Here is a 72,089-nt window from a genome sequence, read left to right on the forward strand (position 1 = left end):
TAAAATGTAAACTGTGCAAAGAAGAGGGAAGTGTATGATGGTGGCAAGATTTATGGCTAAACCATCTCAAGTTACTTTCTACTGACCTGTGGAGGACAAGAAGAGAAGTAAGACTATCGTTTCTTCTGTCTTTTTTTTTTTTTTAAAAAAAAAGCAATTTGTTGGGAGGCAAGGTGGAAGATTGGAAACACATGTTCTATCTCAGATGTGCTATATTTGAGATGTCGACATTTCCAAGAAGATATTCTGGCTAGAATTCAGGGAGAAATTGCAGGTTGGATATACAACCATGGTGATTACATACCGTCTTCTCACCTCCTCCCTGTGAAATGGTAAGTGTAGGTACATTCCATCCTCCAGAGCCAAGAAGAAAGTAAAACAGGAAGTGAAGATTCACAAGAATCCCTTAGGATCAAGAGGGAGGTTAAATGAGGAGTCAGGGAGAAGCCCTCTAGGCCATTGCTGAGGCCACTTGTTCCTTCCCAGGTGGGCAGAAAAGAAGAAAGTAAAGAAGTGCAGCCTTAGGAATTTGCTTCTAACATATTCTCTTATTCAAGGAGAACAAAGCTACCGATGGATAGATAAAAAGTGTCACATCATGCCTGGCATGAGTCTGTAAAGAGACACGTAAATGGTATTAGCAATAAGCACACGGCTTGATCATGAGCCTAGAGTGGGGTCTGGGAGGCAGTAAAGTACAGAGATGATAGAGGTTGGATGCCTGGGGTTAGGTGATGGTGTGGATCAGAGTTTCCAAAAGCTCCAGGTGTACTACCAGGAAATCAATTTTCTCTTATAACAGAGTAATAGTCTGCTGTTTTCTTGTTGAAGCTAGAACCAAGAGCATCCTCAGAAGGGCTACATTTCTCTGGTAAAAGTCCCTAGGAGGAGCTGAATACAGGCACATAAAAGACATTTCAGAGCAGTGATGGGATGTGTTCCTCGTTCTGTGAAGCAATCGTGCATGATCATTGGCATACTAATGACAGGCCTGAAGTTTCCACTTCACGTTAAAGGAATGTTGCGTGGTCCTCTATAAAAACTCAGAGGACTCTTGTGTTTTCATTTGCTTTCATGTGGGTTGAGTAGTTACTTCAACCACGAACATCCATCTGCAAGAATGATTTTATGGGCACATATTAACTCATTTAATTCTCAGAATGACTCAGTATAGCTTTGTTTTGCTTTATTTTTTGTGTCTGCCTGGGGCTGAATGGAAGACTGCGCATGCTGGACAAGGGGCCTATCCATTGGGCAGGTAGAGTTTTAGTGGATGAAGCTGAAAGGAAAAGAAGTTAAGCAAATTAGGATTAAGCTGTTGACAAGTGGTAGAGCTGAGATTTGTAACCCAGATGAATAGACTCCAATATTTCTCACGGTGTGATATTCTACTGCTTCACTTAAGTTCTTTATGCAGGAGGTCATACACTCATCCGAACACTAACTGAACTTCCTCAGTTAAGTCTGAAAATGTCTAGGGATGGTCTTAGACCAAATGTTTCTAATGGCAGTAAGGCTAGGAAGACTGGTAGACATTTTTAGTCTGGTTTAGGATATGACCATTACATAGTCATGTTTCAAGAAACTTTCAACATTACTGGACTATAACTTCACTTCTGACAAGCATCATCTTTATTTTCATTGAGCAAAGTACTTACTTTCTTCAAGCTCTGGTTTCTTTACTTGTAAAACAGGCACAGTTATACCACTTACAAAATTGTGAAAAAAAATAAAAAATAAAGTATGGACAAATGCACCATTCAGAGTGATAACACTTTCTGATGATCTCCCCCAACTACAAAAGCAAAGGGAAGAGACTTCCTCATATCTTCTTTTGAAGGAAAAGAACAGTTGAGAAGATACCATGCTCCAGACACAGCTATATGCCCAGCATATGTCACTCATTCAATCTTCTGAACACCACCAAAAGAAAACCAGATATTGATGTTACTAATTACAATTATAGATCAAACATTCCACCCAGAGTCACGTGTTCTGCTAGCTCACAGAAGGGCATTCGCACAGAAACACTGATTCTCACCAGTGTTTTTCTGTCTCAAGCATCCCGTTTCACGCTGCATTCATTTCACAGCAAGAACACAAAAAGACCGAGCATTTGATGTCAGGCTATTTCTCATAACAGTGAAGAGGTTCATTCCTGAGCAGTTAGAATTCTGCCACAGAGCTCAGGCCTTAGCCAGAAGGCTTATTAGGATCCTAGGATCCTCACCAAGAACCCCCAAAGGTTTTTTGTTTTTTTCAGAAAGGAAGGAAGTAAATGGCCTTCATGTACATTGCATCTCAACTTCTCTGACTGCATTTTGCTACTCGTAGGATTTGGCAAATTTGGTGATGAGGCGACATGGTAGAACTTTAAGGGTATCTGAGTCTAGAGTTGTCAAAGTTTGTGTTTGGAACTTTTCCGTTCAACCCCAGATAATCTGTGCTCTTAGAGGCAATGCCTCCTTTGTCTATTGTAATCTTCCTGTCTTTACTGGAAAAACTTGTGACTATTTAAGTAGGGCAGGGCCTTCTTAATTAAATTGGGATTTATCAAATGGCAACCTAGCACCCATCCCATGACCACTGCTAACAGATACCCAACAAATTTACCTTTCTTATTTGCTGATGATAGAGAATATTCATAGACATTATTATAGACTTTGTATTCATAACAAAACTATTTTCTCCATAACAACTTTCAGCATCTCAGCCACCAGAGGACTGCAAATTCATTTGCTGGCTCACACTCTACTTTCAATATAGATGAGTAAAGTGTTTCCCAAATTCTGGCGTAAAAATGTGCACTTAGCCTGTGGAAGATGAAGCTTCAGTTGGTTAGTAACACGTAGAGTTGTTCTGTGGAGCAAAATACCCTTTCTAAAATTGAAACGTAGACCCAAAAATGCTGCCACAAGCTGTTGAATGGTTGAAAGATATCATCAATCCAATACAATATTTACTGGAAGCCCACTCTTTTAAATGGAATGCTAACAGTACAACTCCAGGGGTTGGATGTACCATCAAGATTCAAACAAGGCAGCAGTCCACATGTTGAGAACCACTAATTTAGAATGGGTTTATGGGGTTAAATCAATACCTACAAGGGCTGACTTCTTTTGGAGGTACCAGTGGCGAATCTATTGCGTATTTTGTCAAGCTTCTTTCGGAAGGCTTCTGGCATTCCGTGACTTGGGTTCTATCTATGACTCTAGTTCCTAATTCCCTCAGGAGACTTGTGCGCTCTTGCTTCTGTCTTCTCAAACTCTGCTGATTAGATTTGGCTCATTAGTTAATCCAAAACTGTAGCTTTAATACATGACATTGATTTTGAACAAGCCTGCAAAATCTTTTTAACCATAACAACCAGTACATTTGGAGGTTGAGTATTTGAATGTGAATGTTCATGAGAACCACAATTCAGCTTTCCCTAAGATCCTTGGAATTCTGGCACTCTGGAATGCTCCCATTATTGGTGCGGAGATTGGGGACCCAAACGGACAGTTATTTTGGATGGGGGTCTATGGAAATTATATTCCATTATAAGCAATGTTGAAAACAAACTATTCCATCCAACCAGTTACTGAGAGAAAATATATATGTTAGGTTATTTCTGTCTGTTTTACGAACCAGATGATTCTTGTCTATACCATACATTTCAAGAGAACAAGAGCTTTAATGATAGAGTTTCTATTAACTTCACCTTCAAAATGACAGCACAGCAAGAGAACACTGTCTAAGAAAGATGTTTAGGAAGAACTCACACTCTGATGAGAACCATTACAAATCCCAAACCCTAAGAGTATTCTCTCTCTCTCTCTCTCTCTCTCTCTCTCTCTCTCTCTCTCTCTCATTTGTAAGGAAGAACCACAACATGAATCTAAGAGATGGTCCAGCAGGTAAGGCCTTGCTGACTAGCCCGACAATATGATTTTGTTCCCCAGGTTCCATATGGTGGACCCACAAATTGTTCTCTGAATTCTACATGTCATTGTGACACCCTTCCTACCCTCAGCCCCTCCCCCCAAACAATAATGAAACAAACCATGTCTAGAGCCCAGCAAATATTAAAGGCTACAATAGATATTTAATATTTTCTTTAAAATAAAACAAACATAGAATGTTTATTTAGTTCATGGGAGAAGTGCAGTGAGCATGACTCTAACTGCCTGCCAGGCATCTGTTCAAAATAGAATTAATTAATGTTCTTTACAAATACTTACATCTTCTTGCAATAAAAGTTGGAAACCAGCCCCAAATATTTCCAGCCTACACAAACAAAGAAACAAACAACAACAAAAACAGCCTTTCTTTTTCTTCTCACATCTGCAATTTCTGTATGTCACTTAGGGTACCTTAGTGTTTTACTGATGTCACTAAAGAGGACTGTGATATTCTCAATACTAATACATTAAATTCAAACATGAATACAGGGTCAGGAGAGATGGCTTAGTAGTTAAAGGTCTTTATTGTTCTTTCAGAGGCCTCAACTTTGATTCCCAGCACACACATCAGAAAGCTCACAACTGCCTGTAATTCCAGCTCCAGGGTGTGCCATATTTTTTTCAGGCTTCTATGAGCACTGCCCCTCTCCCCCTACACCTTGGCATTGCATGCACACAATTACAAAAACATATACAAAATAAAATGAAATCTTAAAAGGAAGAAACACAAACCCAACATTTATAACACTAAGTACCTAGAGCAAAACCCATAGAGATCACAAATTTAAACAGTACTGTGATGCAGGGAACATTCAAAGATGAGCCAGCCTCCTCCAATCCTTCACCATCCTGGTGGATCTGTTACAATATGTCTATGAATTCATGAGAAGAAAGACAGGGCAGAAGGGTGCCAAGAATAAAACTCTAGGTAAAGTAACCACGGAAAATGCATTATGGTTGAAGTTAAATAGCCCCAGCCATTAACAAATGAGCAATTGCATCCAAAAAAGAACAGCAGTAAGTCACCTGATGCTCCTCGCTAATGTTTTCCATTCTCTGGGAAAGTTTTCACAGTTACGCAAAAGGACTTGACAGGCTCAAAAGATTCGGATAAAAGTCGGTTTAAAGGATCAGTATGCTGTGACAACATACTAATTTCCACCCCTCCTGGCATGAATTTACAGAAGCTATACTACAGAGTTCAATGGTTTCACCCATTTCTTCTGTTAGCCTATATGTGACATTCTTTGTGTTGTTGGTATAGTCTACAAACAACCTGTAGAAAAGCAAAGGGAGAAATTTAAAATCTTATAAATGTTTGCCTGTGAATGTTGTTGATTTTTAAAATTGGACTAAATTGTCGTCCTCTTCTGCTCCTTGTTTTGAGCTTCCATGTATAATCATCAGACAGTGAGTGCCCTGTTAGGGTTTATTAAACCTTTTCCACATCCCAAGAGTCTCCATACCGTCAGTTGTTTTCATTAAAAGCACACACACGATCTTTTCAGCAAACTTCATTCCTTAAGATCTGGTCATTTTCCATTTAACTCAGCTTCTTCCCTCATTTGATTTTAGATTATGTAACTGTTGCCAAATTAGATATGTTATTTTTTTTTTAAAAAAAAAGCCACCACTGCTTCCTATGATGTTGAATTAGTATTTCAGTTCGAGCCACCCACTGGAAATATCAATAGCCACTCATTCAAGTGACAAAATTAAATTTAGTTTTTCTTCTGACCGTGGCGTGGAAAGAATACCTGATTTCACCATTCATTTGCCTGGCCTTATATAGATTTTCTAGTTCCACGATAAAGATTCCAGAATCACAGAATATGAATTGAGTTCCTGTAACGCAGAAAGCAAGTTCTGCCAGGTTCTGAGCATTTGATCAATGAGAGATGATGTTGGAGTCCCACCCAGCAATCAGGCCACGTGTTTCTCCATACACATGCTTCCTCCCAGTGAACAGCCCCTGTGAAAATGCCAGGTGAACCCTTTGCAAGCCTCACCTGCACTTAGCACACGGATATGTGGCTCAGCTATCTTTACTAGATACAGGGAAATCTGCTGAGACACGGATAAGAAGTGAGGAAGCGGAGGAAGAGGGGTAACGTTCTTCTCTTTGGTAGAGAGGATTTTGAGAAAGCTGTTCTCCTTTTGGGTGTGTGTGTATGTGTGTGTGTGTGTGTGTGTGTGTGTGTGTGTGTGTGTGTGTGTGTAGCTGTATAAAAATACTATGCTGGGTTCATACTTTTCCTTTTCTTACCAGCTGGGTGAAATTCCATTGTGCATATATGCCACATGCCAGGAAATGGACGGGAGAGTGTGAGGGAAAGAAGGAGGCTGGGGAAGATGTGGGGAATGAAAGAACAAAAACAATTTTTGTTTGGAAAATGTTATGATGAGCCTTAATTCTATGCAAGCTGATAACAAATAAATAATTAAAAAAAAAGCTATGCCAAGAGATTTGGCAGTCACCTTTCAATCAAAAAGGAAAAGGCTTCAGAAGAAAAGCCAACAAAGGGAGTTAGAAAGAACCTGATGGTTTCTCAGTGGTATTTTGAGCCGTGGGAATCCCGTTTGAGTGTGGAACTTTTTTTTGCCTCAGTAGAAATATAGTTGCAGCTTCAGAGTTCACCTTTGCTTAAGAAGTTTATGCCTCTGCCGTGGAAGGTATTTCATGGGATGGAACCTCCTAGTCTACCCTTCCCTTTGTGGTGTAGTTTTGATATCAGTGCTTCACTGTGTCTCTCTCCTAGATCTTTTGAGGTATCCCACATCAGTCCCGTCCCATCTGAACTCAAGAACAACCAAATATACCTTTCTGTCAAGTTTCCACGGTCTTGTGACTTATAACTGCCCCCTGCTCTTTGCAAAGCAAACCCAACAAAGCCTTGGGTTTTCAGATCTCTAACTCATTTCTTATCCCTAAGAGATGTTCAGTGGAACATCATCTACTTGATGTAACCACTTGTGCTACATATTGGAAACTAATGGGCTTGTGTGTCTTTGGAAGGATAGGTGGGCACTGGGCCTGGTTAGAAAGATGATCTTAGTAGTTGAAGCAGGGAAAATTTTACTTCATATGACACTGAAGTCACCAGATGTCATTCCTCTTTTCAACATCTTTAATTATGTAACTGAATGGATTGTATTTTTTCTTTCTTAATTTCTTCTAAAATCTTCTACAACCTGACCTAGTACCTAACAGCTCTCCAATAACTGCTCACAAAAGGGAATAATAAATCTTATATTTAAGCATTAAAGCTCAATACCATCATTGATATCTGTAGATGTTTCTCAATTAAATGGGTAAAGATACTGAGGATTAGTAAAATTATACAACTGTCAGAATTTATACAATAGGAACAAAGTCAGATGCATTACTCTGTCTCTTAGTCTATTATTTATTTTTAATTTACTACATGTAATCTACACATTTGCAATCTATTCGATATAAAGGACCCCTGAAAATAGCCAGTATAGACTCCTAATGGCATATTGCTCTACCCACTGAGCAGAGCATTGTTCAACCCCCATCAGCACAGAGTGCAAAACTTTGGAGCAGTCATCTCTAAATGGGATGTCTTTACGAAATCCCTTCCCTCGAGCTCAGAGATCCTTGTAGAAGAGAAGGCAGGAAGATAAAGAGGGCCAGAGGTGATGCATGACTCCAAGGGAACAATTTTTTCCACAATGGACTAAAACAAAGAACTCAAAGAGACCTGCAGAGTTCAAACTGCACAAACTATCATCACTGAAAAGGTGAATGTGCCTCACCATCCTGTGGTTACCCTCAACTGTATAACTATCTGCAATTGATACTTGCTGGGAAAGAGAAATCAGTTTTCTCCAACGCAGAGTCATTGGGTACATCAACTACCCCACAAGGTGGCCCCATGAGTAACTGACAATGCAAAATGGACTCCATGTTCCTTTTGTGTACATTTTCTGTTTTGTTTTGGTGTTTTTATCCTCATGTTGATTTCCATTTTTATTATTTTTCCTATGTTCTGGGAAAGAGACATGGAGTTGGGTGGATAGGGAGGTGGGAAGGATCTGAAAGGAGTTGAGGAAGGGGAAATAATATGATCAAAATACACTGTATGAAAAAAATAAAGTTAAAAGATAACAGTATAAGTGTATACAGATACAAATGTCCGACTTTGATCTGAGAGACAATGTTTTGGATTATGATAGTCAAAACTGCCTACGGTGTCTTGCAGCCTATAGCCAAGATACCCAGATTTATGATCTTTATTTGTCAGATGTGAGCTTTGCTATCTCTTTAGAATTTTCCTCCCTGACTTTCAAATCCAAATTTGGAAAGCACTCTAGCCCCGTTTATTTTCTTCACATCACTTTCAATATTTTCACTCCTCTCAACTCCCCACAGAAAATTACACATTTGTTGGCTGGAAATGTACTCCAGGGGTAGAACATTGACCCTTTGATTCCAGCGCCACAAGACAAAGTTACATGTTTGCTTTGTGTGTTTTTTCCTATTTGTTTGCATCTCTTCCCAGAGGGCAAATCTATGTCTATTCTATTCCTCACCCTCACTCTAAATCTAGCACTTCAAATGACTTTCAACACACAGTAGGCATACAATGCCTATTCAGCCATCAGCTAGCTACAGAATATTTCAAATAACAGCATATGGAAAGGTGAAAAAAAATCAAGCAAAAATAATGCCCTTTGGGGGCTTCTAATCCACTATGAGAAAAAAAAGCAATATATGCATAGATAAAACAATATATATTTGAGGACTATCAGAAGCCACAATTTCAAAGACGCACTGTAGACTTTACATTAAACAATGAAAATAGTATTTCGGTTCTGTCCTGATGTTGCTATTGATATTCTGATGCATACTAAATCTTGAGACAGGAAAAACACAATAAAAGGGCATCTTAAAATTGATGAAATGCAGCAGAGTGCATGTTAAATGGTGACAAGCAGTAATGAGAAATATACCGTAGGCAGTATTTATCAAGTATGTATGTGCCTTGCCATGATGAATGAATTATATATAGAAGTGAGTCATCAGGAAAAACGTAGATATATTGAGCAGGAACTAACCCTTTATTCACAAGGCACATTGTGACTTCAGTGGCAGATACAGCCTAACACTAGCTATGACAAATTCTTATTCTATGTACTTGAACAATTTTTTGAGTCTCTGTTTGTTAATCGGTAATATTTACCAAAGTCAATGAAATTAAAAGATGTTCTGTATATGGATATTTTAACTATTTGTATAATTTTATTGAATAACTTCAGAAATGAAACTCATTTCTTTACAAATTAAAACAATTAAAATATAAATACATTATTTCTTCCTTTCCCTTCTTTTCCTTTTCCCTTTCTTTTCTTTTATTATTTTCCTTTCCTTTTCTTCATTCAAATGCTCCCATGTTCCCCCCAAACTCTCTCTCAAATGGATGATTTCTTTTTCTTTGATTACTATTGTTACACACACACATTATATGTGAACATACACATATATGTAAACACACACATAAATATGACCTGTTCAGTTTTCTTAGTGTTGTGGTGTATATAATTTTAGGGCTGACTACTTAATAGTAAATATAGTTAGTGGGCACACACCTATGAAAAATGAATTCTCACTCTTTAAACAGTGATTAGTAGCCATTAGTTCCTTGTCTAGTGGAAGGGTTTCATGAGGTTTCTCTCTTTTACGTTAGCATGTGTTTCCCGGTCTTGCTTAGGTAGCCATATTGATGAAGTGTCATGGGTGTATATAAGGAACATTTTCATTACTGCCTTCGAAATGAGTAGAGGCATCCATCCATCCACTCAACTGAAGCCTCACTTGAGAGCTAAACAGCAGTAGCTTTACAGGAAAACACTACTGTTTTCTGGAACACACAGGAAAATCCTATGGAATACATACACCCTGGGCTTTCCTCATCTTTCCCTCAGGGAGTGACCCTTCCCGGCAATGAGCTGTCTATCTCAGCAGCCTACAATGAGTTGCTAACCTTACAAGGTTCTAAGGAGATGGAGATGATGCTTCATGCTCTTGTAAGAGAGCCAGAGCTCGCATCCTCCACCCTACCACAGTGTCTAGTTCTTAGGTAATGCAAAACAACATGGGATGACGAGCGTCCAAGCCTTATTTAGATGAGCATGGCTCATGGACCATGAGCTCAGCTCCAGGCCCGCTAGCTGACATGCCAATTTGCTCAGTGCTCCTCTAAAAATGACTTAGCTAGGTTTTTTCTATCTTAGGAAATGAGTATAACATTAAAAAAAAATATGCCAAACTCAAATTCTTGTTGAAATCTTGAAGTCTCTCTCTAAGCAAAAATAACCTTCTTCTGGATTCAGAGGTCAAAAACACTGTTAGAAAAAAAAGTAACAACTCTTGAAGGAGGATTCCAATTCAGCCAGCCGTGTGCCAAAATCAACACCTCGTTGACGCAGCTGTGGTGCTGCCAGAGGAGAACTCCAGCATCAGACATCCCTGGCTCTTCTAGTCTGAGTGGGAAGAGCAGAAGATGGGAAGAGAGGAAAACAGGTCACGAAACCAACAAGGTGCAGCGTGTCTCACAGCCAAGCCCCTAGTTCATAGCCTTCAATGTTGTTGACCGGTTCCTCTTGAGTCAACAAGACATTTGTGGTCTCACACCCACAGGCTCCAGGCAAATCAGGATTTTAAACATAGACAAAACTACTCTTTAGCTGACAAATCCCCAAGAGCTTACTTACAAATAATAGAAAATGATTTTAATGAAGTTTTGTGAAAACAACCATCGCATTTGACAGGCCACAGAGGTTTTGAAAAAAAAATCTAGGGTTCAGACTGTCTTCAATTCAGGGTTCATCTGTTTTTAACTGTGCCATCTTGTACTAGACATTCATCCTCTGTGTATTTATTTGGTCCTTATTTTTATCCTTGTTATGTACCACACTGAAATCATATTGGCCATGTTTGAACTTGTACACCTCTTATTTTATTGGGAAGGTCAGGTGATTAAGTAATCACATGATATTTATCAATCTATACGATTTATGGAAATGTTATCTTTTACCTTTTAATTTAGATGACAAATTGATACCATTCATGTAAAGATACAATTATAAAATAATACTTTATGAATGAGTATATCATTTTTACATCTTTGTGTGTTTATGAATGTATATATGTCGTGTTTGTGTGTGTCTACAGGTATACATGTGCTATAGCATACCTAGAGGTTATGGACAGCTGCAGTGTTAATATTCACCTTTCACCTTGTTTGAGAGAGCTTTTGTTTGCAGGTAGACTCTAGGCTTGGTTGCCTGTAAGCTTCTGCGGATTCTCCTATATTCACTTCCCAGCTTGTTTTAGGAGTGTAGGGATTCGGGATGATCCTGATGCCATGTCCAACTTTTACATGATTCTGGGGATCTGACCTCATGTCTTCGTATCTACACGCAAATATTTTACTCCCTGAGCCATTTCTCTAGCTAGGTGATCATTTCTCCCATTCAAGTGCTAACTAGGGCTGACCATCCTTAGTTTCCTATATCAGAAAGGGCCTGCCATTGTGAGAGTGTTTGACTCCAGACTAGAAACCCATTCTAATTTCAAACAAGCTGTTTTAAAGAATGGAAGAACCCTTATCCACAGTCATCAAGACTGTCCAGTATCATCCACCCCGGGCCTACCTCCTGAATGAGACAAACTCTTGGTCTTTCTATCCTAAGAGCAATGGGTATGACATCAGTAGGTAAAACAAGGTACATGTCTGCTTTAGCTATCACACAGTCTTGTTACCAGGAAAAACCAATATAAAGTATGGTGGGAGGAAAGATTAGTTTGCAAATGGTGTCTTAAGCTGTTATCTGTGGTCAAAACCTTTGAACCCCTATTGCCCAAAGAACAATAGCAGCTATTGTTAATGCTGTGGTCTTTCCCTACAGCCTTGTTTCTACAACATGAAACACGCTACTGATTACAGCCTCTTTCAGCCTTGTTTGTTTGCCCTCCTGTGGAACCAAATTCCCCCAAGTACCTGTCCCTTTGTTACTTGTTATCCACACTCCCCATACCCCATCCACTCCTGGTCCGTGAGTAATCTTTCTCCTATCTGGGGTGCCTTCCCTTCTTGGACATCCCACTCAAAACTCTGCCAGTTCCTCAAAACAACTGTTTCTCATGAAGCCTTCTTCGCAGATGCCATTCCCATTCCATTTCAGGGATGCCCATCTTGTCTTCTAAACCAAACTCTTTATATAAGTTCTATGTTTATGCTGTCTGACCATTGCAGTAAGGGAGGGTGGCTCTCCTGGAACCAGTACAGGACACACCCAAATACCCAATTCAAATGAGATTTATTACTGTAGAAGGGCAAGCAGAGGGTGGAGCAGGGGTGGGGAGGTAGGGGTTGGTGGAGGGATGGGGGGTTACAAAGGCAAACAGCAAATACCAAGCAGATGGTTTTATTTTTTGTTATTTTGTTTTGTTTTGTTATCAGGAGTGAGTTTTTAAGGAGAAAAAGGATGAGTCTGTGCTAGGGTGAGTTGGTAAATTCTGACTGGACATTATTAGGCAAATAATGAATTATAATTGTTAGTCCTTGGTATTTTGTCTCAGTAATGAGTCATTGGCCCAATAAGGGAATGGAACTTGGGGCCTGTCTTTAGGAATGTGACAGTTTTTAGCAAGGGAGAGGGAAAGGGCTAACAAAGCCAAACCTGCCGGCACCATGTTCGCCATGCTTGGGCCTTCTAGAGAGCTCTTCAACTACGTTTATGAATGTTTTTGGAAAGCATGTAAGGGCTAGGGGAAACTCTGAGGAAGAGATCAGATAAGAGGAAATGAGCATATATAGTCATCTAACACAGTCTAACCCAGCGGCAAGTGAGAGGCTTCTGCCATGCAGTCACTTGAGGACACGTGTGTCCTAAGTGACTTGACTTTCAGGGTCCTCAAATAATTTATGTTTTCTAAATCGAGTTTTTTTTTTCCTGTTATGCAGGTGGGAATTGCAGAATGACTTTTCTTTACAATTACAAAATTCTCCTGGACAATAGTACAACCATTCTCTAATAACTCAGCAATAAATTTTTATTGAAGATGGGGTACCTAAGGTTTTAAAGACACTGTTTTAAGTGCTTCGTGCATTTTAATTCTTTTCCTTTTTGCAGAGAAGTTACAAAGGGTGAGTACTGACATTATCTTCTCCATTTTCAAGATGGAGGAATGGAAGCCCAAAGAAATAGGTGGAGCTGTTATTGAACCAGTGAGCTAAGATGCAAAAGCCGGCAATCTAGCGCCATAGCCTGAACTCATGAGCACTGCACCCTACTGTCCTTTCGTCTACGAAATCTCCATATAGCTTGATTCTCTAAGCTGCTGAACTGCCAGCTCTCCAGCCAATGCTGTCCAAGTCTTTTCTTATACCTATTGGTTTAGGGAAAAAAAAATGTAAAAGGTCGCATACATTTAAAAAAAAAATTCCCTTTTCCACACTTCCCCATGGGCTTGCTGTTGGAACTTCTGCTTTTGTTTTTCTTTCATCTCCCCTACAGCTAACAGCCACTATTGCAGGGGCACAGCTTCCTTCAAACACAAACACTGGTAAGTACCAAGCTGTTAGGAATCCAAACAGCTCCTGAATCAGTCACTGTTTGCCGCTTCCTCTAACAAATATCTCTTTGAGATTCAGGAGTGATTCAGTCACACCTCCCACACCTGCCAGGCAGAAATCAGCTGTCCAATCTCTGAGCTGCCAGGAAGCACACAAGTTTAAAGGGTAAAAACCAACTACAGACCAGCCTGGAGTCATGATGCACTTGGGAGTAGACCACAACCCTCACTGTGGAAAATTCAGTAGCCTGGAGAGGAACCCTGGAGAGATAAATATTGAAGTAGGAGAAATAATGACACAACAATGTTGTTATTAACCAACATAAAAACATCTCTTTAAAAGAATAGCAAGGGGCTGGAGAGATGGAGAGATAGCTCAGTGGTTAAGGATGATTCCTGGTCTTCCAGAAGTTCCGAATTCTGCCCCTGGCACCCCTGTCAGGTCCCTCACAACTCTCTGGATAACCAACTCCAGTGCTTCCTCCAGTACCCCCCCCCCCCCCGCCACACACACATGGCACCCATTCATATAGACATACACCCGTATGCCTGTATAAAAATTAATGATAAAAAAAGAAAAACTCCACAGAAGAGATGATGGAAAGATTGCAAGAGCCAGAGGTGGTGTTCCACAGAAACAGCGTCTTCCAAGCCCAACAGGGGTGTTACACATTTGAACTCACGAATCTATGGGATCACGCAAGCCCTGAGCATGTTCAAACCAGACAAACACCATCCCTGGCAAGCAGAAGTGCACACACAGACATACCCCTAATCAGGAAGCTCTTTGCCATTGATAGCCCTTGGGAATGGGAAAATCCGTTTTCTATGGTGGAACGTCGCTGTGTGTATCAGCCACACTCCAGGACAGACCTAATGCCTAGGAGTAGCCAATCAACGCAAAACAACCTCCATGGTTTTTTTCAGTGATTTTTTTTTGTTTTGTTATTATTTTTGGTCTAATTGATTTTTTGCTTGTTTTTTTCTTCTGAGACAGAGGAAGAGAGAACATAACTTTGGGTGACTTAGTTAGGTGTGGAAGATCTAGGGAAGTGCGCGGAAAGAATATGATCAAAGTAGTTTGTATATTTTTTTCTTTTAAATAAAAAGTACATTATATGGATCTATAAATTTCCCAATTAGCTAAAAAAAAAATAAAGAAAATTTTAAGCACCCCCCTTCAAGACCTCTATACAGCAAATATTCTCATCTCATTCTAAATCAATTTCTTCTCTGGATTATAGGCCGTGAACCTTCTGAAATTGAATGAGAAGTTGGTATGAGCTTACATACATGGTTTTTTTTTGTTTTGTTTCTCTTTTTTCTAGGCAGAAAACCTCTCATTTTTCAAAGTTTATCTTGCTAAGAAAACATTTTTGTCACAAACTGAAGTTGAAACAAATACTTCATCTATTGTGAGCCCAGTCTTTGGTTTCTCTGTGCAAAATGCTTCCAGGTGGCTTAGAAGTTCAAATATTCCTTTGTCTTTTTTGGAACCCATCCCAGCAAGAGAAGCAATGTGTCTTTTGAGGGAAGAAAGCAGCCAAGCCCGGATAGCACCTACCAAACACCAAGAGGTGACCTTGACTTCTCCCACTTCTAGTCCTCCAGCAGTGCCTTGTGGTGCTCAGGGTAATATGAGCTGTCAGAGGTGATTGTATTGGCTCTGAGGAGGAATGGCCATGACAGAAGTTGGTTTGCCTTATTTTTGTGCATTGCTTGTTGCGATCCAGAGTCAACCCCCATCTTCCTCTCCTTCCCAGATTCTAGCCTTGGCTATTTTTTGACCACAAATCTCTTCCTGCTCACTTCTCAATTGCCCCTGATTCTTCTTTCTGTCCTTCTCCCCCACCTTCTTCATGTCTTTTCTACATAGTCCATGTAGATCTGGAAATTGGAATTATTCTGCCAAAGCCTCCAGAGTGCTGGAATTATGGGCTTGGTTTATGTGACTGTAATACAACTTCAAATTCTCGATTATAAACACTCTGACCTTGTGTGCACTCCAGTCTTGTTGAACTACTCGCTGCAAGGATAACATTTGATTTATTTGTAATGTATACTCCTCAGGGAAGAAACTACAAGTCCAAAAGCCAGTCAGTCAGTCTTGTAACACCAGATGCTTTGTTTTTTAATGATACAAAGTGGGTCAACGTTGTAGAAATTATGGATATTAAATTATACATTGTAAAGGGGGAAATATTGTCTGCAAGAGACAGAAGTTGATGGTTTGAGTTAAAGAGGGCTAAAAACCAGTCGGAGGCCACCCCCTGACTGCTGTGACAAGGAAGGAGCATCTGAGCCTGGCAAATCTTAGTCCCTAGTATTTAAATGTCCCAAGTTCTACCAACCAAGCTAACCAGGAAGCCTATGCCTTAGCATTTACTGTAATAAGTTAAATTAACGTTTTCTTCTATGTGGGTAATAGCAGCCAAAAATGTGGTAAACACTGGCTTAAAGCATTTTCATATTTCCTAAGCCTTTGTCTAAATACAGAAGGCACCCCCCCCCCTTTATTTTTAAAACCACTTCTTCAGGCTTGATTTTCAGCTGTCCTGGATTCCATTCTGATTCTAGAAATACTGGTTTGTTGGGCAGAACCACTGCAGTTTGCACTCTTCTTCTGGGTCCTGTTATACGAGAATCACTTTTGCAAGTGGTGCTCATAACTTCATCAAAGTTATTAACTCATACTGGGTCACAATTTGGGAACTGATTGTTAATAAGTATATGTGAATATGCCCATTTCTCCAATAAGAGAAACTAATCATTACTTTCTTCTAACTCTTGGGTGCTCTGAAGACATCCCAAACACTTTGGTATTCTGCATAATAAAATTAATTGAATTTCAGCTTCAAAAAAACCAGTCCATCTAGGAAAGGCAGCAGGGATAATTAGAAACATAGACTCTGAAATTAGACTCTGTGACCCCAAATCTAGCTGTTGACGGTCTGTAAGTTAGCTAACAGCTCTCATCACAGAAACGCAAACAACAGTATCCTTGTCGGTGTGTTATGTGTAAAACCTTCATGCAGCATTTACAGACTGTGGGCATTCAAGATATTGTTATTGTTTGGGAAAACAATAAACACAAAATATATAGAAAATATAGTAATACTTAAAAAACTTACAAATCTCACGTCTGCACCTGGCAGAAATGCTTCCCTGTGTCTATCTTCTTATTATTTTGATTTGTTTATCTTACTTGGTTTGTTTGTTGTGTTGGGAGCAGAACTGAAAGCCGTGTGAACATGAATTAAATGCTTTACTGTTAAGCTATATCACCAACCTGTCTTGGTGTTTTCTCTTTTGATTGACAAGTAAAAATTATACATATTTATATTGTACCATATAATGCCTTAATACATGTTTATACTGTATGATAGTCAAACCAAACTAAGTTTGTCTATCTCTTCAAACAGATCTATTTCTTGGGTATGAAAACATTTAAATTACTTTCAGGTAAGACTGAAATAGACCATACATTAGAGGTTCTTTTTTATATTTAGGTTTTTTTTTTATTTTATTTTCGAGACAGGGTTTCTCCGTAGCTTTTGGTTCCTGTCCTGGAACTAGCTCTTGTAGACCAGGCTGGCCTTGAACTCACAGAGATCTGCCTGCCTCTGCCTCCTGAGTGCTGGGATTAAAGGCGTGCGCCACCACCGCCCAGCTATATTTAGTTTTTTAAAGGCTTTTCTGTCCATTTTGAGTGTTAATAAAAGGAGGATCAAGGAAATTAATTGTCAAGGACAGCTAGAGAAACTTAGAATGCTTTAGGACTCATAAACTGGTACATGATTTGGTACTGCTAGAATCCTGATTCTATCAGCACGTGCAGATGTATTCAATGACTAGAATATCCATTTTCATAAACCAAACCTCAGAGGTTGGAAACACTGAGAGATATACAGTGAATTTGCCAAAGTCATTTTGACTGCAAGTGATGGAGCTGAAACTCGTTTTCCCAACTCTCAGAACCTGAGGGTTTAATGAGGTTAGTCCTGGTGTTAGCTACTCAGGGGTCCCTCTGCTCCATGTCTGACATTTCCATCACAGGAAGCAATTCTTGTGCCTGGGCATCAAACTACTTCACTCACGGTTAGATGTACCAGTAACTTTCCACTGTCTCTGGAAGCAGTGGTCAAAGTTGGAGTGGAGAGACAGGCTTTTGAATACCTAGTAGATACTAAGTAAGCATTTTCTGGATAAGCTGATAGAATTTTTAGCCTTAGATAGACTTTATCTCCTGTTTATTATGTTGTCTATTCATTGAACATTACATGACTTTGTTCCCTGCTTGTAATAGTTTCTCTTCTCATTCCTTTGACAAGATACTTGATAAAAAGCGATTTAAGAAAGGGAAGATTCATGGTAGCTCAGAGTTTGAAGACACCGTCTGTCATGGGCAGGAAGTATTGATAGTTGGAATGATACAGCTGACCACATTGTGTCCATAATCAGAAAGCAAAGAAAGCTCAATGCTCAGCTCAGTTTCTCTTTTGTATCCAGTCAGATATCCTAGTACATGAGAGGCTATACTCACATTCAGGGCAGGCTTCCCTCCTCAGGTAAATCTTTCTGGAAATATCTTCATAGACACATCAGATAGAGGTAGTTTCCATGGTAATTCTGAACCCAGTCAGATTGACGAGGAAAAGTCTCCACCATACTTCTTTAACTTAATATTTACATGAAGGTGTTCTTTTAGGTTCAAGATTTTATAGAAAAGCCTTTGTTTTAGAGAAGCAATTCAGACATAGATTAATTTCTCTAAGAACTATTTCATCCTCTGATCCAAGCCTCTGTTTCCCAAGGTTAGATTTAGTTAAGGAAAGTTCTTTCCCAGATAGAAGCAGCCAGTTGTCCATTAAAAAAGTAGTTCTAAGAATTCTCATCTATCTTGTCTCCATTAGGTAAGGCACAGACAAATTTCACATGAGTTTTCAAACAATAAGAATTGTTAAATTAGAATGACCAGATCTCCACAATTATATTGGAAGGAACCCTGGATAAGCTTGTTTTTTTAATGTGCTATCGTTATGAATATTTGTTTTCTCAGAATGAATGTTTGGTTGGATATTTATTTGAAAAGCATGCCACTGTTTAATTAAGATACCAGTTCTTGGGACTAGAGTATATATCTGGATTTCAAGAAACTCCAGTTGAAGTAATTGCAGTGATTGGCAGCAAAGGTCACATGTTTTGTCAGCAAGAAGTCAGACCTCTTTAGCCGATTGAAACAAAGCTCTGTGGTAAGGGCTGCTGATATTTTTGGCTGCTGATATTTTTTAGTCCTGGTTCTTTAATATGCATCTGCAGAGACACCATAAATTTGGCAAATAATTTGTAACTTAACAGTGCTTCCTCTTATGTGTCTGTGCTAGGATGTCTGGTCTCAGACTTTGGCATGGGGAGATATAGAAAAGTGTAACCCACAGAAACTGTAATGGTCATGTCAAACTCTTACAGGTTGAATGTCCTATCTTCTTTCCAGATTCTTATTTTGAATCTGACCACCCCCAATGGAGTGATATTAGAAAGAGGTGGCAGAGGTGAGAATGGGAAATCAGGAGGATAGAATCCACAGATCCATAGGTTTAAGTGTTAGCCAGAAATACGCTTAAGTTTTGGCCAAACAGTATTGCAAATAATATGGTTTCTCTGTGATTATTATGGGACTGCACAGGATGGAAACCTCCTACAACAAATTGGTGCAATAACCTGAGAAAATTTGGGAAGGATTCTAGGCAAAAGAAAAAACAAAAAACAAAACAAAACAAACAAACAAACAAACAAAACCAGTGAAGCACGGCTTAATGCCATGGATCCTATAAAAGAGGTTTTCCTGATTCAATGGTAGCAGAAAATGCTATGCAGTTTTGAAGCAGCAGCTTTCTGGGCTGTGCTGCCAGAGCAAACTTCTGACTCTTTCAGGAGACTGAGCAATTAAATGGGTTTTGTGGACAGTGTGATGCAAGTTACTTGGTGACAGCATGGACCAACTGGTTATCAGAGTTGAGGTGGTGAGGACGGCTCCCACCCGGCAGTCTCAGAGGCTTCTGCCATGTTGGACGGGGCAGAAGCAGGCAAGGACATATTTGCCCTAGCAATGCCACAGTTTTGGTTTTTAAGAAGCACTTAGCATTTTAAAAAGCAGTCTTGGTCAGAAAAGGATTGCAGATACACAATAAAGACAAATTCAGATGGAAAGACCTCTAAATGGGTCACAGTGATGAATAAATGTACGAAGGCCTTGGAGAGAGAAGAAAAAAATATACAGACAGCTATAAAAAGAATTAAATGATTCACAAAAAAGGTAAAGCCTTTAAGGAGACAGAGTACAAACAGTCAAAAATTAAAGAAATAAATATAAGCTATGTAAAGATGGAAAATACACAGAGAGTCTGGATTATATATATATATTTGTGTTTTCTTTGAATTTTTTTGACTATGAATGAGCTAAGTACAAAGAGACATTTTATTGTATGGGCTGCTAAGCTAAACATTAAAGGTATCTTGACTCCAGAATTTGGGTCTAAGGATTTGTTGCTTTAGAAAAGAGGTTCTTCTTTTGTTTCCACAGAAGATGAGAACCTGTGGATTCATTCCAGGCTAATGTGGTTTGATGGTCCAATTCCACAGAAAGGTTGCCATGAATACCTCCCAAATACTTCTCCCATCAAAAAGCAGGAAGTAGTTTGGAGAGAACTACACTCATATTCCCAAATATTGTTTAAAAATGTTTATTTACATTTAAAGGGGACTATTATACTATAGTGATTTGCATTGGTATGGATCTTGGCTTATTGATACAAATTTAAGGTCAATTTTGTAATACTGTATATATGTATTTCTGATCTTGATTAAGGTATTATATTTGTGCAGCTCATTTTTAAATGTAATGTATAAAAAATTAAGAAATATAGGTTAATAGATAATCATCTATAATAGTCAAGCTTGTAGTTATTAGTTATTAGTTAGGTTTTCTAGATATATTGAGATATATTTAAGTTAGATAAGTATTCTTCAAACCTTTCAGATATCTTCAGAATCTGGCATTCAAAATGTTTTCAGAAGTTAAGACTTTTCATGACAATGAGACACATTTGCTCCTGGCAACACCAATACCTTCAAGAAAAAGATGGGCACCAAAGAGGCTCCTTATGGAGTTTGTTAGCCATTGGGCAAGAAACTACTCTTGCCTGGACTGCTTGATGAAATGAACATGCAGGACCCACAGAAAAATGACTGCTGAACTTGTCTAAAGGTGAGATTGTCCTTCAGGATATCTGCTTCATAAAAGGGTGTGCAAGACAATGTGCAGGACAAAGTGGCTGACAAACTCCCACTATAGGTGGAAATGTCCTTGAAATTTCCTGCTATGTGGAAAAGTCTGTCAGATACTATGGGCCTGTAGGCTGAAGATGGATACCCTAATGGTCCAGGAGAACTTTGGGTGACTGTCCAGGCAGCAAGATGTCTCTGTCAATCTAGAGTTTTGGAAGTTTCTTACAATGAATTTCCTGTTTACTTAGGTAATATTATATCCTTCTGGAGTCTTTGATGAGTTGGAGAATATATAGTTATAGTTTTCCTTAGTTATGATAAAAGATAAAGTAGATGTATTTATAACTATAATTCTTGTTTGATACCTCTTTTGTTAAATGTAGTTTTACTATGTTAAAGTTAAAACTTTCTTTTTTATTTAAACAGAAAGGGGAGGTAATGTGGGATTCCCCTCTGTATGCTGTGAATACCATTGGTTAATAAAGAAGCTGTGTTGGCTCTGTCTCTGTGACCTTCATGGCCTTTCTCACCACCTGACAACAAGCTCAATTTTCAGACCTCAACTTTAAAGTCACTGGAGGTCAAAGGTCCTTTTAGCAATGTATTTCTTTCCACTTGGCACATAGCCCTGGTTACATATTTCTGTGACTGACTCATTAAATTTAATTTTCAAAAAAGCATTATTTTTCTGTAAAAGTCACATAAACTTTGAACAATGCCAAGGTAATAGCTACTTATCCATAACCCAACACTTAAGAACGGAGCCTAGATCAACTAGAGACCAACTCCATTCAAAAGGACTTCAGTTTAAGTTTTCTTTTTTGTATAATGCTTTGTATATAAATGAATAACAAAGCCGAACAAACAAAGCTCTCACACAACTACAACCCACTACACAACACCTTTCAAGTCAGAAAATTGAAGCTTAAAATATTGTCAGTGAAGACACTTGCAAACATAAATGAAAAGATGAGATCAGTAGCCTGTCGGCACTGTAATTTACTTTCTGCAACTCTGTTTCAGAATGAAGATACTTTTTGGTAGCAGGGAAATAACAAGAAATATATTATTATTCTTCAAGTTAATGCCATTTTCTACACATACATACAAAATGAATATTTTTGATTTTCAGCGGAGGAAGTTTCAGCACACAATGACAATTGATCGGTCACCTCAGAGTCCTTGTTACCCCAGAGCATGACTTCTCCCTCAGATTACCTAAATCAATCGCTGTCTGCGTTTCAGCTCTTCCGATTATGGTGATAGTTATAAATGACCTTCAGTATCAGGTACTGAGCTGCTGTGCTAAAAAGATGAATTGCTTCCCCATGGGAAGGACCCAGGATTCAGACACGATTTTTCTAAGTGTTAGAAATAACTGGTATGGAGGTGGAGGGATGGGCAGTGCTATTGGGGATAATCAGCAACACAGGCAGTGGAAATGTTTCAATATAGGGCTTGATTTAAAGATCTCAGGAGAGAGAATCTATGGAATTATGAAGAGGTCCTGCCTAGAATGCTAGCATCATGTGTACCTGGTGCCCAGAAATAGAGGTTCATTTACAGGAGTCTGATTGCTATACCAGTGGCCTCTGCTTGTAAGGGACCTTTCTGTCACAGGAAGATGAATGTAGTCTTCCAGGTTACTGTTCAAATGTGTCCCCTTGGGATGAGTGCATACCTCCAGGTACATTCCAATTAATTCTTGAGATGAACTGTAGCTTCAAGTGTTCAGGGCCTGCTGTCCACAGTGGAAGATCACTTGGGAATATCCCAGGGGGTCAGTCATATTGGTCTAGGAACATAACAAATGAAATGACCGATAACTCACAGTCTCTGTCCATTTCCTGCAGGCAAGTGATTAATGAACAGCCCACAGTCAAAGGCTGAGATACATAGTCAATACCTGGTCTATTTTGTGATTCAAGATAAATGATGTTTCAGTTTGTGTCAAGTGACAAATGATAACCAAATTAGCATCGCCATTTTATTTCGGTGAATTACCTTATTCCCACAGTCACCACGATCATGCTTATCATCATGATTTTTTTTCTGAGTATTTACAGGGAGGCAGAGGCCAAGCTATAAACTTCAGGGCATACCACAGGAAAATACATGGTTCCTGCCCTCAGAAGCGTCAATTCACCTTGCACTCCTACAAGTTTCCTAAGGACCTCAAATAATGGTAATTAAGAAACCAGAAGTTGACACAAGGCTGTGATTCCATCACTAAGGATGTAGAGGCAATAGGATCTAGAGTTCAAGGCTAGTCATGCCTATGTAGAAAGTTCAAGACAATCTGTACTACAAAAGACTGTCTAAAGTTAAATAAATAATACACACCCTATACACCCACGTGTAAATAGACATAAAAAACTTATCAAAAACTGTGCCATACTCTTTGGACTGGTTTTTGTGATTTATCCATTCCCCGTAAGTAGTTCCAATTTGCAGATTGATTATTGTTCTGTATGGATAAAGAAACACAAATGGCTTATGTTATTTGTCTGAGGTTAGGGAAGTAGGAAGATGTGGAATAAGGCTTCAGACTAAGGATCTGGACTGAAGGATCCATATTTTTTTATAGACCAATCATAGCTGGAGTTGAAGCCAATCAGAGAGGCAAAGACCATTGCCCTAACCCTCAGTAGGTTGATGAGGATGTGTGTGAGTGGTTATGATGTCCAGGCCAGCAAGATCACACTACAATGATGATGATCCAGAATTCATAGGCTGGAGAGATAGTACAGTCAGTAAAGGGCTGGCAATACAAGCATGAAGACCTGAGTTTGATCTCACAGAACCCAAGTTAAAAACACAGGTGAGGTAGTCCGTGCTTGGGATTCTAGCACTGTGATGGTAGAGACTTTTATTATACCCCAACTCACATTCAGCTAGATCTGATGTTGGTCAGCCTGAGGGATGGGGTGGGCATGACAGCACATGCCTTTAATCCCAGGACTTGGCAGATAGGGGCAGAGGCAGATCTCTGTGATTTCGGGACACCCTGATCTACAGAATGAGTTCCAGGACAAGCAGGGCTACATATAGAGAGCAAGTCTCAAAAATCCAAAACAAAACAAAAAAACTCTGGCTTTCATGAACACACACACACACACACACACACACACACACACACCCCACAAACCCTGACTTTTGTAAATATTTCCTTCTGGGCACTAATTTACTTTGCATCCATTTTTTTTTATTTAATGATTATAACTAAGTGAATGTGAGCGTATATTTACTATGATTTAAAATGACATGAATCTTTGAATAGTTGACATTTAAGAATATAATTCTTTGTGGAGAGTAAGGGGGCAATAAGGGAGTTCCCATCTATTTATAACTCCAGGTTATAACATATCATTGTGGAAACTCCAGGGCAGGAACTTCAAACCATGGATGTCAACTATACAAAGATCCACGTCTTTCTAAGCCTGTGTCTACTTTCACAACAACAGCAAACCCCTGGTATTAGAGAAGAAAGCAACTAGAAACACAGGGCTTGCCAGTTAACCTTTGGATTTACTTGGATCTTACAATAAGGCTTAAGGGTTGCTATCTCCCCGTTTTAGAAGTAGAAACTAAAGCACTGGGGTCTGGAGTAGAATCATGCAACTTTGCTTTCCTCCATGGTGTGTTAAGGGCCGCACTTAAGGAACTTGTGTGTTTTTGCCAGGAATTAGTTGTTTGGTCTGTGGATCTGTTTCGAACTCATGGTAGGATAGGATTCATCCTGCTGGGAAGAGGTGGACGCCCTAATTCTTGTTGACATAAAATTTTGCCCTCCTGAGGAGACGTCTTACTAACCCTGCCCTTGATAAGGAAGCCAGTTCTCCAGGAACTTTGCCAGTTGTTGCAGTAACCAGCGTTGTGTACCCACCTACAGCTGACTTGTGAGCTGCCTGTGGCACCTTGGAATGGGAATTCAATTTGGAAACAATCATATACAACTTCCAAACAGGCAGTGGGAGAACTGGCAGGCGGGAAAAGAACAATGTTTGCAAATCTTTAAATGTGCCAACAGCAGAGGGCAGTGAAGAGGCGGTTTAATTTTTGAAGAGGGATGAGCATAGAAGCCCAGTGGTTAGGACTCTTAGGCACCAACAGCCCTTTAGGGAGGAGGTTGCTGGCAAGCGAAGTGTTGCTTGTAAGGCTTTTATACTCCAGGTACAAAGAATTTATTTTTCTGGTTCTCCCTAGCTCTTGATAACCTCGGGCAAATATAACTTAAAAAAAAAAAAAAAGCCTTCTTCGGCGGGTCACTTTGCACAAACTCTCCCAACAGAGCCGCGGACAATGCCATGCCTTTAAGAGAGGGGTTGTTTGGGGGACTCCAAGAATGTCTGGGAAGGGGTTGAAACAATAGGCCAAAGGAAAACTCCAGACTTTTCCCAGCAAGGGAACAGTATCTGCTACAGTGGGCAAGCATTTGCCGTAGTTGAAACCTGGGGTGGAGGATCCAGCGCCCGGAGGCTGCTCAGAGGCTCCCCCGTGACTACCCAGCTTTTCAAAGCAGGTCTCAGCTGCCCCGAGGCTGGCCGCTGGCGGGAAGAGGCTAGGAAACCTTAGACGCAGTGGGACAGCTGCCGCCTGATCCACAGCTTGGAGGTGGCTTTTCCCTTCGTTTCCTCTTCTTTTTATCCCCCATCAGCCACCCACTCCCTTTGACCCACGCAGGATCCTCCCACTCCGGCGCCTAAAGCGTTAACCCCGAAGCGGCATCCCCACTAGAGTCCAGGGTTCCTAAAAAGGAAAGGTACAAGGTTGGTTCAGATGAGAGACTTCATAGATCAAAGGCAGGCAGGGCATACTTCCTGTTGCCCAGACCTTATATAAAAACGTCATGATCGCTTTGGCTGCAGAGACGCACCTAGCACTGACCCAGCGAGTGCAGCCTGAGGTTTTCTGAGGACCACAATGAACAAGTGGCTGTACTGTGCACTTCTGGTGGTAAGTCGTGGGCAGGAGGCTGCTGGCCACCTGGGTTCGGGGACCTCCCCTCCGGCTGATGGAGACCAAGCCGGGCTCTCTCCAAAACCCAAGGAGTCTTTTTTCTAGCCTTACCAGGCTGGTCTGAAGGGTGAGTGGCTTTTCCCTGAAAAGTTCCCGCGGAGTTTATGCGGAGGGGAGAGAGACACAGTGAGAGGAGACTTAGACTCTTTGCTTGATGTTAGCCGTTTCATTTACCTTATCTATTTACTTACTTAGGCTTTATGTGGTGCACCGTGCCTTTCCTTGACCTGACATTTTTATTACTGCAGGTGAAGCGGACTGTAAGTTAGAGAAGGCAGACGTTTTGAAACTTGTGTAGAAGAGTTTGGATCGGAGGGTGGGGGTGGGGGTACAGTCTGGTGCATCGTTAATCTGACTTCACATATGTGTTTTAGGCATTAGAGAAAACATTCTTTCATTTAACTGTGCAATTTCATATTTTAATAAAGTTTTGCTATTCTAGTTCTCAACATCAGTATAGTATAAAAAGTATTAATAGACTGATAATTGTGTTCTAGAACATTTAAATAACCAGATCAAGTTCAACACTAAATAGGGCTGAAGGCTGCTTTGAAATGCTGTTTGGAAAATAAAGGAATCTCTTTAATATAGCATATGTCCTTCCTTCCCTTTCTTTATTCAAAAACTTTTTAGCTTCGGCTTTGGGGAAATTGTTGTTAACGTCTATGTAGAAGTTTTTCTCTGCCAAAATCTTTTTTTCCATTATATCAGCAGCATGTGAGACTCTTACAGTTACAACTCAGACAGAGAAGTCTGTCTTTAAGAAATATTTGTGTCTGGGATGCGCTAGAGTCAGTGTTTGGCTTCCAACCTCTAACTCACACACTGAGAATGGAAAGCTATGTAACTGTTTCCTTAGCTCCAGGAACACAGAAACATCCATGTACAATAAATCACTCAGGAAAAGGTGGGCAGGAGACTACACACGAGTCTGTTGGCTGCATGTGTACATAAGCAGATGTACATGCACATGCAAAGCAGACATCCACTAGTATGGATACATGGAGAATTTTGAAAATTTTATTTATTTTTAGGTGTATGTGTGTTTTGCTTGTATGTATGTCTCTGTGCACCATGCATGTGCCTGGGGCTGGATGGGGCCAGAAGAGGGCATCATATCCTCTAGGACTGGAGTTACAGACATTGACGAGCTCTATGTGGGTGCAGGGAATCGAATCCAGGTCTTCTGGAGGAGCAGTCAGTGCTCTCAAGTGCTGAGCCATCTCTCCAGTTACACTTTGAAGACCATTTTAGAAAGGGAACCTTTTGGGAGACAGTGAGATGACTCAGTGAGTCAAGGCCACTGACAACCTAGCAACATGAATTTGAGCCCTGGGTTGCTGTGCAGAAGAAGAGAACTGACTCCTGAAAGATGCCCTCTGGTCTCCGCTCCCATTCCCTGGCACATGTGCACCTGAACGCGCACGGGCACACACACACACACACACACACACACACACACACACACACTAAATGGAACCATCAAAAGAACACTAGAACTTGTACAAGTGGTAGTGCCTAAAGATATTTCTTAAATTGAGCACTTGGAGTTGGCAGAAAGATCTACGAATACATTATCAGCACCCCAAAAAGGTCCTTATATCCCCTCTTACGTTCATATTCAGACTAATCAACAGCAGAAGTTGGTTTTGTTTCTATTTAAACTTTATATATTAACTTTATGTATTTTTCACTTTGGCTCCCTTCAAAGATCTGCCCAGAGATTCCTCACTGAATTATTTCTTCCATTAATTCTTCCCAAAGAGTAGAAAGATAATTATTATATAGGTGGTCTTTATAAAGAGATATGTACATAGATAACACTGACTTTCAATAATACAACATTATAAAAAGAGAAAAGCCTTGAGTGCTTCTTGAATATATAAATGAATAAGAAGGTTCTTGCTCTTTCTTTGGTTTCTGACTGTTTTTTTATGAATGGTGAGAAATGGCCGTACTGCACTTATATGTAAAGAGGCCCCTTAGTAAAAAGAGAAGAAAGGTTGTAGCAACCAGAAGCACTACAGATATTTGGTTCTTTGTATGAAGCATTCCACTAGATACTGGGAACAAAGTGAGTAGCCAGATAGGTATCATTGCTGCCTTCTGGACCCAACAGCCTATTGGAAGAGGCAGAATGTGGGCCAAGTATTGCCATGTAATAACGGTTTCAAAAGAGGAAGCTTCAGATGCTTGAAGAATTGAAAAATAAAACAAAAACAGCCTCCCGTGAGCTCATAAGGGAAGTAGCAGCACAGTGGTTCTCCACTAGACCCAGCTCAAGTGCCCACAAACCACTTTCCTGCGGAATGACAGTGACTGCATTTTTCCCCTCTGGAGTTCCTGTCTTCTCTCACCTGGGATGAGCAGACATTAATTCCATCACTTTGAAGTCTCCGCTTCTCATTAGCTCTACCTGTGTGATAACAGACAACCAGAGGGGGACCTGGAACCAACTACATACAGGAAATACTGACGACACACAGAGGAGGAAGGGATGGCCTCTTAACCTCACCCGGAGGGAGCCATGGGGTATGCTATTGCTGGAGATGAAATCAAGACATCCTAGCGAGAGACGGCGAGCCTTTTCGCAAAGTATATTCCGTGTTCTTCCGTGAGAGCGGCAGATACGCTGGTAGTTAGGCAGTGAAGGGAGAGGAGGGCAGTCCTCAGGAGAGGTCCGTGGTCATGGGCATTCCTAGAATGCTCACTAGCACAGTCGAGCAGAGAGCTGTTCTGCAAGGAGAGGCCGCTCGTCGCTCGTAATACAAGTCACTTCCTGCTTGGTTGCCATGTGTTACTAGGAGAGCAGAGAATATCAACACGCCTGGCTTAGGTCTAGGCTTTAGCTGTGGTTGGAACTTCCCATCATCCATCATGCAGTGTCAGAACCCACCCTGAACTTCTCCAAGCCAAGCTCTGAATTCATCCTTTCATGACAGAAGGGAGTGGAAGGAAAGAGAGGAGAGGCAGCTGCTCTTGGCTCAGGAAAACTGTGCCCTTGTTCTGGCTTCCTATAGGATAACAACACTCTTGGATCTTCTGACTTTTGGTTTGGATTTGTCTTCCCTCCCCTTTCCCCGGTGGCTGAGTTCCTGAGCTTATCTAGCATTTTCTTTTTCTTGAGAATGTGGATGCTGTGATGGTTTCTAGAAATATCCGATATACACCCAACTCCACTCAGGCAGCCCTGCCCAATAGTCTGCCAGGTGTCCATAGCAACCTTCCTGGCCTCGGTCACCTAGCAATCTTCAGCGTAATTCCTAATTTCAATATAGTTTTAAATTTTACTTAAGTTAAAACCCACAGTTGCTGAATACCATTGGTGGACGAAGAAGGCTGTACCAAACATTTTCTTCAGAGTGTTCTAGAAGTCATGGCCATGTTTTCCAAAGGGACCCTAACCTCACAGTCTGCTGGTCTTGTTTTCATGTTCACTACCTTACCTTCTGGGTTTTGCTTTCAACAGCTCCCAGCCTACATGCTCCCTCTGCATAAAGGCTTTCTGTGAAAAAAAAAAAATTCCTATTTTCCTTAGCATGGCATTAACCAAGAGAATTTCCTTCAGCTTTAATTTCTACTTTGCAGCCAGGGTTAGGGTTGCTTAAGGTACATAAAATCAGAATAAAATAAAACAAACCAAAAAAGGCTTTATGTCTTTCAAGGCCTGGACTAACGGTGTTTGGCTGCCCCCTACATTGCTCTGATGGAGCAAAGCTGCCAAAATTATCAAAATTATCAGTGTTTTACTGTGGTCACATCCACAGTCAGGAGTAGAAAGAAATGAATGCATGGATACTGGCTTGCTTGCTCAAGCTCAGCTGTGTCCAGACTTACAGCCCAGGGACCCTGCTTAGGGATGATGACATTCACATTCAGAGCGAGTCTTCCTACTGCAATCAGACCCAGTAAGAAAATCTCTCACAGGCATGCTCATAACCCACAGTCTAGCCAGCCCTAGGTGGTCCTCCATTGAGACTCTTTTCCCAGGCGATCTTAGGTGATTTCAAGTGCACACTTAAAGCTAAATCACAGTGATGTGTGTGTGTGTGTGTGTGTGTATCTGTGTGTGTGTGTCTGTGTGTGTGTGTATGTTTTTTATTTGGTTTGTTATTCATCAGCTGCCGACAGAACATTTGAAAGCTTGAAAGGCATAAAATCATTCTTGGTTGTTCTGGATTCCTAATAGTAACTGTCATTCCTAGACTTTTCCAAGGAAAGAGTGGTAAACAAAACATGGGCTCATTGCAAACACAGATTTCCTTCTTCCTCATTTGTACCCTCAAGGTTTCCACCATCATGGTGCATGTGTTTGCTGAGGGAAAAAGACTATGGTGACGTTTTTTTAGAGCACTGGGCAATCTATCAGAAATCTCCATGGATGTTCCAAGAGAGTTTACCTACCTAATGTGTGACTGGGATTTAACCTCCTATGGTTGGCTTGACTACCCTTCAAAATATTAATCTAACCTTCTACTTATCTGACCGATATTTTAAACATCACTGTATATATACATTTCTGTTATGAAAAAGCAAAACCTTCATGAAAGCTTTTTCTTAGGAGAGCAACAGAATCAACTGGATTGACATATTAACTCTTGGATGTGCAGTGTGAACAGAGCTGGACTCTGTTCTCAGTTCCCCACATTGCTAAAGTGTTGCTTTCTGCTGATTAGAGAACATGGCCTCATGTTATTCAATTGGATCATTAGATAGTTGGATTTTCCCTGTTCAATTTTAAATGTTTTAAAAAAGATTCAAAAACAGTTGCTGAGTCTTAGACTCAAGAAATATCAGCCCCCAGAAGGAGCCTGAACTTGAGATAAAAATATTATTAACAACCCAGGTCTATAGCCTAGAGAGCCATAGAGAAAGCTGACTTCATGTCAAGAGAGGGAAGGGTGAAGACAACATTCAGGCTTGTTTCTAATGCGGAGAGTCTTGCAAACAAAATGCAAACAAAAGCAGCAGTAGCAACCATGTTTAGAAAAGAAAACAAAAATCAAAACAAAATTTAGCAACCCACAATAGCAGGAACTAGTGAATCGGAAATCCTAGCAACAGCTGTAAACTATCTGTGCAAGAAGAAAGAGCGAGGTCCGGCCAACTTGAAATAGATACAAGAAGAGCATTTTTATATGACATATAATTAGCTTTTGGAACTCACTACCACAGAATATTTTAGAATAACTAGCATAGAAAGTCTAAAAAAGGAATACATTTAGACTGTTGTAAGGGATAAGAATAGTGTTACAACACATTAGGTAAGAAGCTGTATGGTACCCTGCCCCACCACCCACACAGACACACACACAGACAGACACACAGATACACAGACAGACAGACACACAGACACAGACACACACACACACACACACACACACACCACTCCTCTGGCCTCTGTAAGAGATGTGCATTCTACAGGCACAATAAAATATTTCATCACAAGTATAAGGTGACATGATATCCAAGGGCTTGCGTAGATACATTTTTCATGAAATTTCTCACAAGTATCTGAGTCTGCAGACAGATGATAGGGAATGTAAAATGAAGGATGAAGCGATGAAAGTGATTGCCGCAAAAGCACAAGGACCAGAGCATGATGACATATAGGTGTAGAGCCCACGTAAGGTAGAGATGGGATCCTCAGAACAAGTTGGCTAGCCAGAGAAGCCAAGACACCAAGTTGCAAATTAAGCTGAAAAACTGCTACAGCATTGGATAATGAGGAGAGTTACCAAGAAAACCATCTGACTTCAATGCCAGGCCTCTGCACACATGTATACATACATGCACATGCACACACATGTATGTCTGTACACACACAAATACATGTGTATCTGTACATATATACACATGAAAAGTAGAAGAAAGAAAAACATACATAAAAGTGAGAGAGAATGCAGCTAGTTTCTAAACAAAAGCTAGTTAATATGTCTGTCAGCTCTCCAAAGCACTTTTGTGTTTGAGAACACACAAGATCTACTGTCTGAACAAACTTGAAATACACAGTGCAGCACTGCTATTTATCCATTATAGAGATTGCTAGGTTGTACTCAATGTGACTGAAACTTGAGGTCTCTGGATTGGAGCCCCACTCTGTTCTGCCCCTGGTAATTAACATTCTACTCATGGTGGGAGTGCACCGCCATCTTTGAAAATCAAGACTAGTCCCCCAGGCCTTCAATTCAACTCATTCTGGGCCTTGGCAACACTCTGCAAATATTTCCTAAGTAACCACCAGTAAAGCAGAGAAATGGGTGAGAAGACTAATTAAGACTTAGGGTAAGGCAGCAGCTGCTCTGAGCATGCTCACTGCCTTTGGTAATTAACTTTCCTGTTGAAGTTTTTGATAAAAAAAAAAAAAAGGTCTTAGTTGCCATGCTTCTTGTTAGGTGGCTGCTCCTCCATCTGTTGTCCCATGTCCTTGGTCATTCTGTGCTTCCTGTTTTCCTCTGACGTTAGTTCTTGTGGTTTTGTTCGGTCCTTATGCTTTTCTTGGTCTCTGTCTTGCTCTCCCTCCTAGTCTACTCTTCCTCGTGTTCCTGGTCCTGATTTTGCCCTTGAACTCTCCTGCTCTTTCAGTCTTGCCCTTTGCCCCATCTTGGGCTTCCACTCGATCTCATTTTCCTGTTCAAATGCAAGTTCTTTTGTTTATTCCTTTCTTGTTACAAGCTTATGTATTTTATCCTTAGAAAATATTGATAGCAAGAGCCTGTTCCTTACAATATTCCCTCCCCATCATTTTGCATCAACACTCCCAAAAGCAGAAGGCATCTGGAAGACAGATGCAGAGCAGTGAATCAACACTCTGAGTAGTAAGCCAGACAGGACTCAAGGGCCCTGATTTCCTGCTTCTGTCTTTACCTTTAAGGTTTAATCAGTGACCTCCATTTGTGCCTCTGCTAAACAGAGGAGCTGTGCCAGGTGATCTGTGGAACTTCTGCTATAATTTCAAAGTTTTGTCACCCAAGATTTGTTTTTAAAGAATCAAGTATAGGGGCTAGAGCGATGGCTCAGTGGTTAAGAGCACTGGCTGTCTTCTGGAGGAACAGGGTTCAATTCCCAACATTCACTTGTCAGTTCTCAATTGTCTATAACTCCAGAGGATCTGACACCTTCACAACAATGCACATAAATTAAATTTAAATGAAAAAGAAAGAAAAGAATCGATTATCTATTATTGCATATCCCAAAAATCAAAAACCAAGTAGACTCACTCACCTATGAAACATTACCGGAATATTTTGCTATAATCCCTTTTGTTATGATTGTTAAAAGTTTCTTTTGCTTCATTGGTCATACATAAGAAATCAAGAAATTCTGCTGAAGTCAGGGAAGTCTTCCAAGAACAGCTTTTGAAACATTATCTAACTTTTAGAAAGCATAACTTATTCTGGAGGGTCACAACTTATTCTTTTAAACCCAAACCATTCCCATTTCCTCATTCTTGTCATCAGCTGGTATACATAGAAATTGGCAATGTGGGCTTTTTTTTTTCATCCTCCATTTAGTTAAAAGCCAAGTTCAAGACATTCCCCTAGGACTTACTGAAGAGGTGTAATTATGGTCACAAACCTTCTCCTTAGAGTCATTGAGCAAAATTTCTCTTTGAATCTATATTCACAAAAAGTACTTGACATCTGCACACTGCTCTTTGGAATAAATGTCAAAGCTTGAGGCATTCTAAACCTGGTAATAGGCAGCCTGGCAAGGCCATTAAATGTACACTTGAATAATCCACCAGCTGACAGACAGCAGAACTCTACCCCACACTCTGCTTCTTATCTCTTCTTTAACGTCCAGTAGAGAGGAAGAAATAAGAAATAACTGGTTTGTGAAGATGTGAGTGATGTTTACTGTGTGATGGTATAGTCATTAGTAGTCATTAGTGTTCTGTATTCTTTATTTTTTAAACAGGGATTCTCAGTTCCTTTTCCTTCCAAAGCATGATAGGGAGGAGTCCCATCTAATGAGGATAGAATAGGAGGAATATGGGCGCTTCACGTGAATTAAAATGACCTCTTCACTTCCACACCAAGTTTCTTATTGCCAGTGTTGCTCACTAAATTTTCTGTAGTTTTGGTTGTTTGATTTTTCTCCTCATACTTCCACACACACACGAACAGTTTCCAAATATTACTTACTAGACAAGAATCTTTGCTTGACTGTTGACAGACCAACCAGGCATGGCAGCCCAAGTGAAAAGTTTCCCTTTGGTGTTGATGACAGCCACTGAGATTGTGAAGTTGCTTATTTGCACAGTCTAACTCAATCAGTGTGCTGATTGGCTCACCATCCAACACCCCATTATGTGTGATGTCTGAGACACAGTCACGGTGAAGGGTGTTACCAACAAAGCCAATATTTACAAGGATTCAAAAATAAGGAGATCTTTATTTGGCTGAAAATTAAAAGCTAGGTAGCAAACATCATAGAAAGCCTGCAAACTAGAGCAGTTATCGGATGTTTAGTAGCAGATTGAATTAGATACCCGACTCTGGAGCATCACTAAGCAGACTATGCTTGTTCTCCTTCATTACTTCCAGCTGAAATTTCCTCTTTGAAGTTTCATTCATCTACTTAATTGCCTGCAAAGGGTGCAAATATAAAACAGAAAGACATTGGTACTGTTTTCAGTAACTATCATATTTACATGTCACATTCTACATAGTCTTTTATTTAAAAAAAATAAAAAACCTAGGGTGCAGAGATCCACAGACTAGAAGTTGGGGGAACTCAGAGAAGTTGTGTAGTTTTCACCAATTTCTATTTTTCCTAAGATAACCCAGATGAGGACTTTTTTTAAGTTTCTGCTATAGAACATGCTAATATCTAGCCACCAAGTCCAGTGGGAAAATACCAGCAAGTCAGAAGAAGACATCTTTGTACCTTCACCCCAGAACATTCAGCTGGTGTAAAGGATAAATAGAATAGAGACTCCAGGGCCAAATCCTTAAAAAAATGGTTACATATACTTTCTTTCCTTCCTGGACCCATTTAGCTTTTAGTTTAAGGAGGATGCTGTTTTATTTTGCAATGATCTTTCTACTTGGTGTGAATGTAAGCCCAAATTTTCTAAGTAACTGAGTATAAGGCAAGAAGTTTATGGCTTATTAGACAGTGAAAGCATGAAGATGAGAGATGAAGCACACAATGCGAAGCGTGGGAAAAGGAAGAGGGTCAATGCATGGAGATCACTACTGAGAATGTACTGCTTGGCATACGATGCAATTAGTTCTCCAGTCTCACAGGCCTTTCTACAAAAGCGTCTTGTCAGCTGCTTCAGTAGCAAATGGGAGAATTCCTGCATCAACTTGAGTGAATACATTGATGGATGGTTGAGATAGAATTAGTTCAATAGATGAGTGGATAGACAAGTGGCAGATTATATTGTGTTTTACATCAGTATTACAGTTACTTCCATGTCTGTCTCATTCATAAGACTGAAAAGTTTATTCCTAAGACTATAGTCCGAAGACTCAGTTGTTAAAGGGTTAGTTCCAAGCAAGTTCGGGTTTGAACCCTTGAAGGTTTGGATTTTTTTGCCATTTCTGACTAATCACCAATCTCTCTATGACTCAAGTCTTCATGTTTAAAATGGAGCTAATCATGTCCCCTTGTAGGTGGACGGCAGACAGTAGCATGTGAAGAATGGACTTCGGCTACAGACTGCTATCTAGTGATATTATAAAATGAAAGATTGTTATTTTTTTCATACCACACAGGATGGAGAGTGTGCTTCCTCAGGCAGACAGTAAATGGCTGTAAATGACAGTAAACAGATGTTGTTTGAGTCCCCTTGTCCTTTAAGCTTCTGTTGCACTTGGTTGCTCTTTCTGCTTGCAGAACTTCTCTTATGTTTCTCCTAACAGTGGCCCGTGGCCTTACATCAATTAAGTAAGCACAGGTTTTATTAGTCAGCAAAAGGCTCTACAGAGTGTTGTCAGCAATATGTTATCTTCCAAGGAAAGGGCCATAAAGAGAAAATGTAATCTTAAAATTGTTCAAAAGTCGCAACATACCAAAATATACTACCAGTTCACAGGCTCTGATGTCAGGGACTGGAGCTGGAGAGACTTCAAGGCCTAATGTTGCTTGCCAATTTTCAAGGTAAGCTGAATATTAAGAACCAGGGAAAAATGCAGCCAGTGCTATGGTGAAGTTGTTTTCCAGAAGTGATATTATGTCTCCAATAAAGTTATTATCATAAGACTAAGCAAAGAAATATTAGGATCTAGGAACCTAAAATATGTGAGATTTCTTTGTATCTTTTGTATTAAGCCATAACTCTAGCTCTTTTTTTTCCTTCCTGAATGTTAACTATTCATTTGGACTTTTTTTTCTTTTATGTTGGTTAATCAGTAAAATGTTAACCACCTGTAATACTTTTCCATTATAGCACAAGTCTCATAAGCCAATCTGTTTTGTTCATTCTGGCTGGGTCTAGCAAAACCTTGCTAATTAATGTAAATGCCTTCAGAAAACTAACATAAACTTCTGAAGTGAACAAAAATTACATTGAAAGTTAAATTTTGCCTGGAGATTGCTCTTCAGCCTCAGGGGAAGCAAGTTCAAGACAAATTTGGCCCAGTGATTCATCTAATAAATCATAGTTGCTCATGTTTCCTTTCCCCCACTTGCCTGGGAGAGCAGTTGGCATCAGAGCACAGATGTAGCGATGAACAGATTCAATTCATTTGCTTTTACTTCCTTACCTGGAGACATAACCCTGAGCCAAATAACTGGTTAGTGGGGAAATTACTAGGCAGTCCGCTCCTCAGGAAGGGACCTAGCAGCAGCAGATAAACCTCTCCAATGAGCTAACTGCTTTTGTTCATAGAGACTAAGTACCAAAGAAACAGTGCTTACACAACTCCATGCAAATGAAATATGCTTTAAAAAAAAACCTGTAAGCAAATCTTTCACTCCTGTCATTCTACAGACAAGAAAATGCAGGTTGTGTTCTTGTCCTTGCCAATGTATCCTTTACATGTTGGGTACTTATCTATGTTGTGTAACCCCCAATTGTTGAGTTTTATATAGAAAGCATTCAACCTATGTACAAGATTGAGTAAATATCTAGATACATCGAAGACTTGTTATCACAAGGGATTGAGCACCCGGATTTGTTTATGCTTGCTAGACGCTCTACCAAGTGATCTACAATCCCAACCTGAAACTAATTTTACTAACAAGTCAAAGGGACATTTTGGAGATCATTAAAAAAGGATAGATAGACAATTAATTTGGGGCACATGTTAGGTGTGCAACTCTCTATTGACCATGAAATACAAAATATCTCCAGTAATAGATCTGATTCAAAATGCTACATTTCCTACTATCTGTATCATCAGGACACATAGCTATGCCACACGGTTATCTGGGTCTTATATTTTTTATATTGAATGAGAAAAGAATGTATTTTTAGTAAAAGGAAAAATGAAATAAACATAAAAAATAAATTTTCTGGGGAGATGCTCCAACATTGTTCTAAGGTTCATTTACCCAATTGCAAAGTTAATAAGAAAGTTAAGGTGTGAAGATGCAATGTGATTTTGATTGGTTGGCCCATAATCCCTGCCACACACCTGAGAGTTTGTGCAGGATTGGAGATGGAGCTGAGGGAAACTTAAGTGAATAAAAACTGATATTGGCCATTAAAAGAAGTTTCTATATTTCTAATGATTTGCAAATGAGTATTTGGGAAACACAATATTCAGAATCATTCTTATTTTAAGAATTACTGGGTCACCAAGGTAGTGGGAGAACTAAGTTCACAATCTGGTCAACATAGTCTAAATGCAGCTTCTCCAACTTTCCGGTGGGAAGAGCATGCTAGTTCACATTTGGGCTGCCAGGCTGTGTGCTTTTCACAACTTAGTCATGACTCATTCCATGTGCTTCTTAGAACTGTACACAAGTTCCATACATTTTTACTTTCTCTTTTCCATCTCCTTTCACAAATATTTGCAAATACTAAAAGTCTGTGCATTTTCCCTCTTCTGCTTGTATACAATATCCTTGGATAATCCAGTATGTATTTCCAGCTATTTGCTTAGCATCATTACTTGCATCTCATACAAAAAAAAAAAAAAGAATCTTCCTACCTGAAATACTTCCCTTTATTCATGCCCACTCACACTTCTGCTTTCAACAATTAATAGAGACCTCAGGAAACTCAAAATTCAGCTGTTTCGTTGGTTATCATCCCTTCCCTCCAAAATCAGTCAACATTCATTTACCCTTCCCTCCCTTATCATCAACTCTTCATAATCTCTGACCAAATTGTCTGTTCAATCCTTTCCTTCATCTCCAGTCTCTTTTACTGCTTCCATTAAAAAAAAAATCAATGAGTAGCTTATACATGCCTTACATCAGTCTGGGTTTGTACTGGGTCCTTCATCTTGTTGCACCTCGAGAGAACAATGATTGTTTTAATCAATGTTTGGTGAATGAGCCAATTAATTAAGGAATGGAAGGGAAATGGGGGACTACAAAAGAATAACAAAAAATTAATAAATGGAACTTATTGTGAAAAGAGTTTAATTTTAATAACTTTTGTAATTTATTTATACTACAAACAATCTTCATGAAAATCTCAATTGTACGTAACTTGGATGTTTCCTTTAACTGCTGAGATGAACTCAAATATGGCATGGTTTACAAACTGACCAGACATTTAGCTAACTCTGGACAATCCTCAAATAGTTCTCTGTGGCAAAGATCATGACGGGGGATTACAAAAGGAACTCCCAAACCAACTGACTATTTCCAGGCTCGCGTGGGATGCTCTTAATGAATCTTCTATAAATGGAAACCCACTGGCTCATTCATGGTTCGGCAGACCAGAGAGTAAGCCCAGTAGTACGGGGTTGTCTCTATTGCATAATGCAAAAATAAACCAGCCAGAGGAAGTGTATTCTTTTGTCCTTTAGGAAGTCATAAAGCCAAATAAGCCGATAGAAGGTTCTAGTCAAATCCCTTGTCGCTTGAGTGGGGGTGGAAGGCATAGGTGATCATGAACCTGAAAAGCAGCCATTGATATAAAAAGACTCCATACCAAGAGGTTGCTAGCTATATAAAAGAGAGCAAAAATCTGAAGGGAGAGATACTAGGAGACTTGCTTCTTAGCTCATTACTAACTAAACTGTCAAATCCAAGAACAGAGCAATGGTGAAGCTAGACAAGTCACTAGAGAGTGAGTTAAATCTACTCACCAGCATCACTCTGTTCTAGCCTCTGTAAACATCTGGTAGATAAGAAAATATGTCTGCATAGAAGATCCTTTAATGGTGTAACAACATTAGCATGGAAGCGGGTAATAAGCCTCTAGAGATAGCACTTTATGCTTTCAAGAAAAATAGTATGGAAGCTTCCAGAAGAAATCCCAGACTGATGAGAAGCACTAGACTGTAGGACTTACAGATTAGTTTAAAGTACAGGTGATTGGATCAGATAATGGTTAGGTAGAGAATGGAAAGAGGGCAAAAGAGAAAATACAAAGAAAAAGAAAAGTTATGCTTAATTTCTCTTACAAACCAAACATGAAACAAAGAAAAGATCTTCCCATCTATAAAACGTGTGTTAAGTCTCAGCAGACATGTGTATATGTGTCTCAGCCTCTGCAGACGTTCAGGGATATCTGGAGATTGAATTACACAGAACTTTATTTTTCAACCCTTTTTAGGTTCGAAATCTTATCAGTAGGCAAAGGAGCAATAACTAACGTTAGGAGCGTGACCCTTTCATTGCTCCCGGCAGGGCAAAAGGAAGAGAGAAAAATGAGGAAGAAGAGCTGTATTCATCTCCACCAACCTCTGCCCAGCCACTGAGTCCAGAAATTCTGTGTGGGGATTGGGGCTAACCAAAGATTGTGGCCTAACTATCCAATTTTGACCACACAGAGTTCTGTCCCTTCACTAAAGTGGAATTTTTCTCCCAAGTGAAGCACAGAGGTCCAATTGAACTCATGAAAACAAACCCATCATTCTTCAATGCCTTCTGGGTTTTCGTTCCACACAGCAGTCTTGAGGAACTTGTCTCTACTAATTACTTCCTAATTCTTAAATCCACACATTGTCTATTCATTTGTCTCTAAATTCCTCTCCCACCTCAATTTTCCTGTATGTTAAAGAAATGATTAATTTCCATGGTATCGGTACAGGGAAACAGCAATAATATCATGTCAACTTCCCAGGAAAACACAAACTGTATTAGTGTTTTTGGTGATAAGAGTCTACACCTGAAAGGCTCGGAGTCCGAAATATTTCTGATTCTGACTTTTAAACATGTTTTAAAAATATCCGTGTATGCTTTGACAGCTGAAGCCCCTTATCCCCAAATTCTAAAGCCCCAAATTCTACAGAATCTGAACATTCTTGAGCTTGTACATGGTAGCTGGGAAGGTTTGGGTGTTGGAGCATTCCAGATTTTGTATTTCCAGGTTAGAAGTACTAAGCTGTTGTTGGTGTTTCCGTGGCTCTGGAGGGTAAAGCACATGAGCAGCTGTAATTGTTTTCCTGACCCCCTCGCATCTTCATTACAGTTGAGTAACAGAGTCATCATCATCACGAGGCCGATGCACGCATGAACGTCTTGACCCCTGTGCAAATGGGCTCAGGACACGCATCCTTGAGATAAACAGCCTCTCTGGACCTCTGAGCCAGACTTCCTGAAGGCAGAACCCTCAAATGTGACTTTCCAGGAAACTTAAAGTGAACAGCAAGAGAAAAAAAAAAAAGAAAGAAAAGTGTGTCTCATTGCTTTCATATGGGTTTGTGTGTTGTGTTAGGCAAACCTCATGCCATAGCACTGGGGATTAGAGAAATACTTGAACCAGATCCTGAAAACATGTCTCATAGCATATTCAAATGACCAAGCTGCCAGCCAGTCATTTCTTTGCTTCTTTCAAGCCAGATAAACTGCCTCAGGGAAATGAAAGGACCTGCTTTCTTCTGAACCCCTCAAGTTATGGGGTGCCCTGCTGAAGCAGCAGGTCTGACTTTTCACTCCTCCCCCCTCAGCATGTTGATTGGAGTGTCTCACATGGCAGCCCTCTGAGAAATCCTCTCTGCTAAAAAAAATTCATCATCTTGGAGGAGATATTTTGTTTTGTTTTGTTTTTTTTCTTTTATTTTATCAGCTCATACGATCTGAGATATTGGCTGTGTTCCACTAGAAGTGAATGGAGTCACTTAGACTAAAATACTGAAGGCTTATGAAAGGGGCTAGTCTTCTCGTTGGCCACATCTGATTTGAATAGGGAATGCTGTTTCTCTAGCTGGGTGTGCTTTTCCCAGGTGTGTGTGGTGGTGAGTGGTGAGTGGGGGACTTTTCCTGAGCTCTACAAGCAAGAGAATTTGGAGGGAAAAATATGTTTGTTTTCCTGCTTTCCCCAAACCTCTGAACAGTCAGTGTTGATCCCTGTACCAAAAACAAACTATAAAAACCAAGCAAGCCACTATCTACACACGGACGATGCTTCTGAGAACGTGTTTCCTGTAATTAGCGTGAAGTTGTTCTTCAATCTTCTCGGAAGACCTTTGGGGATGCAGAACAAGAGACAGAGTTTGTGTGCAGCTGGTCCTTTGAAAAGAACCTAGCCTGCCAGTTCTTTTCTCCACATCTCAGACTTCTAGCCATGATGAATGGTAACTTCTGAAGCCGTGCCTGTCCCCCAGTGTTTCCCCAGTCAACCTAGGCAGAGAAAGTCATTTCATCTTCTAAGTGTGTTTTACCTATATGAGACAAGATTGTCGCCAGCCCACAAGCCTATTGGAGAAAATTTCAACCTTAAAGTCCTAAAATTCTTCCCAGTGGATTGTGTGCTCATGTGAGACTCAGCAGGACATTCCTAGTTCCTGACATTTAGGAGACATTTCACGTGGATCTACTGCGTTGATAAATCCATGAATGAATGAATGAATGAATGAATACTATGAATGGTCACTGATAATCTTGTACTGTCCCACTGCATCAATATTTTATCCCATTGCTTTTTATCATTAAGTAGCAATTAAGGAAACTGAATGAGCCATTATCTGGTTCCGAGTCCAGTAACTGTGACCACATTAGCAGTTACGCACTCCGCATCTTCCACTCCACATTTTCTGACTCCTTAATCAGCTTTACTATTTATCTTTAAAATATTTCTTGATTTCTAACATTCCACTTCATTTTACTATATGTACTTTCTTCTCTGACTGGCCCGTAAACTTCATGGTCCAGAGTTTCTGAACTAGTTAGCTTAGAACTATATCTGGAGTAGTCAGAACAAAGTCTGGCTCACAGTGAAGGTTCAAAAACTAGCTGTCAAGTCAACAAGAAAGTAATTCTTAGTTCATTCTTTCCATACATCAGAATCAACACGTGACTTTGGCTCATTTGTATTGCTAATGGCCAAGCCAAACTCCACACCAATAGAACCATACTGCTTCCGGACATGATCCACTTACTGACCCAGAGATGATGTCTCAGATGGTTGGTTACTCATTGGTGCCCCAAGTATCATTAGTCTTATTCTGAGATTTTCCTTTTTTCAATTTCAGTTGTGTATGAGTATGTATCACTTTGTCTGTTTTTCTCTATCCTCTTGGAAGTTGGCATAAACCACTGGAAGCAAAGCTATGGCTTTAGAACCTTGTTTGTGCTGGATCTCCTTGGAAAGGATGACTAAGGTTAGGTAGTGAGTGACTCCTGACTCAGGTGTTGTCTTTGCACACAACTACCGCCCTACTTCCATCCTAATTAACCACTGTGTCCCTTCTAGCTCCTGGACATCCCTGAGTGGACCACCCAGGAACCAGTTCCTCCAAAGTACCTTCATTATGATGGAGAAAGCGGGCGTCAGATCCTATGTGACAAATGTCCTCCTGGCACCTACCTAAAACAGCACTGTACCGCGAGAAGGAAGACACTGTGTGTCCCCTGCCCTGACCACTCTTATACAGACAGCTGGCACACCAGTGATGAGTGTGTGTACTGCAGCCCAGTGTGCAAGGAACTGCAGTCCGTGAAGCAGGAGTGCAACCGCACCCACAACCGTGTGTGTGAATGTGAGGAAGGGCGCTACCTGGAGTTGGAATTCTGCTTGAAGCATAGGAGCTGCGCCCCAGGGTTCGGAGTGGTGCAGGCAGGTGGGTATCTGCTATAACACCTAACAACACCAATTAGGACCATGCAAAGCCAGACAGTAGCTAGTTTAGGGGACACTTGTCCTGATAAAAGATAACAGTACCTGTTCACTGTGTGCTGTGTATATGGATGTGTCCAAAGGAGCTTTCTCAAAGGAATACTTTGCCACTACAGTGTAATTTAGGGAGGAATCTCAAATGCAGCAAATTACTCTCTAATGAGATGCGTGATGGATTGCTCCCTTATAAACGCCTGTTGTCTGGATTGTGCCACGAGTAGCTGTTATACACCACCGTGTCTCACTTTGGCGTGGACAGATTCAGATGGCTGGGCTTTTTGACAAACATCAGAAATGTTAATCGATACCAAGAGAGTAATTATGTTGATATTAATGAGACTCTGGAGCACTAACAATGAGCAGTTATAATTAATTATGTAAAAATGGGAACGGCTAGGGGAAATACATTTCATTATTAAAAATGAAGCGGGTTCTCCTTTTGGCATGGGAGTTGAATGTTTGGGAGGATAAAGACAGTAGCAAACATCTAACCAGCTTATTCTTTATCTTAGACAAAACAGATTGTCAAGCCAACAGGAAGTCCTTGTGTATAAACAAGGACTTTCTCTTCTTGCATTCCCAGCAGCACGGGCTGGGGCTAGATGAAACTTTGGAAGGCGAAACCCGTTCTCCTTTTCTAGCACGTACACAAAGTGGAACTGTAGACTACAGCCGCTTGTGGCTTCGGAAAATGAAGAGCAGCCATTTGGATGGATCCCTGTAAATTCTGCTAACTCACTTTAAAGCAGGGTCCTCAACTCAGCACACTTGACTTAAGCTGGATCATTCTCTTCCGTGGGAGGCTGCCCCGTGCCTCTCTAAGCCCTGTGAGGGCCAATCAGCAGCCCTGGTGTCTAGCAAGTAGCTACCAGTGGCAAGCCTCCCTCCATAGCAGGAGCCAATTCACTCCTGGCTGAGAGGTCATAGTACTTGTTCGCCTAGTACAAGTTCATTGCTTGTGATAAGTTTAAGTTTAGATGACAAGTATTTTCAGTTTGAAGGCATTCACTGAGGTCTAGCAGCAAAGGCCTGGGGAGTCCCATCCCTAAAGATGCAGCAGGATGGTTACAAGGTCGAGGCTAACCTAGGGTATAGCCTAGGCTATGGAGTGAGGCCATGTCTCAAGCAAGGCAACAAACAAACAAAACCCCAAACAAAAACTTGGAACCCATTTCATCTCTTTTGTAACGAATCTTTAAAGGAGTGTGTGCTATATGAGAACCCCCAGTAATACTGCTGGATGGAGCATTTGAACGAGAAGGAACTACCATGTCCTACTTTTACTGAGTGACACTTTGGGACTCAATACTCTATTAACCAACAGCAAGAAAAAGTCAAGCAAGCCTTTTTACTCCAGTGCAGTGAGCTGTGTTGATGCAGATCCAGAAATTAAGCATGGACTATGCAGCTCCAAGAGCTGAAATTTGTGGAAATACTAGAAATAATAAGGTTGTTGCCCCCACAAACATGAAAATATTTCTGAGGGTGGAACTAGGAGATAGGAGACTTGGTGCAGAGGACAGACTGGAGTTTATTCAACTTTTTCTCTCCCAAGACCTGCAAGGAGGTTCTGCTTGGAAAATAGGAGGTTTCTAGGCCAAAGGGAAGCAAGAATGGTGTAGTGTTATTCTACAAAATATCTGATAATTATTTTTGTTGTTTTGAAGGCAAGATTGCTTCATCTTCTTCTCTTCCTATCTGCCTGCTGGCCAGCCCTCTTCTTCCTGTCGAGTTACTAAGGGCTGTCTTAGTGACTCGCAATCCATCTTCTCATTGTTGTGTTTCACATTTTGCCTGCCAGACTAGACGTTTGCTATTTCTATTGATACTAACAAGGAGAAATCATTATTTAGACAATTCCATTGTTTTAGGCGCAAAGGTGTTGTCCCTTTTAAAAGAAGCCCTATTCAGAGAGATTATGAAAGGAAGCCTCCAAGGAGATAGAAACTCTGTATCTGTCTTTCTTGGATTCTTTTTGTTAAAGAATTGGAAAGGCCAGTTTGCCTATGAAACAGTTTTCTACATATGGTCTTCTTGTTCCCGTGACCTCAGAAAACTTAAGCCAGAAACATGGACCTGAAGAACGACAAATTCACTTTCTGTATAGATAATGTGGCAGTTGGCAAACGGAGCTTTGGATCCATACACTCGGGTCATTTATTCTCAGCAAGCTGGCAGAGGCTGGATGCCTAAATAAGTAGAACTTAGTGTGCAGTGGGGTTCCACTTAAGGAGAGGAATGTAAGAGGGTACGCTGACAACCAAACAATAAGTGAATTCCTTTTTGTTTTGTGAGGGTGGTTCTTAAGACAATGTCACTGCAGTGCTCCAAATAGCATTGACGTGAGACTTTAGGCCTGTGGTTTCTCCTTCTCCTTGCCTGCACTAGTCCTTTGTCATTTTTACAGGTCAATGAATCATCAATCTTTTTATAAAGGAAGAGGCAGGAGACTAGACTAGAACCAACCTGTTTCACTGCTTTCTTTCTAGGATGGGTAAAAGACATAAGGAAATGGGAGGTGGGGCTTTTTCATAAATGAAATTTAATAACTTTCCGTAGCTTTCATTTGTCTCCTTTGTGTTTGGTATCTTGCATGAGCCAGAGTTGGCCTGGGCAATCTACATTTGAATACTGAAGCCTGAATCTGTTCAGCCAGCTTACACTAGATGGAGATATTTTCATATGCAAATACACTATAATGTGTGCTGCGTCCATACATAATAGAGTGCAGGGTTTGAATATGTTTATTTTCAGTGGCATCTGTATTGAAAGTCTCTGGGTTAGAGTTTTGAAACCAACAATGTCTTCAAAGGTATTAAATGCCTTAAAAGCATGAAGTAAAATACCCTTGTAGCTACCCTTCCTAAAGATTTAACCATGCTCTTTACTCCAAACTGTAAACAAATGCTATCTCATCGTCTGTTTATTATCTAGCTGAATGCTGGGCTTACCTTTGTGAGTCAGCAGTCAACTTTACCAGCACCTTTCAGAGTTTGCTATAATGCGCTCTTCCCAAGGTTAGCAAGTTTCACAATTAGGAGCTTGGAGAGAAAGAACTCCTGCAAGAAATGATTGGAATTTAATGATGCAACCTTCAATGGGTGCTGATTTCAAAGAGTGACAGTAAAGCAGACACACAGCCGTTATCTTGATGATATTTTTTTCAGAAGCAATTGTGCAAAGAATACTGTTGACAAGCCTTACTGGCACTTCATCAGAGGCAGGACTAATGAGTACCCCACCCTCCTCTCTTTTCATCTCCCATTTCAGGAGCATTTTGTAGGTAACAGCACTACAAACTTGCGTGGGTATTGCAAGAAGGGGAAAGAGCCAGAGGGGCTGACTGTTGATGGTTTGTTATCTCTGTTTAATGGAGCGGAAACTGGAAATTCGGAAACTTTCCCGCAATACGTAGTAGCAGTGAAAACTCAGTTCAGGACTGTGCTTATCTGCAGAGAAAGGGTTGGGGAAGAAGGCGCTAAATTGCGGGGTATTTTTTCCACAGGAACCCCGGAGCGAAACACAGTTTGCAACAGATGTCCAGATGGGTTCTTCTCAAATGAGACGTCATCGAAAGCCCCCTGTAGGAAACACACGAACTGCAGTGCACTTGGCCTTTTGCTAATTCAGAGAGGAAATGCATCTCATGACAACGTATGTTCTGGAAACAGAGAAGCATCGCAAAAATGCGGAATAGGTAATTATACCCCAAACCACATTGCCTTCTTACCACGCCAGCATATCTTCCTTCTTTGAGAGCAACACAAACTCACGTCTTGTCTTTCTTGACTCTTAACTTGCCTAACAGTTGCTGAACGCTCAAACTCAAAAAAAAAAAAAAAAAAAAAAATCTGCACCTCCTTACTGATCACAAGGGCATCTCGAGTCCCGGACCCTTCCCACTGCTTTCTTCCATACTAAAATTTAGTAGAGTCCATTGGTGGTATCAAGCTGATGGCTTGTGCCCAAAAACTTCAAATTGTAGAACTAACTTACACATTTTTATCCTGACGAAGAACGTTTATATTAGCTGGAGAATAAGTTGGCAACGAATAAGAAACATGAAGTAAACTGATTAGAAACTGGAAGTGAAAACTTAGCTTCGTTACCAATCATATCCATAGCTTCATTGCGAGGAAGCTCCAGGAAGCTTTAGTTGTGTTAAATTCTTTGTCTGTAGTCCCCGCATATAGTGCAAACCACTCCCTGTTGGTGATGGGATTGGTATATTCTCTCTCCCTGTCCCCACACCCCCGCCACTTTGATTTCAACAAGGGACTATGGGACTCACACACCTGTGCTCTGTGTTTTCAGGCGTCAGGACAAACAATGACGCAAGCCAATGTGACCTTCTCCAAAGGTCTTTCTCTACCACATAGAAGCGAGACACACAGGAATAGATACAGGCATCTTTTATAGCCCCAGACACTCCACTGTTCCACTGAGAGATCAGATATCTTAGTTAATTTATACTTTATCTTCTCTTACCTAAAAAGTAACATGAGTGAAGGAAGGGTGAGGGAAAGAGCTAATTTCAGCCTTAACATTGCTTTGTTTCAGCTTGAATTTTACTTTTGCAATTAAGTGATTATTTAGTATATGTCGAGTCCTTCACTGTATATACTTTGATATTTATAAAAAACTGAAATTTGTGTAGGATAAATGTAGATGGCTATTGACTTAACACTCATCTATATGTCCCCTGCTTTGTTCTACCAATAAGCTACACGTTAGCCACATATACATAAAATAATATGCTATTGTGATTGCACATAAAGTAATACACTGTTTTGATTATTGTTTAAGTTCCTTCTAGGCACTGATTTTGTGTTTTGGTTTTTCTTTGACCCTGACCTTGTGTTACCCAGTAGTCACTGAGCAAACTTTTAGCAATTTATTAATATTTACTTTGTCATTTAATTTTTGTCTATTATTTGTGAGTATCCACATTAAATTCTCATTAATCATCTATCAAGTTACTCCTTCCCTCAAAAAAATGAGAAGGAAAACAAAAGAACGTTAGACAACACACAAGTCTAGTTGGTCTCTTCTACTAAGAGCAACCAAAAGAAGGTTGTTTTTTCAACCTTCCTGTTTTGGCATGTTGTCTCAGAGAGAACTCAAACCCGCATGCTCATTTTGTGGTTGGTTTTGCTTTGTTTATTATTTTGTCGGAAAGACTGTGGGAAATTAAAGTGTTCAGTGAATTCCGTTGTTTTCCACATTCCTGCAGATGTCACCCTGTGCGAAGAGGCCTTCTTCAGGTTTGCTGTCCCTACCAAGTTCACGCCGAATTGGCTCAGTGTTCTGGTAGACAATTTGCCTGGGACAAAAGTGAACACAGAGAGTGTCGAGAGGATAAAGCGGAGACACAGCTCACAAGAACAAACTTTCCAACTCCTGAAGCTCTGGAAGCATCAAAACAAAGACCAAGACCTGGTGAAGAAGATTATCCAAGGTACCATCTCCTGAAATAAATAAGGCAACCAGCAATCAGACACACATATTTGTAATAAAATATGAAAGGGACTCTGTCGATGTGGTGGAGCGAGTGCTCCCCCTCCCTGGGATCCTCATGGAACTGACAATTTCTCACCAAGTGATAGTGTAGACAGGATTCCTGTCACAGCTAAGGAAGGTCCTGTTCTCACCTCTGCACTAATTGAAAGAAGAGGTGTGAACTCTTCCATGCAGGACTAAGCTGCTGGGGGTGATGGGACTTTGTGCCCAGATTCCTTAGCTGTTTCCTCAGCCTCCAGGCCGCCAGGGTCCCTCTGCCCTTGCTTCATCTTTCACGCTCTGCTGTATTTGCCAGTTCTCTTCAGAGGGGCACCACGTGTCCTATAGGTAACCTCTCATCAATCCTAACTCTATAGCCTGCAACCAAATTACCATCTTAGTAACATCTGTGGTGACAATTAAAAAGATCCAATAAGCGTTTGAGTTTCTTAGAAGAAAGGACTGGCTAAAAGTATATACTCGAATGTGCTAGCGCTTCCTGAAGGATCTATTTTAGAAATAGCGTGAAGGGTAAAAAGCAAGGCATGGAGGGACAGAAAGAAGAGACCTAAAGAGGGGAAAATCAATTTTAGTCCACATGAACTAGACACTTCATGATATACACTGGAAAGAATTCCAGCTTCAGCTACCATTTCTGAGGACATGCCACAGAGATGAAAACGGGTTTTCCTAATGCAGACAGCATGGAGCAGAAATTACCCTGCTATCCCCTGGTATTGACAGAGTTTCCTTACACTTCCCATAAAGTGCATACATGGGAAATCAGAGCAAGGATTTCATGAGAACTACTTCCCCTTTGACAGACCAGCGCCTTCACTTATGCAGAGTAAACTTTTCTTGTGTTTCTGGCAAAACAAAAATTATTCTTTGAACCTATAATTAGCCCTGAAGCAAAAATAAAAAGAAATGGAAAGTCAGGGACTGTCAGTATGTGAAGGGACCCAATTCCCTGCTTTATAAATGGAAACATTGCAGCCAAGAAAGATGAACGGAGTTGCCTTAAGGCTCACAGATAGTAAATGACTCATGTCGTTAATAGAGACATTAGTTACTCCTTCTTATGTTTATGCCCAAGCTCATTGCTGAAATGCCCTCCAGGCTATGTGTTTGCTATTCTTGGACTCCTGTTGCTGGCTTTCCATATCTGCCACACTCTGGTGCTTCTCCAGTGCTGTGTATATTCGTTAAAGACTAAAGTGTCTCTTGTCAAAGAGGGCCAAGGTTGGATACCAACTCATGAAATTTCCATTATAATATGAAGAGCCTGGATGCTTTATTTTTTTTTCCTTCCCTGAAATGCTGCGATTTTTAAAGTTGCAGCTTTTGCTTGGAAAGCTGAGAATGATAAGTCTGGAATTTTCCATTGCTTAAGGTCAAAAACAGGAGCTTCCCACAAAGACTGTTGTTGGATGCTTCAAGGAGATTGTATGTTATCCTATTATAACATAAAACAATATCATCTTAGCAATCAGGAAAAAAAAAACAAGAGTCACTTCAGCCACCTAAGGAAGAGCTGGAGAGGCTAATCTGAAGTTACAAATTGCGTGAGAGTGTCTGTCTGGGGCCTTAGATGAGTAAGCATGACATGAGCATCTCTTTGGTTCATACAGATATCGACCTCTGCGAAAGCAGTGTTCAGCGGCACATCGGCCATGCCAACCTCACGGCAGAGCAGCTTCACGTCCTGATGGAGAGCTTGCCTGGGAAGAAGATTGGCCCAGAGGACATAGAGAGAACGAGGAAGACATGTAAACCAAGCGAGCAGCTCCTCAAGCTGCTCAGCTTGTGGAGGATCAAAAATGGAGACCAAGACACCTTGAAGGGCTTGATGTATGCCCTCAAGCACTTGAAAACACACCACTTTCCCAAAACAGTCACCCACAGTCTGAGGAAGACCATCAGGTTCCTGCACAGCTTCACTATGTACAGGTTGTATCAGAAGCTGTTTTTAGAAATGATAGGGAACCAGGTCCAGTCCGTGAAAATAAGCTGTTTGTAACTAGAAATGGTCGCTGTGCTGTTTCTTCAAGATGGGCCAACTCTGATGGATGGAGAAGACTGTTTCTTGAGGCTCTTGAAAAGGCACAGTGATCCCTTTCACATCGACGGTGGGAATGAAGACACCCCCAAGCACACACTTCGTATTAAGACTATTGGGGACTCTGAGTAATGAAGTGAGGCAGGCTATTTTGTAACTTTGCAAAGCCAGGTGTCAATACAGAATGGCAGCCATGCTGATTGAGAGGGTATTTTATTATAGCCCCAAACATAGGTCCTTTTCTGCCTTTCCTCATGGCTGAGTAACCAGAAGGTTTCTGCTATTTTACATGTCAGCCATGTCTTATTCTTTACTCTGTACTGTTTGTCTATTGCATGCTCTTTGTTGGAATGGTTATCAGGTGCATGGGTCTTGTCACATTTTCAGGTTCTTAGGCAAGATGACAGTTTCCCCTCTGAAGATTTAATTTGGGTTGGGGAGTTGGCTAGACAACCAGGGGTAGGTTTCGGGAGTTCTTTTAGCAGCCTGCTACCAAGAAACGTATTTCATGTTCATCTGTAGTTGGACCTAAGCTGACTCAAAGTAGTTTTCTTTTGAAAATAACCACCGAAATTTATTTCTTGCACCAACCATGGCTGGCTTTGTTGCAGGGCACTAAAAGAACCAGGATATGGAGAAAGGATTGATGTCTCCCCCAACGTCCAACAAATCCCCAGTAGTTTATCCAGCTGTCATTTCTGGCCCCGTATCTACTGACTACGTGTTCTCTTATTACTGCTTGCAGTAATTCAACTGGAAATAATAGTAATAGTAATACAATCTAGACTCCATTGAATCTCTCTAACTATGGGAATCTCTCACTTAAAAAGCTCTGAGATTTCAGTTGTGTCAGAGGCTTTTATTAGAAAGCCAATGTTCTTCGGTAAAAGTTACTAATATTTCTGTAAGACTATTACAGTATTGCTATTTATATTCATTCAGATATAAGATTTGTACATACTATCATCCTAGAGAGAAATGGTGTAAGACTTAATTTTAGAAAGAAAAAATATTCGTGTTTATTGTTATGACAAAAGAGATAAAATATATTTTTAATAGAAACTTTGTGGGGTTTTCTAATAGATACTGCCAGTTTTCCAGTGTGGAATGTTTTTATAATATAATTTTATCTGTGTAAGATGTAATATCATTTTATAGAAAAATGCATTATATAGTCAGTTGTTTCATGTCAGAAAGTATATGGGCTATAAATTATCTGAATATTAGATGCTCTGAGAAATTGAATGTACCTTATTTAAAAGATTTTATGATAATACTATATAAAGAACATCATTAAAGTTTTCAAATTATTTTTCATTTCTTTCCCTCTTGCTTTTATTTCAACAAGACAATAATGGGCTTATATACTCCCAATTTCCCTGTTCATCTTTGATCATCACAAACATCTAAGAGTTGTTTAAAATGCAAATTCTTGAACCACACTGTTGAAAACTCTAGGGATGAACAAATGTGGTCCAGGGCTAACTCCAAAGTGATTCTTTCCATACAAAACATTGGATAATTTCCAAAGTCAGGATTGGTATACACGTGGAACAGGTCACAGGTGACACATTTTACATCAGGAGACCAAACGACGTACTTCTGACTATAAACAAATAAAAAATGGCGCTGCTTAGCTCTTCAAAAGAAAGAAGAAAATTTGAAGGGTGGTATATTGATGGGGTTGCAAGTAGTTCCCAAACCCATTTATTTATACTGTAATACTGAGAACACTGACTGCTACCTTATTAAGGAAAAAATATTGATGCAGTCAAAGTAAGGATTTTTGAGATGATGAGATCACCCCGGGTTATCCCATTGACCCCTTTCCGGTGATGAGAATCTTTATCAGAAATGCACAGAGAGAGGTAAAAGAAAATGGTGTGAAGACAGAAATGGAAGAGATGTGGCCTCAAGTCAAGAAAGCCAGGAGTGGAGCCACTCAGGGAGTTCTCCCAGAGCCCTGGGTGTGCTAGTGGGAGAACCCTTGTCTCTCCTCTCTGTGAGGAAATGCTTCTGCTGTTCCCACCCATTCCATACGTTGATGGTATCTGAGCTTCAGAAAAGATGGATGTAAAATAATCTAGTTTCGTTTGAGGGGATGTTCCTACTCTTTCTCCATTCTTACAGGTCCATCTTTCAATTTAGTGTCAAATTCCCCAAAGAGACCTCAATTGTCTGACTCTAGGATTGATGGAAAGACAAACTCCAAAGATGCTCTCACTCGTTCATCAACTCCATTCTCCAAGAGGTGACGCTGTGAGTAGGGTCCACCTACCCCTCCTTTCTCTCATTCCCTATCACTTAGAATGTGACACTGATAATCCCGTCCTTTCATGGCTCCCTTCATAGAGGACCAAAAGAAGGGAGCTGTGTAAGTGTGTAAGCATACACAGACTCATAGGATTGAAGAAATTAAAAAAAAAATGGCAAAGGCAAGTGGCTTTGAGGAGTGGGATCCCACTGTTGCCACACTAGAGCAGAACTGTAGAAATCAAATATTGAAGGATCAGGCAAGAGCCCAGGGGTTAACTTGGAGTGCGTGCCTCCTCCTGGGGAGCTCCAGTTCATCTACTGAAGATCTGCTGACAGAGAATGAAATGGTCTATACCAGTCAGCTAAACTTTAGTTTGAAAGGTAAAGGCATCGAGTCAAAATTACTCAGGTTCTTTTTGGATGAGCCTCACCAGCTGCTCCTTTGGGGTTGGTTTATCCCAAGTTTTGTCTTTTCCAAGAGAAAAATTCTTATGATTATTTTCTCTCACTTTTATGCTCATAATTCTGAAATAAAATTACCATTTCTTCAGACCTATAACCGAGTACTTTTTCCTTTCATTAAAAATGACATTTAGAAAAAAAAATTATGTTTAGGGGCCAGTGAGATTTCTCAGTGGGTAGAAGTGCTTGTTATACAAACCTGATGACTGATTTAATCCCTGGAACCTAAGTATAGGTAAAACGAGAAGATCTACTTCACAAAGTTGTTTTTTTCACTCCCCATGTGCAGTGAGTGGCCCATGTATCCCATCCATCATACACATATACAATAATAATTAATAACAATTTAAAAATAGTATTTAAAAACCAGGATCTGGGTGCTAGGTGTATCCTTGCCACTGTGATGTCACTATTTCTAGGCCTTTCTCAATGGGAATAGTTAGTAAATACATACATGAATATTAATCTGTGTAAGCATATACATGTATATTTACATGTATAAATACATGCATACATAAATACATACATAGACATCTGTACATGTTCTGTTTGTATCTGTGAAGGTGAGTGCAGCTGCCTGTGGAGGCCAGAGGCATCATATCCACTGGAATTAGTTACAGAAGGTTGTGAACTGCCTGGTGTGGGTTCTGGGAGCCAAACTTGGGTCCTTTGGAAGAGCAGCAATCACGGTTAACCACTAAGCCATCTCCTTTGCCCTCTTTTGATGTGGTATTTACCTTTGTATGCTCTAATTACCATTAATGAATAAACAAACTGCTTTGGTACTGTTGATAGAGCCGAACTTAGGTAGACAGGGAAAAGAGATGCCATGGAGCTGCCAGAGTCAGACATGCCAAATGTTTGCTGGTAAACCACTGCCACATGGTAATATACAGATTAATAGAAATGGGTTAAAAAACCAGGGGATAAAACCGGTCTCTCTGAATATGGCGGACAATGAGGGCTGCTGAAAAGCCAAGGACAATGGCACTGGGTTTTGATCCTACTACATGTTCTGGTTTTGTGGGAGCCTAGCCAGTTTGGATGTTCACCTTCCTAGACCTAGGACGGAGGGGGGAGGACTTTGGACTTTCCACAGGGCAGGGAACCCTGACTGCTCTTCAGACTTGAGAGGGAGGGGGAGAGGAGTGGGGGGACGGGACAGGGAGAGGAGTGGGGGGGAGGGGAGAGGAGTGGGAGGCTGGGAGGAGGCGGAAATTTTTTTTTTCTCAATAAAAAAAAATAATAATATCTGAGTAAAATTAACAACAAATGCTGCTTTAATGCCAAAGGCTTTCATGACACTCCCATTAAATTGTCTTTTAATCATAAAAAAAAAGAAATGAGTTAAATTAATGTAAGAATTGGCCAATAAGAAGCTAGAGCTAATTGGCCAAACAGTTTTTTGAATTAATATAGTTTCTGTGTGGGTTTTTTGGTTCTGGGAGGCCAGGACAAATAAGCCGCTCCTTGCAACACTCTTTCTGTGTATTACTGCAATTTATAAACCTTCTACAGCCATGTTTTTGTCCAAATATTTCACCCAATTTTTAATTATATTGTATATTTTCCAGATGTCACTTAAGAGTTCTTTATATATTCTTGGTATAAACCTTCTGGCCTGTATGCAGCTTACAGGTATCATTTCTTAGTCTGTATCTTAGCTGTAATATTATTGTTGTAAGTTTATAAAAGCAAAAGTTTGAGCTGTTATTAAAAAAAATAAAATGTCGGGGCTGGAGAGATGGCTCAGTGGTTAAGAGCATTGTCTGCTCTTCCAAAGGTCCGGAGTTCAATTCCCAGCAACCACATGGTGGCTCACAACCATTTGTAATGAGGTCTGGTGCCCCTCTTCTGGCCTGCAGGCATACACACAGATGGAATATTGTGTACATAATAAATAAATATTTAAAAAATAAAATAAAATGTCTTCTTATTTTTGGAACGAGGTCTTAGTATGTATCCTTGGAACTCACTACACAGGCCACACTGGCTTTGAACTTGTAGCAATCCTCCTGGCTCTCTCTCTCTCTCTCTCTCTCTCTCTCTCTCTCTGTGTGTGTGTGTGAGTGTGTGTGTGTGTGTGTGTGTGTGTGTATGTCTATGACCATGCAATTGTGAATATTTTATATCCCAATACCACACCAGATCCAAATTTAACAGTGTTTCTTCTGTTTTCTTTTACAGTTTTATACTTCAAATTTATCAACTACTTTATGTCTTGTAGAATGTGTGTTGAATTTTACTTGCTCCAGCAGCATGTTTTGTGAAGGCTAGCATTTGCCCACTGAGTTACATTAGCCTGTTTCTAAAATATTTAACTTATAATATATCTTTGCTCCTGGCTCTGAGTCTCTATATTAGTCCATTAATTTGCATTTCTTTTGTTTTGATTTTTTGTTGATTGGTTGGTTTTTTTCTACCTCCCATCTTACTTTACGAATGCTGAGACAGTGTATGTGTGCTAACAAATCTGGCTTAAAGCGGGTTTCGGTCGTGAATCAGCTTTGTGCTCCAAACACTTTCACAGGCTGAGTCATATATTGCTGGCCCATTTGCTTCCTGAGATAAGTTTTTTTTTTTTTTTAATTTTATTTTTTTTAATATATAGCCCAGGATGGCCTTGAACTTGTTTTGTAGCCAAATCTGGTCTTAAACTTCAGATTCCCCTGTCTTTGCCTCCAGAGTCCGGGACTGCAGGCATCCACCACTAGCTCCATTAATTTGCTGACTCTAACCTTTCCCTGGTACCATCGTCTAATAATGACTGTCATCATTTAGTAAGCCTTGGTTAGCACCTTTTTGTAAATCTGGAAACTATTTTCAGTGCCAATTCTGTTGCCTGGGAATGTGGTAGGGTTTATCGGTGTTTACTGTTTTCCCTTCTTTTCCTGCCTTTTTATATCCTTCAAGGTTTTGTTAAAAGCTACGCTGGCTGGGACAGTAAGTGAGCAGGAACGTGGATGATTTGTAGACCTGGCACTTAGCTCTCCTTTCTTCACTCTTGCGGGAACTTGAATGGAGGACTTAGTATTAACCTACTAAATAACATGACCTACTAGGTGATTTTTTTCCTTGTTGCTACAATTAGACTCAGTAGCATGGATTTGGCCTCCCTGTCAATGGTGTTTCGTAGGTGGTGGCTGACTGTACTGAAGAGTGATGTCTTTCTCTGAGTTTCTGTCTCTTCCTGGAGCTGCGTCTCAAAAAGGCTTCCCAGAGCAACCCTATGCTCAGCTCTTCCTTGCTTTTGCTGCTAGTTATGCAGAACTTCTTGGCCTCACTGGGAGAGCAGGAGGTTTGTAGAGTCTCTGATGTTCTCATTAAGGTTCTGTCTTAGGTATGTGTGTGGGCTTTTCAGTTCTTACAGCTCTGGGCTCAGTACTGAATCCCTTCTCTCTTCCCAGAAAGACTTTTTTGCTTTTGCCTTGTTGTGTGCTTTCAGCTTTGATGAGTGATTACTGAAATCAGAAAAGCCTGCAGTTTTTGCCCGTTTCCCTGATGGCTTAACAGTTTTGTTTTTCTAAGTAGGTATTTTCTTCTCCACTTAGGGCTACAGTTCCTCCTCTTTCTTCTAGAATGGTACAGCTCTTTGAGTTCTCTGAGGACCTTCTGTGAGTACCCAGAGGAGTTTATGGAAGCAGAACCTGCCAGAAGCCTCCATTTTTTTGTAGCCTTCAAAGATTTCTACAAGGACCCACTAGCCTATCCTGGCTGTCTTCAGTTTTTCATCCAGCTGAATCGTTCCTCTTAACATCCAGTCACCTGTGCTACAAGGAGTCTTGTATTTGGATGTCTTCTATCCCTAAGATAACTGTCTCATCTCAGATTTGAGGCCACTTATTTGCTTTATAATCTCAGGTCTCCAGTGGATTTTGATTTTCATGAATTTGAACTTGAATCCTCTCTCTACATCTTCCTGATCTGTATCTACCACAGTGGAAGTCAAAATGTATTGTCAGGTTTTTTAATTTAAATTTTGATATAGAAGAAAGGATTGGAGTTAAAAAGTGTCCCTATGAATCTAGATCTATTATCTTCTCTTGCCCAATGTAGGAACATAGATACACTACAAAGTATTCTTGATGGTGTCATATTATGGACTATAATGTTAATATAAAGAAACAAATTTTGAAGTCTTTATTCCATATGTGTCAGCAAAACCTATTAACATAACCTATTCTCTCTTCTACCTATGATAAATCATATTTACTATGCCCTCTTGAATTTTTTTGCTATATTACAAAGTGGAGCACTTTTTTTTTTTTTGCTATATTACAAAGTGACAAAGTGGAGCACTCAAGAGGATGCACTTCCTACTCAGCTCTAAGAAAAGACACCGCTACAGACCATCACTGCCTTGAAACCAATCAAATCTGTCACTGTTTTGCTTTCTATACCTGTGCTCCTGCCTCTATCTCTGTCTTTGCCACTCTCTTTACAACAACATCTCCCTACGCAGATCTGGTTGTCCTCAGACTGTTTCCAACCGTCTTGCCTCTGCCTCCAAGCGCTGTGGTTATCCCTATGTGCGGACACACCTGGCAGTGATCCATTGATTTAGTCTGACATCGGGAAAGGGTCACTGTCAAACACAGCTGTTTATCTGTGAGAGCGGAGATGAGGGTGGAGGAAAATGAGAACTCAGAAATGTTGTAACTCTTGGCTACAAATACAGAGCTCTCTGGCCCTGGAAGCCTGGGAGCCCTGGAAGCATCTTTCTAATACATATTTAATTTATTTGAAGCTGTTTCTTGAGCTGAATTTAATCTAAGAGATGAGCTCCTATTATTCTCTTCCTGTAACACAGGGTGTGCTCTGTGTCTAATCAATGTACTTATGATTGCTGATATTGACTACCACTATGCTCTAATTCTCAATGTCTTTGTTGCTTGGCTTTATGCACTCTGGCCCCTAAGCTAGAGACAACAGATATTTTACCATCATAATAATCATCAGCAATACTATATGAAGCTAAGCTTCAATGCACCTTTCCTGAAAATAGTTCAGTGTCTGAGGAAATGGCAGATACAACCGAAAGTGTAATTGCTAGAACCATACAACATGTACAAGTGCCTTTGAGATGAACAAACCCAGAAAAGGCATCAAGTGCCATGTCTGAACCTCAGGGTAACCCCAAAGACGTCCTGGTAGGAAACCATAGGCAGAGTTCTAAGTGGCGTGTGAAACTGCACAGGAGGAGTTCTAACGCTGAAAGTACAATGCATGCTAGGACACATTACCTGGGCCCATGTGGTTTCTATAGAAATTTAATAGGTGTCATAAAATAAGTTTGTAGGCACTGGTTGCTAAAACACTACGTTATAACAGCTAAATCCATTTGTTTTGATAATCCAGAATCATTTTACCCCAGTGAACTCTTTTTCCTAGTGTTCCTCACAGCACTGATTCCAACTGGGTCTGATAACCCTCAAACCTTCCACATCCCTCATTCAAGAGATCTGAAGCTTTCCTTGGGATCAAAGCATTTGGAATTGCTTTCAGTGGACTTTCTGTGTTCAGTGAACTCACAAAACAGTTCATGTAAAACAAGGCTACAAAGAAATAGAAAAGACAGGGGGCTGGAGAAATGGCTCAGAGGTTAAGAGCACTGACTGCTCTTCCAGAGGACCCAGGTTCAATTCCCAGCACCCATATGGCAGCTCACAACTGTCTGAAAATCCAGTTCCAGGGGATCTGACACCGTCACACCAATGTACTTAAAAATAAAGATAAATAAATCATAAAAAAATGTAAAAAAAAGAAAAGAAATAGAAAAGACAGACATAGATAGACCATGAATCCTGATGAGAATGAAGAGCTGGCTTCTTTAATGTTTTGTTTTGCCAATCATTAGATATTTTTTTCCTTCTCAATCCAGCCAGCTTCTCTCATTTCTAAATAAGAACCAATATGACCATGCAGAGTAAATAGATGGTTTTGAAAACAAGTCAATGATATTTGGACTTGAGAAGCTGCCTGTCTTGATTTGTGAAGTCATATCCCCCATGTAATGTTAACGCTGTCGCAGGAACCACTGGGAACATTTATTGTAACCATGGTGGGAGCCACTGTGATCTTAAGATTCACGTAGATTATTTGCAAAAGTGCATTTTGGAAAGAGTTTTCTGGCAGAGGAAAATAGAACGAATTGGAAGAGATGATGTAGACAACTCGGACAAAATGTGGGAGCCCAGAATGGAATGGGGATGTGTGTCAGATTAAAGGACAGGTCATCTTTATGGAGGAGTCTAATGGGAGGGACAACATTCCTTGGCATTTGGTTATGACTAATGGATTGAGGCTTGTCCCTTTTTCCAAGTATTTAATACAAAATAAATCTTCCATTTCCTGGGCTTTTATGAGTCTTTTCCCCCAGGGAAATGTAACTCATCTTCAGAGACACCAAGGCTTTAGCCATATTTCCACAAAATTGTTGTTAACTAAAACAGAAATGGCTACCAATTTGACAATTCTACTGCAACTTTGGTTTTTCATGTTTCACAGGCTGCTGAAAAATATAAGTTTAAAAACGGGCTGGGGGAGAATATATAAAATCTGCATCTTTCTCATAGAATCGCAGGTCTTCAAAAGATAATATGAGATCATCTGCCTATCCCTACTCCTTTGGTCCATCCAGTCTAAGGAATTATGGAAGAACTATGAATTTTTATCAGAGAGCATTACTTTCAAGTCTCCTTCCTCTACAAACACATGCACACTCTTGCCCAGAGTCAAGCACACCAACTGCAAGTCTTAAGAGCTCTCATTCAGAAGCAGCTTGGGCCAAAATGATTATCTTACTTGTAGAAACAGCCACCCTTTAGGAATTTCAGAGCAGGCATTAGGGTAGTAACGTTCTCCAGATTGCTCTGGTCACATGCATGCACCTCATAAGAATCTCAGAAGCTCCTAAAAATCACTCAGGGTGCTTGATAAAAATCTACATTCCCAGGACTCCTTCCAGCTGATTTTGACTACACTGATCAGAAAGCGAGGTGCTGGATTCATATAAGTCAACGTAAGAAAGCAGTTTTCTTCTTTATCTTCAATCATTTAAGATTTTAAGACTCTTCTTAACCCTGGGCATCTGCAAACATAGATAGGAATAAAGAGTAAACCCTTTCCGGGTACACGCATCGACTCACACTTGAACGTCTGACTGGTTGTGCTCACTTCCTAACCCCTCCTGCTTCTTAACTCTGGGCTTATTTACATTTCCGGAAAGCAACATTATGCAAAGCTAAATCCCTGGACATCACCTGCTCATCTTCTACTTATCTGCTATTGCTTCTATGTTGACCTTGGTACTCAGAGGAAATGTCATTTATTGAGCCCTAACAAGGAGCACAGCCCAACACTTAAGACCATCACAGACATCATCTCTCTGAATCCCAATATTCCAATTATCATACTCCCCTGGCTTCCACTACTCATTTGTTCTATCATCATCACTTTATTAGATCCTAACAGCTTTAGCAGCAGACGGCTGTGACATTCACCTTCATTCATTGGACTCTACTCTTATCCACTGCTTGGTCAGGGCACAAAGTGCACCTGACCTCACACCTTCAAATAACCCAGGCACTGTATAATAGAACAATGATCACTCTTAATTTTGCCTTTGGATTTAAGCTAGGGAAATCGGACACCACTCCTGAAGTAAGGTAGCATCAGATATCAGGAAAGAAAACGTTACAAATCTGAGAATCAAAAATGCATTATCCATGAGTCCAGCACTAACAACTTTAAGCAGAAAACTCAAACTGTTGTTTTTGGGGTCTTGAGGGAGTTCAAGATGAAATTTTCCTCTCCAAGCAGGAGAAAATGTCACCTCAGATGGTGTAGAGAAACATTTTTCTGTAAGCTCTTACATCATGGAGAAGAAACGGGATTTGTTTACTACTAAGGGGAGATAGTAAAAGAAACAAGTCTTGTCACTGCTTCCAGAATAAATAAATTTCTGTAAAACCCAAACCATTGAAGATGGTAATGGGAATAAAACAAAATTTAAGACCACTAGACTTCCACTTCGGGTGTGGCTGGCACTATATTATTTCCGAAGGATTTATAAATAAGCTCTATTGACGAAGCCACATTTTAAAAATAGGGAATGTCATAATAAAGTGTCTCAAAAATAAAGTCTAGCAAGACCTGAGCATACAAGAAAAATAAGTGGAAGGAACTGGCTTGGAAGGAAACACAGCAGTTTTTCTCCTGAATAATTACATCCTTGGGTCACTTGCTTTGGAGCTTAGTGTGCACAACTGCATGACAGAAGAAACAAAACCATAGAAACTCAGTCGGGCAATCCCTGTGAGGTCATATCACTGTATTTTATATAGTAAACCATGCTTACATTTTTTTTTTCCTTTTCGAGATGAATGCATGGAGAGAAGGTGACTGGCTACCTCATGGGAGAAATTTGAGGGCATGATTAAGGGACATCCTGCTTGCTAACTTGGTTCCAAGTTGCAACCTTGTCTCCATAAAGGAAAGCAAGGCAAGGTGAGGGATACAAGGAAGTAGCCACTGGTGTGGTTGGCTTCCTGGGCTCCAGACTTGCTTTGTCTCCCTGGAAAAGTCACTGAAGCTTATGTAACCAAGATACTAGCTACTCAGAATGCCAAAGGACACTTCTAAGTGCCTTAGAAGCACAGTTTGGGAAGCGTGTAGTAAATACAGCACTAAGCAGCATCGGGCACAACACGGGAGTTGCCTCTTTTCATGCACAGCAAAAGGGGTGAATATTTCCGGTGTAGAAAGTCTCCTCAAGTCAAAGCTGTCTAATTACTGACGTTTGAGTGAGCAAGTGCATCCTGAAGAGAATTCCTTGAGTGCTCGGTGACATAGCATCACTTACACTGACTTTGATAAATCTAAAAACAATAGTCTTAGTAATACTCATTCCAACAGGAAGTCATTCATTATTTATCTATTTCGAGACAGAGTTTCTCTGTGTAATAGCCCTAACTGACCTGGAACTAGTGCTTGTAGACTAGGCTGGCCTCGAACTCACAGAGATTGGCCTGCCTCTGCCTCCTGAGTGCTGGGATTAAAGCGTGTACCACACCGCCAAGCCCCAAACAGGAAGTAATTTAAGGGCAGTGGAAAGCAGCATTTACAAAGCATCTCTTGGGCACCACACTCTCTTCTCTATGTTCATCTCCCCATATGGGTATTGATACCACTGGTGCTCCCATTTTAGAAGACTGAGTTAGAGTCCAGACAGTGTAAGTTATATCCCTACTACTTCACAGCAAGTAAGAATCTGTCTTTGCAACACCTGATCATAGCTAGACCTAGTGGCACACACCTGGAATCCTAACAACTCTGGAGCTTGAGGTGGGAAGACTGAAACTTCAAGGCAAGTCTGGACTACAAAATGAGTTCAAAGTCAGCCTGGGAAACTTAGCGTACCCATTTCTCAAAATGGAAAATGAAAAGGAAGCCCAGGAAATAGCTTAGTTGTAGAAAATAGCACATACTATACTCAGACTCTAATTCCTGTTCCCACACAAGACAAACACTTGATATTTTATTTCATCATGATGGCCCCAAATCTCAAGACATTCTACAATCAAGAAATAGGCATTTACAAATAGCATTTAATATCTTTTTGCTCCATTGGTAAAAGGAAACTTGAATTTTGTCCATAGATAAATTCTCTATTACATCAAACCATCTAACCTAAGTATACCCTTCAAAATTTTTCTCCTTCCTAATATCCCTAAAATCCCTAATATCCAGTTAGAGGTACAGCTAAGTACCTTTTCTTTCATCATGTCAGACACTAAAGCCCAGGATTAGCTGTGATTTTCTTCTTAAGGCTTCCCATATTCTGTCCTCTTCACTCCCATGGTCACTGCCAAGTCAGATTCTAGCCTCAGGAATCTGTTAGTCCAATTTCCTGACTGTCTGTCTGTCTTCCTGTCTCTAGATTTACCACCTTCAATTCTTCATGTACACAACTATGGGACTGAACATTTGAAAATGTTCTGGTAATTATCACAGATTTGTTCTCCCAAGCATATAGTATATGAATCCTTTTTCTCTATATACTAAGGTCCCCCATGACATCATACTTCCTTGCTTTATATTCAAGGAATCCAGAGGAACCACTAATACAGTTTCAAAGGGTCTTAAGACAAGAATATGACATATATTACAAAGGCAGATAGGTAATGCAGTATACAGATAACCCCAAATATAGTTTGGTTTATTTTTATTAATTTTAAGCTATTTGCCTCTAGTATTATGGCCACTTCTCTTGTCCTGACAGGCAAAGACCACATGTCCTTCTCTAAATTATTGTATTATGTACATCAACAGAAAATCTAATCTTTGGCTAACTGTTCATTTTCCTTCTTACCGTGCCTTTTGTAAATTATTTCTAGGAAGACACAGTATTAATTTTCTGCTTAAATAAATTAATATGGATGATGACTTAGACAAGGTAGCCAGTTTTCTTAATGTACTAAAGATCAGAATCATCAAGTGGGCATCAGTGTGTTATAATAAAGATGTCGGCAAGGTAGTGTCTACTGGAGATGCTCTGGGAGGGCGCATAGTTCCTGACCTTCTTCTTGGGCACCATCGTCACTCTCCATCTTCAAAGCATAGAACAATAGCCCACATCCTCTTCATGCTCCCATATCTCTGATTCTCCTATTTATGATTCCTCCTTTCAGGAGTAAGGACCCATCTTACTCCCCTTTGGGTAATTTAGAGAAGCTGTGCCAATCTAACAGCCTCACTCCATCTGCAATGTTATTTTGTTTTTGCCACACTAAGGCAACATATGAGGAGTCCAAGAAACTAGGAGGCTGTCATCTTGGATTTGAACTGGGTACTGATCTGCTACTGCAGGTCAAATTCTTGTGAGTTACCACACATTACTACTAACAATTACCCAACATCTTACTGACACTTTCCCCAATGATTTTCTTCTGAATTGTCTTGTGTCCTCCTATTTAGTTATTCCCCATGTATCTTAATTACATCGTACAAGCATCTGAAGTAGTTTGTAAATGTCTGAATCCTATTCTTAAGATGTGAATTAAATTGAGCTGAAATATTTAACCTGAGCAAATTATATTTTTCAAAGACTTCTCTCAATAATTCTTTTATGCAGCCAAGATTGAGAGTCTTATATCTCAATTGGTGCATTGCTCTAATATGTTTTTATAATATTACCTGTCATTTTAAAGAGTAGGATGCGCCACAATGATTAAAAGAGGGAGTCTTCTTTCTCAACTATCCCAGTTTCGTATGTAAGTACTAGCTAGCTCTTACACTGGGGCAAATAATCACCTGATTCTTCTGTTTCCTCACTGGTTAAGTTATGGAGCATGAGAGTGTTCAGCACCACACATGTCTCAGAGTATGTTTCAACAAGTATGATCTCTAAAAGCCTTTGTGACCATTCATCCTGTCTTCAAAGGCACCTAGACATAACCAACTCTTTTATTGCTGTGGTTCTCAGAACACACTTGCTATTTGATGAATAGAACACAAAGCGTAGCCAAGCCACAAAATTACAGTCCTTTGAGCCAGATATCACATTTATTTTATTTTTAGGGTAGTTTTCTTCTTTTCCGCCCGAATATATTCGGCACGAATGCATAATAAAATCACTTGATGCTTTAAAAGAAATCAAGTGTAGGATCCACCTGCCACAAAGATAATGACTCAGTTGGCAAACAAATATATTTTTAGACTGTTCAGGTAATTGCAATATGTAGGAAGGGAAAACTCAGATCTGGACCAAACAGGTACAACTGCTCACATTTTGGATACTTGCAGTAGTTGGCAGGGAACACAGAGACCCCTAAATGCATAACAAGACTATGGAGTGGCCAGCTCTCAATGGGATGTTCATACCATACCCCTCCTCTGAGGCTTAGGGATCTTGGAAGAAGAGGGGAAGGAAAGACTGTAAAAGTCAGAAGTGACAGACGACTTCAAGGAAACAGTGTTTTCCAGGGACGAAAAGGAAGACAAAATGCAGACTCACAGCAGTTGTGAAAGCATGCACAGGTCTATGCAAGTTCCATCCAGACAAAATCCCAGTACAGAGGGGGACGAGGTGCACACATAAGCAAACCACCAGATGAGAAATTGTTAGTATTCAATAGCTGCTGGAAAAGTGAGAGTCGGGTTGCTGTTATTTGTTCATTTGGTTTTATTTTGTGCTTTAGTGAAGTGACTCCTGGTGGATTGATGAAATACAAGAACAGAATTCAATCCTAAGACCAGCTAGGCAACACAGGCTGGACTCAATAACAACATGGAATCTTCCAGTCGAGTTCCACTTAGCAAATGTCACCATGGTAATAGTCAGGTACTTTATAACTACTAGTGATAAATAAAATATCTAACTATCAAAACTATTTAACATTCTTGACATACACTCATCATCTAGTCCTAGTACCTCCTCTACCACACAGCTCATGATTTCAAGATGCTCTGTGCTCATGGATAAGGAAACTCGGGCCAGCATCACTGGCCTACAGCTTGTGGATGGCAAAGCCATGCTCAGACCTAGGATCCTCTGACTCCAGAGGTCATGCCTTCTCCACTGCTCTCTTCCATCCCCTCCAAGCCCATAATTGAACAAAATAATAAGCCTTTCACAAATGAAAAAGTTCCCCTGCACAAAGCTATGAAATGACTCGCAGCAAATGACTTCCAAATAGCAGGCAAGATCCCTTTTCTGAAAACCACATTTGGCACAAAGGCATTAGAGTTCAGACAGCTTCAGTGATGCAACTCAAGGTCTCCAGGCTGTTGTCCTTGATCCTGAAATAGCTCTGAGCCCTCCTCCCCTGACATCTCCTTTGTGTCCTGCTTTAGCTAAGCTTGCTACACCCACAGGATTTGCAAATGGGTGAGGTGACATTGCCCATGGGGCCTGAACCAAGGTACCTTGTGCTCTTCTCCTTCCCAGTGACTATTTCAACTTCCCTCCCTCTCTTCAGAGCTTTTCTCAGCTCCATAGGACTTTGTGTTTGTTTTGCTTTAAGCTTTGAAGAGAACTCTTAACACTTTGAAACTTTCAATAAGATATTTGCTGGCACTTACAGCATCCCACAGGGCTGCTAAAAGGAATGGCATTCTGAGAGGTGATGCTTGATGATTATACTAGATGTTGAGTATAATCTTGGTTTTCATAACAACCAGTTTTGTGGAGGTTCTCCCTGAATGCCTCCATTCCCACATACAAGGTTTATTCTCCTCTTTTGTCAGTTGGCAATATACCAGGTCACCCAAACCACATTACTTGAACATCTAAGGAGCTCTGTAGATGTGATTTTCCTAACTCCCCCTTTCTCCATGTTTTCTCTTTCATGAGAGTTTGCCCTTTAGTTTCTGTCAAAAGGAAGAAAGACAACGTGTCAAAATAGACATTGGCACATTGGGAGCTCAGTCTGGTGCTCCAGTGTGGGTCTCTGTCTCTATCTCCATCCATCGCCAGATGAAGGTTCTATGGTGATATGCAAGATATTCATCAGTATGGCTATAGGATAGGGTCATTTCAGGTTCCCTATCCTCAGCTGCCCCAGGAACTAACTGGAGCAGAAGGAGGGAGAACAATGAGCAAAGAAGTCAGGATCACAAGGGGTCCACCCACCCACGGAGACAGTGGGGCTGATCTATTGGGAGCTCACCAAGGCCAGCTGGACTGGGACTGAAAAAGCATGGGATAAAACCGGACTCTCTGAATATAGCGGACAATGAGGGCTGCTGAGAAGCCAAGGACAATGGCACTGGGTTTTGATCCTACTTCATGTTCTGGCTTTGTGGGAGCCTAGCCAGTTTGGATGTTCACCTTCCTAGACCAGGATGGATGGGGGAGGACTTTGTACTTTCCACAGGGCAGGGAACCCTGACTGCTCCTCAGACTGGAGAGGGAGGGGGAGAGGAGTGGGGAGAGGGACAGAGGAGTGGGAGGAGGAGGAGGGAAATGGGAGGCTGGGAGGAGGCGGAATTTTTTTTTTCTTTTCAATAAAAAAAAATAGACATTGGCATTAAGATTCAAAGAGCAAAGTCAGCACTTATTTTCCCCTTTCTTTATCTGACAGGGGTTACAGATCATTCATGGGACTCTCCTAATTGCCTCATCTCACATGTGAAGTGGGGATCTCACTAATACTTGCCTTATTTATTTTTTTTACCTATACCAGGATCAGAGTAGCTGAATGCATATTTTATAAAATATAAAAATAATAACACACATTCATCTATTTATTGGGCTGTTTTAGACATTGAACCTTGTGATTGCTAACATAAAATATCCTTTCTCACATAGCTCTCATGTCTTTACAGGATGGGAAGATCACAATATTACAAGGCTAACAGAGCAATGTCCACAGTGCCATGTACAGCCTTGAGGAAGGATACTGGTTAGGATCTTGGAATACAGGGTATCACTCAGGTTACTTGGAAATACCCACAGAGCAAGTTCAGATAAGAGGAGGATACAAAGATTCATGAACATTGTCAAAGAAAATAGCCAAAGTAAGTCTGTATCAAAACAAAGGAATGAAACAGACTCAGAAAGCCTTTCAAGCTAATTGGAATTTGTCTAATAAATGCTAGAGTCCAACATTTAGCATTAAATATGAAGTGATATAGGAAATATGTTTGCAAGGGTTTGAATGAAAATGGCCCCCATAGGTTCACATATTTGAATTCTTAGACACTAATCAGTTAAACTTTTGGGAAGGATTAGGAGGGGAGGCCTCATTGGAGGAAGTGTGGCTTTGTTGGAGAAACTGTGTCACTAAGGGTGGACTTTGAGGTTTCAAAAGCCACCAGACCATTACGTCTATCTTCATGATGATAATGGAGGAATAAGCCTATGAAATTTTAAGCAAGCCCTCAATTAAATCTGTTCTCCTATAAGGCCTAAGTCATGGTGTTTCTTAGCAATACAACAGTAACTAAAATAGTAGCCCTGCAGTTTGACTTGATGGATTGTGGGGGTAATGAACACAATGAACACATTAGTTAGTATTACTGTAACCGTTGATTTGATGGGAGATTGAAGACTGTTTGGACTGAGAGGGAGTTCAGCAGTAATTTACTATGCACAAAGGAAACCATGACTTCTTGGGAGATGTAAAGCCAGTGACTAGTCCTTTGACCTGGAGAGTAGATCAACAGGAAGTTTGTTCAAAGCAGCAGACAGCCTGGTATCAGCATCCCTGTGAAGGATGGGACCAGAGAAGGAAATGAGCCCAGAATGGCAGTATCATCTTTGAGTCTAGACTCAGAGAAATCTATGTATGCTCAAGGGCACTTGACTTGTGAGGCAGAAGTCTCCGGGTAGAGTCCTATAGTGAGGTTAAAAGCGCTTCAAAAGAGACCCCAGAGACACATTTGAGGCCATTATGTCTGAAAGTATCCATGCTAAGCAGGAGTCGCTCTTCTGAATTCAATTCCTCCTTATTATCCCTGAGCTGCCTGCCATGTCATGTTTCACTCGGCTGTGCTGCAGGGAAATTAAAGTGAAGTTTGTTCGTGGTTACACGGAAATGCAGTACAGAGTAGTTAGCATTCTCCGAACATTTTCTATGTTCCACACGCTCAAATGAATCGCTTTATTTTCTCACCGGCTTTGCAATTCTAGAACACTAATGATTCTCATTTTACAGGTAAGATGGAAAGGATGGATGGCCACACCACGCGGGAAGTGGATGTGTAGAGAATGGCACGGTTGTTGGGGAGCTTTATGATAATGGAGCAGCCATGTCGGTCTGTTGCTGAGTGATGGAGAAATCAGAGCTGCAACCAACCCACACTGGCACCATGGATGGAGACAAACTTCCCTGAGATCTGCAAGAGAGATCAGGGAACCTCACAATGAAGACCAAACAGTGTTGAAAGTCATGAAGAGTTATTAATCCACAAACTTAGCCCAGACAATGTGGCTATTTCCTCAATCTGGGGTCGTCCAAGGAATATTTAAACTGTTAATATATGGTAACAAGTGTATGGAATGGAACAAAGAAAAAGGAGAAAATACGAAGACTTCACAGACTGCCTCTTAATCAAATTTCAAACTTGAAAATTCCTAAAAAAGAGACTTTTCAAAAATAGTCCAAAACAAATCCCACACTGGCAGCACGCTGTGTTTAGAGCCCTTTGACTTGATCCGCGGTTCTATTAGCTACTGTGCTGTTACTAATGGATTTTCTGGTGGTGCTCAATACACAGGAATTCAAGGAAAATTGGGAAATGGTTTCAGAAATTCCCTTAAAGGCAAAGAATATGTCTATCCAGGGGGCATTAAAATGTGCTTTTGCATTCAAAGCCATTCTCCGAGGAGCTATATGTACTCAGCCAAAAAGACGTGTCTCCCAGTGATGCCTGGCCACTTCTGAAAGCTCTGGAGACAGCTTCACAGTTCATACAACCCTAGGACTGGAACTTGGCTAAAGCAGGCAGAAAAGTTTAAGGATTCCTGCCGCTTGGAAAGGAGATTCAAGTTAGTAGCAGGGGCTGCAGCAGCTGAAACCGCCTTAAAATTCCAGGATCTCAGGCTCTGCCTACGATCTGATAGACTAGAATTTCCACTACTGTGAGCATGCTAAAACTAAGAAGCATAGTTTAGGATTGTTTAGCCACATTCTTACTTCTTTTTTTTTCTAATTTCTTCATCTCTCATATATTCCATCCCAGCCACAGTTTCTCCTTCCTCCACTCTTTTCCTCCACTCTTCCCAGTCCCTCCTTCTCACCTCCCCTCTTCCCTAGATCCATCTGTCCTCTGATTCCTTCCAGAAAAAAGCAGGCCTCCTAGAGACATCAACCAAACACAGCATAACAAGTTACTATGAGACTAGGTACAAACTCTCACATCAGTGATGGACCAGGCACCCCAGTAGGAGGAATAGGGTACCCAAAGCAGGCAAAACGGTCAGAAAGACAACTCCCACTCCCACTGTTAGGAGTCCCTCAAGAATACCAGGCTACACACCATTACATATAACACAAAGGATCTAGTTTAGATGCACACAGGCTCCCCAATTGTCACTTCAGTCTCTGTGAGCCTGTTTAGTTGATTCTGTGAGCCTTGTTCATGTGGTGTCCTTGACCCCTCTGGCTCCTACAATGCTTCCTTCCGCTCCTCAGCAGGATACCCAGAGTTCAACTTGGCTGTGGATTTCTGCATCAGCTTCTTTCAGTTGCTGGATGAAGCCTCTCTGACGATGGCCATGCTAGGTTCTGGTCTACAAGTAGAGCAGATATCCTTACCTCTAACTTTGCCACACAATTGCTAATTCCTTGTTGACAAAGCAGAGTGAGACCACAAAAACCAAATTTATTGAGCATCAGTTATATGCCTGGGGCTTTTCATATACAATTTCCGGGCATCCCACCTGCAGTTTCTAATACTCCTCCTAATACTGCCACTTTGGTAGAGAAAGGTTTTAAAGTATGAAGCTTTAAATGACTGTCACAACCTGTGCCTTTCCCTGTACCTACTGCTCGTTTCCTGGGCTTAAGCTGCACCAGCTTCAGCTGATGCTCTTGAAAATGGATGCAATGTATTAGATTATTTCTAAGAAACGCTTATTTCGAAAATCAATGGGTTTATCTTTGCAATAGGAAACTTCCTTCAACCTAAAGGAAGTTCCTTTGAAGATGGTTTATTCCTTTGTGCATTGCTAGACATCGTTCAATAATTGCTTGTTGAATGTAAGAATTGAATTTAACCACCAAGTCAGTCCTGGGAGATAAAAACAGTACAATATTTTTGCTGTTGTTTGTTTAAAAAATTACTTGCTCAAAATCCTTGAGTAAATTTTGTATGTTCTTGTTTCTTTGTTTTTTTTGTTTGTTTGTTTTTGTTTTTTTTGTTTGTTTGTTTTTTTGATTTTCGAGGCAGGGTTTCTCCACAGCTTTTGGTTCCTGTCCTGGAACTAGCTCTTGTAGACCAGGCTGGCCTCAAACTCACAGAGATCCACCTGCCTCTGCCTCCCGAGTGCTGGGATTAAGTTTCTTTGTTTTTTAAACCCTGTGATTGTCTCCGCCGTTATTGACATTCTCTCCAATGCTCAATTATGCTTCTTTAAGCAACCTTCTTTGGCTGCCAGTAAGCTAATAACTATGAAAAGCAGTATTGGATTAATCCGGTTGGCTAAAGAATGGAGTCGGCCCAGATAAATCGTTAATGGATGTCCAAAAAGGAAAGAGTAGAATGGATACAGGAGACAGCATCAATGTTCAATATCTGTCTGGATGTGAGGATTCAAGAAAAACCAGCTGTGGAATTTCTCATCTCTAAAAAATCACTGACCTTCCAAAGACCCCAGCAGCATCTTAAAAATCCAATGACTCCATGTACCTTTAAACTCCACGTTGCCTCTAGCTTTTCAGATTCTTCATAGATTTTTCATAACCAACCTCTGCTTTGCTGTTACATATCATTAAACCCGAATGTCCACAGCCTCATCTTCATGGAATCTCTCCTCCTGCCTGAGATAATAGTGGAAGATTACTGGACTGAACTGAAGTATTTATTATACTTTGTCCTGAAGAAACCTTGCAAAGGTGCAAGTCACTGTTTATCACGGTCTCAGCAAGCAGACCTACCTGCCTACTGCTTAAGATATCTTATTTTTAATTCGTGTTTGCTGTTTTCTTAGCAAAACGAGGTGAAACTCATTATGAAACTAACATAGCAAAATCAAACTGCTTATCCTATGTAGGCATACATCTTATGACCCCAATATTCAATAGAGGTGAGTGAGAAACA

The 72,089-nt window shown here is 40.4% G+C and overlaps 1 protein-coding gene across 1 annotated transcript; it reads left to right on the plus strand.

Annotated features, from left to right (window-relative positions):
- The first annotated feature begins 25,631 nt into the window (after nucleotides 1-25,631).
- Tnfrsf11b (TNF receptor superfamily member 11b) lies at nucleotides 25,632-51,905 on the plus strand. The gene is made up of 5 exons (XM_041672257.1): nucleotides 25,632-25,791; nucleotides 42,626-42,992; nucleotides 46,554-46,745; nucleotides 48,282-48,506; nucleotides 50,179-51,905. Exons 1-5 carry the CDS (start codon nucleotides 25,759-25,761, stop codon nucleotides 50,565-50,567), a joined length of 1,206 nt encoding a protein of 401 aa, XP_041528191.1. The 5' UTR covers nucleotides 25,632-25,758; the 3' UTR covers nucleotides 50,568-51,905.
- The last annotated feature ends 20,184 nt before the right edge of the window (nucleotides 51,906-72,089 follow it).

Source organism: Microtus oregoni, unplaced genomic scaffold (genome assembly GCF_018167655.1).
Source record: "Microtus oregoni isolate MIOR12 unplaced genomic scaffold, Mior012 000022F_ref0000154, whole genome shotgun sequence".
Lineage (NCBI taxonomy): Eukaryota > Metazoa > Chordata > Mammalia > Rodentia > Cricetidae > Microtus > Microtus oregoni.

Excerpts from the sequence above, each read along its gene's own strand:
- Tnfrsf11b (XM_041672257.1), top strand. The coding sequence starts at position 25,759 with ATGAACAAGTGGCTGTACTGTGCACTTCTGGTG. Across the intron at positions 25,792-42,625 it reads TGTACTGTGCACTTCTGGTG|CTCCTGGACATCCCTGAGTG; the intron begins GTAAGTCGTGGG and ends TGTCCCTTCTAG. Across the intron at positions 42,993-46,553 it reads GTTCGGAGTGGTGCAGGCAG|GAACCCCGGAGCGAAACACA; the intron begins GTGGGTATCTGC and ends TTTTTTCCACAG.